General features: G+C 39.7%; 1 pseudogene; it reads right to left on the bottom strand.

Moving 5' to 3' along the window:
* Positions 1-31,857: 31,857 nt before the first annotated feature.
* LOC104088520 (probable leucine-rich repeat receptor-like protein kinase At1g35710) lies at positions 31,858-36,864 on the bottom strand (annotated as a pseudogene).
* Positions 36,865-72,089: the final 35,225 nt, after the last annotated feature.

The raw sequence follows: 72,089 nt of genomic DNA, 5'->3' as shown, positions 1-72,089 counted from the left end.
ACCTTATTTGCTTGAGGACAACAAAAGCTTAAGTTTGGGGGAGAAGATGAGTGGGGATTTTGACTACTTATTAGCATCTTTTTGCTTTCGTTTTAGTCCAAAAGCATTTAATTGTGTGTTCCTGAAAACTGATGAAATATGCTTAATTGTAGGAATGGCGGAAAATGAGCCTCAAAGATGAAATCCAACTCTAGAAGGAGTAATCTGAACCAAGGACAAAAACATGCACAGAAGCTCTAAAGTGCGGACGGCAGATTATCATCTGCGGCAGCAAATTCTGCAGAAGAACTTATCAGAGATCTGTGAGAAGTGCGGTTCGCACATGAAATGTGCGGCCGCAGAAGCAAGTCAAGACCGAAAGTTCATAGAACATGCATATCAGGTTCAACGGAAGTGCAGACCGCACTATTATTTTGCGGTCGCAAAAGATCAGCTATGCGGCCGCAGTTGCATTTGTGCGGTCCGCAAAAGAGACATGTGCGACCGCACTCAAAAATGTATGGACCACAGAAAGAGAGAGATGCGGCAACAGTTCAGAATTGTGCGGCTGCAAGAGTCCAATCCTATCAAGCTGAAGCAAAGTGCGGACCGCACATGAAATTGTGCGACCGCAGAACCTCCGAAAGGGCAATTTTGTCCGAAAATTTCAGCACTGTATAATAGAAGAGTTTCACTTTTTAGGATAACTTTTGTAACTTTTGACACCAACAATCGTTTACTTTGCTCTTTTTAGTAGTTTTTGCTATTTTGAGCTTTTTGAATATTACTTTTATCATCTTAATCGTTAATATGGGTTTAATTATCACTTATTCTTCTTTCTCTTCTAATTTATGCATGAGTAGCTAGATTTTCACTAGGGTTGTGACCCAACCCTAGTGTGTAAATTTAATAGGTGTTTGATTTATTGCTTGTTTATGGTTGGGTGTTGATTATCTAGCCTTGTTCTTGCTTTTATTTGAAGATTTAATGGTTGCAAATATTATTTCATGCCTATTTGACTTGGTCTCTACCTGAGAAAGAGAAACTTAGTCTAGGAAAACTTGGCTAATAAGAAATTGGGTCAATCGAGAGATTGATAAGCCCAATTAAAGGGTTGAACCTAGAGATAGTAGAATCCAACTTTAGCTTATTATTAACTGCTTTGTTCAATACCCATTTGGACTTGAGAAAGCCAAATTGGACAAAATCCCTCTTTGACCGAGAGGTATTGAGTGGGTACTTGAGTGTTGATAGCTATAATACACCCCAACCAATAAAATAACCTTTAAGGCTTACAACCCATTAAGCGAACACCTAGGTGAAGGTCATATACCTAAGCCTTTTTATCATTTGAAAAACAAACAAAAACAATTTCCTAGTTTCGTTCTTAAAATCACAATTGTAGTTTAACTCAGATTTTTAAACAAAACCCAATATTCCGGAAGTGCAAATTAAGATATACAAATCCACGTACTAAGATATATACTACTAGCACCCATTCACGTAGCTCCCAGTGGAATTTGACCCCGACTCTATTGGGTATTATTATTGCATCAACCGTTTTCATATCCTCAAATAGAGGAGTGAAATTGGACGAGATCACCAGCCCGGGCTAGGACCGCACATGCAATAGATTTTTCGCAGGTGCGGCGCCGCAAATGCGGCTCATGGTCCGCAGAAGCGAGAACGTTGGAAACAGTGAGGTCCATTTAAGACGGGAGTTAGGCCATTTTGGTTCATTTATTTCACTTCTTGGGCGATTTTTGGAACGTCTTCGAGAAGGATTTTATCTGGCTATTGAAGGTAAGTACTTCCTACCCAATGTAAGTTAAATACATAGATTATGGGTAACTTTTAATATGTAAAATAGTGGAAATTATGGGTTTAGTTAAAAAACCCAGGTTTTGATAAAAATGGAATTTAACCACGAAAATAATTATGGAATTGGGTGAAAATTATATATTTGAGTTTGTGAGGTTATGGGTAACATTTAACTTCAAATATTTTCGAAATCCGGGCCCGTGGGGCCATGGGTGAGTTTTTGAAATCTTCCAATTTGGGCTGGGTAATTTCTCCAATAGTTAAATCATGAACTTTTGAACATGTATTGATTAATTTATTTAACATTTGACTTGTTTCGGATTGTTCGGCACCGAGTTGAGGCTTTAGAACGAATTTGTGGGCTAGAAAGCGAGCTTTGAGACAAGGTAAGTCTCTTGCCTAACCTTGTAAGAGGAAATTTACCCCATAAGTGATTTAAATTACTATTTGCTTCTAATTGTGGGGGCTACGTAAGCACGAGGTGACGAGAGTTCGTGCGTAGCTACTAATTATGCTTATGTCCGGGTAGCTTAGGACTCAAATCATGAAATACTTGTAATGTTTGCACCCTACTTGTTAATTATAGTGCCTAAATTATATGGAAACTTATTAAGAAATTTGTAAAGACCGAATTACACTCACTTGAGTTTTTGGTAGGTTACTTGACCGTTAATGGAAATTGTGTTTCTTTGTGCATTAGCCTTGTATTAGCTTTTAAATTGATTGTTCGTAAAGTATCCTCTCTTCTTGTGGAGCGGGACGAGTGCCTCGACAGTAAATAGATGCATCTATGGTTCATGTCGCTCGACCCTCGGCAGTGTACATATTATTCTGGATCAGACCATACGACCTCGATATAAATCGTACGTGTTAATGTTTAAAGCCTGAACATACTTGATATTACTTTTCATGAAGTGAGAGATTATAATTTATTTATTTGTTCAGAATTTACTTGGAATTAGTATGTACTAATAGAAGACTTTTGGAATTTACTACTTATTGAAGAATTATTTGACCACTATTGTTATTGTGTTAATAGTATTGTTCACATATTCTATGTCTATTTAGCATTTCTGTATTTTATTGTCAGCCCATAGTAAGTGTCGATGTCGACCCCTTGTCACTACTTCTTCATGGTTAGACTAGGTACATGTGATTTATGTACTCACGCTATATTTCTGCACTAATCGTGTAGGATCTGAGGCAGGTGCATTTGGCAGTTTTACCGGCGCGCACCCTCGATACCCCGAGGCCTAGTGGTCAGCTGCTCTTCTGAGTTCGTTCGGCAGCACCCGGAGTCTCGCTTTTGCATTACTTTCTGTCTACTCTATTTCAGACAGTAGTTTAGTATTTTTATATATTCTACTAGTAGCTCATATACTTTTGACACCGGGTTTTGGAATTATAATAGTAGACATTTGATGGGTTTTGAGTAATTAATTCACCATACTTGTTCTCATATTCGCTTCAGTTTATTTTATTAAAATTTTCACCTCTTGCTTATTTAATAAATAAGAAAAATCAACTATTTCAAGGTCGTTAAAAAGAATAAATACATGTCTAGTTCATGTTGGCTTGCCTAGCGGCAACGCTGAGAGCTATCACGACCTAAATGTGAAATTGGATCGTGACAATTAATAATTAATCCTTATGTATTTCCTTATAACATTATTCCATATAAAATTAATGCTAATATGTAGGATTATTGGCAAATGCAATCGGACTGTCAAAAATAGATCTAGGATTGAAGGATCGATTTGTGAGGCATATGTGGCTAGAGAAACTTCTTATTTTTATTCATATCATTTTGAACATGATATGTTATGTTAGATAAAGGCGGTCCAAAACGTAGTTCAAAATGACTTTTGAGTGAGATGGAACTAAAGTCAGCTACAAGACATATGCTTTTGAGTTTTTCGGAGATCCAACCTTACTATAAGTAAGTATACATTTATATTACCTACATATATTAAAGATTCATCATCGTTTTAACTAATGACATTTTTTATTTTATCGGACTGTTGGTTTGTGGGTACATATGGGCAAGAGCTTGTTTATCCAAAGTACTCAGAATGGTTTAAAGAATTTGTAAGTGTTACTTAATATTTAACATGGTCTTATTAATAGTAAATTATAATAAGTTATATGTATTTAAATAATTCTAAATTATTTTACCCTTTATAGGTTCATAATCCAGTTAATGGCATAAATGACCAATATTTGTAAGATATAGCTTGGAGACCTGATCCTAGATTCAAAAAGATATCTAAGTATTGTATCAATGGGTACAAGTTTTATACAGAAGAATGGTCTAAGGGTAACAAAAAAATAATAGTGGTGTGTATGTGTGAAAGTCGATGGGGATATTGATTATTTTGGTGTGCTTCAAGAGATCATAGAACTTGAGCATAAAGTGGGTTGGCCGAAGAAATAATTGGTACTCTTTCGATATAAGTGGTATGACCCAATACCAAATAGAGGTACGAAGGTGCATCCTTAATAAAAAATTGTTGAAATAAATACACGGGGAGGTATAGACTCTATGACCCATTTATAGTTGCACAAAATGTGAAACAAGTGTATTATGTACCTTATCCTTTGTGCAATGTACCTTATCCTTTGTGCAAGAATAAGTCTGCATGGTGGGTAGTGATAAAAATCTAAGCCACTGGGTAGAGTTATATTGTGGTTATGTGACTTGCCGGGGGTGTTTGGTTTTGGTTTCCGAGCGAAATGGGATACATAGTCCCTAAGTTGGAGGTTTAAGTTGTAAGAGTTGACCGTAGTTTGAATTTTGTATAGACGAATCTGAAACAAAGTTTTGACGGTTCTAATAGCTCCGTATGGTGATTCTATTCTTAGGAGCATATCCGGATGTTGATTTGGAGGTCTGTAGGTCGTTTCGGCGTAAATTGGCAAAGTTAAAAAGTTAAAGGTTTGGAAGATTGGAAAGTTTAACCGGGAGTTTACTTTATTGATATCAGGGCCAGATTACGATTCTGGAAGTTAAAATATTCACTTCATATCATTTATGACTTATTTACAAAATTTGAAGTCAATGGGAGTTGTTTTGGTATGAATCAGCATTAATTTTGAAATTCGTAAATTCATAAGTTCCTTAATCTTGAATCGATGCGCGGTTCGTGGTTCTAGTGTTGTTTGATGTGATTTTACGCATAAAGTGTGTTCGTATGATATTTTAAGACTTGTTGGTATGTTTGGTTGAGGTCCTGGAGGCCTCGGGTGTAATTCGGACCATGTTCGGTACATTTCAAAACCTAGAAGAACTGCTGAAGCTGCTGAATTTTCTGATGTTTCGTTTCCTTCTTCACATTCGTGAGAGAGGTATCGCATTCGCAAAGGGTATCTGGGAGGCAGGTGAGTTTTGTTCTTCTCATTCGGGAAGATGTCCACGTGTTCACGAAGGTATAAAGAGTTGTTCACCGCGTTCGTGTACGAGGGGTCAAGTTCGCGTAAGCCTGGGCTCAGTGTTCATCGCGTTTGCGTGGGTGATCTCGCATTAGTGAAGAGGAATTTAGCAGCTGAGCATTTTGTGCTTCGAGAATACGAGCCACATTCCGCGTTCGCGAAGAAGAGCACCTAGGCAGCAAAATTTACATCTTAAAATGAGGGTTCTATCTCATTTTTCATAATTTGGACCTAGAGAGCTCGGTGTGAGGCGCATTTTCGAGGGTTTTTCAAGGAAATCTTTGGGGTAAGTGATTCTAACCTGGATTGGTCCATATTTCATGAATCTATTGCTATTTTCATTATCTAATTAGGGATTTCTATTGGAAATTTGGGGAAAATTCTGAAAACTTCTTAGACTAAATTTTTGAGTTTTGAAAGGTGATTTGAGGTCAAATTTGATTAATTCTTGTATGGTTGGACTCATTATTGAATGTGTGTTCGGATTTTGTAATTTTGGTCAGGTTTCAAGACGCAAGCCCAGGTTGACTTTTTGAGTTAACTTTTTATTTCTTTGCAAAGATCATAACTTTATTACTCGAAATAATTTTCTATGGTTTTTATTTATGGTATGAAGTTGTTTTGGCTAGATTCGAGCCGTTCGTAGTTGGATAATCGAGGGAAAGGCCTACTAGTGGATTGTGTTAGCGTGTTTTGAGGTAAGTGTCTTGCCTAACCTTGTGTGGGGGAATTTTCCCTTATGAATGGTGTTGTTTGTCATAATTGTAATGTGTGGAAGCCGTGTATGCAGGTGACATATGTGTACATAGGCTAAATATGGAAATTTACCGGTTTTAACTATGTAGATTCCTCTCATGCCTTATTTGAGTTATCTTGACATGTTATATTCATTATCATTAATCTATTTTCACATGTTCTACTTGTCTTATCTCTTACTTGCTAATTGTTTTACATGTTTAGTTGAAATTCTTGTTTTCTTTATTCCGTATTCATTATTTAACCGTTGAACTCTTTACTTGAAGTTGTTACATAGTGGAATATCTTGTTGTTGAAATTGTTATTGAGTTATAAAGGTCGTGATTCACATTGAGGCAAAGTGTTAAGTTGTGAAATACCATTCGGTTGAGTTATTCATTTCTGATTGTTATTAATGAGACTCTTGTGTACATTGTGGTTGAGCCATGGGCTCTTTACTGTGAAAACACTGTTATTGTTGGTTTCTTTGGCAAGTTGTGATATGGGCACTTGAGGTACGATTTGTGATACGTTGTAATATTAATGCGCATGTGGTGGTATAAGGTTTTGGGGTTGAAACACATGCGGTGAGATAAGGTGGGCTTGATACTCGTGGCTAGTAGGTGAACTACTAGACGTCATGCGGTATGATAAGGTGGGCTAATACGTGGGATGCTATTTTGGGAAAAATGATTTTCAAAAATAAATGCAAGGCTCCCGCGGTGATATAAGAAAAGATTGTGGATTACTTTTTTGATTTGAGACTATGAGGCGGTACCTCGGTAGTGACTCTTGCTGGTATTTCTCTACTACTTCACTTGTGTTTGTTTGTTTAGTTTCCTTGATTTAACATTTTTTTGTTTTCTTCCGTGATGTACTATTTTCCTTGATTATGTGTAGTTTAATTTTGGTATATTCCTTACTTGTTTCATTTTCATTGTTATGACTATTGCACCGTTAAATTATTCGTCCGGTTTATTATTTATTCCAGTAGGGACTTGACCTGACCTCGTCACTACTCTACCGAGGTTAGACTTGGCACTTACTAGGTATCGTTCTGGTGTACTCATGCTATGCTTCTACACATCTTTTTTGTGTAGATCCGGGTACCTCCTACTTGTCTAGGCATCAGTGAGTTGAGTTCGTACGTGGAGACTTCAAGGTACACATGTCAGTATCCGCAGGCCTCGGAGGCACCCTCTATCTACTTTTATGTTTTCCTTCTTCTACTAGTTACAGTTGTATATAGATGACTATGATACCGTTGTAGAGCTTATGACTCAATATCAATAGGTTTTGGGAAAATTGTATATGTTGATTAGCAAAGTTTATTTTATATAGTTGATAAGTGTTTAATAGTTTATTTGATATTTTAGTTATTTTCGCATGTTTATTAGGATTACCTAGTCTTAGAGACTAGTTGTCATCACGACATCCTACGGAGGTAAATAGGGGTCGTGACAAGTTGATATCAGAGCTCTAGGTTCATAGGTGTTATAAGTCACAGGCAAGTTTAGTAGAGTCTTGCGGATAGGTACGATGACGTTTATACTTATCTTTGGGAGGCTATGGAACTATTAGGAAAAGTATCACTTCATTGATTCCTTATCGTGCGAATTTGTTCACTTCGGAATTCTAAATTTTTGTCTTTCTATTCTCTCAAAGATGGTGAGGACACGTAAAACTAGATCAGACACTCGTGCCCCATGCTAGAGCCGCGTGAGGACGGGACAGAGGCCGAGGACAGGTACGTGGTGCAGCCAGAGCACTAACCCGAGCTTCTACAAAGGAGCCACCAGTAGCTCCAGTTGCAGGACAGGCATCTAATGCGCTTGTTACTATCCCTGCACTTCAGGGGACTCTCGCCCACTTTTTGAGCATGTTTGGAACTTTAGCTCAGGATGGGGGAGGAGTACAGACTCCCGTTGCCCGTACCCCAGAGCATTGTGTCCAGGTTGACCAGGTCATAGAGATCATACTAGTGCAACCGATTGTCCTAGTTCAGCATGAGGTTAGGGCAATAACTTCTGAGGAGGAACAGCTCAGGCTCGAGAGGTATAAGAATTACCACCCTCCTAGTTTCAGTTGTTTGGCTTCAGATGATGCACATGGTTTTCTTGAGGAGTGCCACTGTATCCTCCATATTATGGGTATTGTGGAGTCGAGTGGGGTTGATTTCACTATGTTCCATCTTAAGGGAGTGGCTTATCAGTGGTGGCGAGCGTATGAGTTGTGTAGCCCGGCCGAGGCAACATCACTCGCCTAGGCTCAGTTCTTAGAATTGTTCATAAAGGAGTTTGTTTCTCATAGCCTTTGTGATACATGACGCACAGAGTTTGAGCAGTTGCGCTAGGGTGCTATGACCGTATCGGAGTATGCAGTCCGGTTCAGTGATTTGTCCAGACATGCACTAGATTTAGTCTCCACTATAAGAGAGCGAGTCCGTCGATTTATAGAGGGGATCAACCCCGGTATCAGATTTAGCATAGCTCGAGAGTTGGAGATGGACATCCAGTACCAGCATGCAGTAAAGATCTCTAAGAGTTTGGAGGGTATATAGGCCTAGGAGAGAGAGAGAGAGAGAGAGAGGAGAGGGAGGCCAAGAAGCCTCGAGTTTCTGGAACATATAGTGGTGCCCGTGCCCCAGCTGCAGCCCGTCATGGTACGGGCTATGTGATCCGCCGAGCTCATTCAACACTTTCAGCTTCCAGTGATATTTCGGCCAGTCCTAGGTCTCAGGTTGCCCATTATGTACCACTACTGTCTAGTGCACCTCCTGCACGGGGTGCTTTCAGCAGTCAGTCCAGGCGATCAGGCCCGAGCCAGTTCCAGTAGCCACATCCTCCGAGAGCTTGTTTTGAGCGTGGTGACACTCGTCATATGGTGAGGGACTACCCCAGACGCAGGAGGGGTGCACCTCCACAGACTACTCAGGCTCCACGTATTCCACTAGGTCCTCAGGCTTCTCAGGTCGTAGTTACCACACCAGTTGCCACTCCACCTGCACAACCAGCCAGGGGTGGAGGTCGGGCAGGTAGAGGTTTCCCTAGAGGGGGAGGCCAGGATAGATTTTATGCTCTTCCTACTAGGATGTAGGCGGTTGCATCTGAGTCAATTATCACAGGTATTGTTCCGGTTTGTCATAGAGATATATCAGTCTTATTTGATCCAGGCTCCACTTATTTTTTTGTATCGTCTTACTTTGCTCCATATTTGGGTATGTCCCGTGATTCTTTGAGTTCTCCCGTCTATGTGTCCACGCCTTGGGAGATTCCATTGTTGTTGACCGTGTGTATTGGTTGTGTTTAGTTGTTCTTTATGGTTTTGAGACCAGAGCCGACCTATTGTTGCTCAGTATGGTAGATTTTGATGTTATCTTGAGTATGGACTAGTTGTCACCTTATCACGCTATTCTTGATTGCCACGCTAAGATAGTAATATTGGCTATGCTAGGTTTGTCGCGGTTGGAGTGGAGAGGTACTTTAGATTATGTTCCTAGCAGGGTGATGTCTTTCGTTAGGACACAATGGATGGTTGGAAAGGAATGTGATGTGTATCTAGCATATGTGAGAGATGTCAGTGTTGATACACCTACCGTTGAGTCAGTTCTGGTAGTGAGGGACTATCCAGATATATTTCCAGTGGATCTTCTGGGCATGCCACCTTATAGGTATATCGATTTTGGTATTAATCTATTGCCGGGTACTCAGCCCATTTCTATTACACCATATCGTATGGCCCCATTAGAGTTGAAGGAGTTAAAAGAGCACTTGCAAGAGTTACTCGATAAGGGTTTCATTCGGGCTAGCGTATCACTTTGGGGTGCCCCGGTCGTGTTTGTAAAGAAAAAGGATGGTTCCATACGCATGTGTATTGATTTTCGATACTTGAAAAAGGTTACAGTGAAGAACAGGTATACATTGCCACGCATTGATGACCTATTTGATCAGCTACAGGGTGCCAGAGTGTTCTCAAAGATTGATTTGCGGTCAGGCTATCATAAGTTGAAGAATTTGGGATCGGATATTCTGAAGACTGCCTTTAGGACTCGGTATGGTCATTACGAGTTCCTTATGATGTCATTTGGGCTAACCAATGCCCTAGCAGCATTCATGCACTTGATGAATAGTGTATTCCAGCCTTATCTTGTCTCATTTGTCATTGTGTTTATTGATGACATTTTGGTGTACTCCCAAAGCCGGGAGGATCATGAGCAGCACCTAAGGACCATGCTTCAGACCTTGAGAGAAAAGAAGTTGTATGCAAAATTTTGAAAGTGTAAATTCTGGCTTGATTCGGTGGCATGTTTTGTTCATATAGTGTCGAGTGAGGGGATCAAGGTAGATCTGAAGAAGATTAAAGCAGTGCAGAGTTGGCCCAGACCGTCTTCAACTATTGAGATACGAAATTTTCTTGGTTTAACAAGGTATTACCATCGATTCGTAGAGGGTTTCTCATCTATTACTGCACATATGACCAGATTAACCCAGAAGGGTGCTCCATTCAGGTCGATCAAGGAGTGTGAGGATAGCTTTCAGAAGCTCAAGACAGCTTTGACTACAGCCCCTGTTTTGGTATTGCCTACGGGTTTGGGGTCTTACACTGTGTATTATGATGCGTCACGTATTTGCCCTCGATGCGGTGTTGATGCAAGATGGTTGGGTGATTGCCTACGTGTCTATACAGTTGAAGGTGCATAAGAAGAGTTGTCATGTCCACGACCTTGAGTTAGCAGCTATTGTTCATGCCTTGAAGATTTGGCGACATTATTTGTATGGTGTCCCTTGCGAGGTCTATACCGACCACCGAAGCCTACAACATCTTTTCAAACATAAGGATCTTAACTTGCGGCAGTAGAGATGGCTAGAGTTGCTTAAGGATTATGACATCACCATTCTATATCATCCCGGGAAGGCCAATGTGGTGGCCGATGCCTTGAGTGGTAAGGTGGAGAGTTTGGCCAGTTTAGTATACCTGCCGTCAACGGAGAGGCCATTAGCATTGGATGTTCAGGCCTTGTCCAATCAGTTTGTTAGATTGGATATTTCGGAGCCGAGTCGAGTTTTGGCTTGTATGGTTTCTCAACCTTCTCTATATGATCGTATCAGAGAGCGTCAGTTTGACGACCCCCGTCTGCTTGTCCTCAAGGACAGGGTTCAGCACGACGATGTCAAGGAGGTCACTATTGGGGATGATGGTGTATTACAGATACAGGGTGTGTTCCCAATGTAGATGGTTTGCATGAGCTGATTCTTTAGGAGGCCCACAGTTCACGGTACTCCATTCATCTGGGTGCCGCCAAGATGTATCAGGACTTGAGGTAACACTGTTGGTGGAGGAGAATGAAGAAGAACATAGTGGAGTATGTAGCGCAGTGCCTAAATTGTCAGCAGGTGAAGTAGGAACATAAATCGCTATGTGGATTACTTCAAAGGCTAGACATTCCAGAGTGAAAATGGGAGAGGATTACTATGGATTTTGTTGTTGGGATCCCGGACTCAGAGAAAGTTCGATGTAGTATGGGTGATTGTGGATAGGTTGACCAAGTCAGCACATTTCATCTCTGACCGGGGTACACAATTTACATTATGGTTCTAGAGCCTCGTACAGCGTAAGTTAGGCACACGGGTGAAGTTGAGTACAACATTTCACCCTCAAACGTACGGACAGTCCGAGCGCACTATTCAGATATTAGAGGATATGCTTCATGCATGTGTGATAGAGTTTGGGGGTTCTTTGGATCAGTTCTTGCCATTTGCGGAGTTTGCCTAGAACAACAGCTACCAGTCGAGCATTCAGATGGCTCTGAATGAGGCCTTATATGGGAGGCAGTGTCGGTCTCTGGTGGGTTGGTTCAAGCCAGGTGAGGCTAGGCTATTTGGTACAGACTTGGTTCAGGATGCTTTGGAGAAGGTTAAATTGATTCAGTATCGACTTCGCACATCCCAATCTATACAGAAGAGTTATGCAAATCAGAAGGTTCGTGACATTGTTTTCATGATTGGGGAGCGGGTCTTGCTCCGTGTTTCATCCATGAAGGGTGTTATGAGGTTCGGGAAGAAGGGCAAGTTTAGCCCTAGGTATATCATACCTTTTGAGATTCTTGAGAGGATTGGAGAGGTGGCCTACAAGCTTGCACTTCCACCTCGTCTAGCTGCAGTTCATCCAAGTATTCCATGTTTCTATGCTCCGGAAGTATCATGGTGATCTGTCTTATGTGTTAGACTTCAGCTCACTCCAGTTGGACAAGGATTTGTCTTATGTTGAGGAGTCGGTGGCCATTTTAGACAAGCAGGTCCGAAAGTTGAGATGGAAGAACATTGCTTCAGTGAAGGCTAGTGGAGGGGTCAACCAGTCGAGGAGGAAACTTGGGAGACCGAGCGTGATATGTGTAGCCGTTATCCTCATCTTTTCACCACTTCAGGTATGTCTTTATACTCGTTCAAGGACAAACATTTGTTTTAAGAGGGGGATGATGTAACAACCCGGCCAGTCGTTTAAGTATTTTAGCCCTAATCCCCTATTTATTGCCTCATCTATATTGTACTGTGGTTACGTGACTTGTCGGGGATGTTTGGTTTTGGTTTCAGAGTGAAGGTATGAATTTTTTGTCACATTTAAATGTATTTAACGGACTAATCACACTGCTCGCCAACCCCGATCCAATAAATCCATCTTGCTATTGAACTCATTTCCATCTTCGTACGATAATTTCGCAACAACCATCCTGCACGGTAAGACTACAATTGAGTTGAAAGATGTCACATCAGCTATTCTACTCAATGAGAAGATGAGAAAGAAGCCTGAAAATCAAGGACATGCTCTCATCACAGAAGGTAGAGGCAGGAGTTATCAAAGGAGTTCAAGCAACTATGGTAGATCCGGAGCTCGTGAGAGTCTAAGAACCGATCCAAATCAAGAGCCAGAAATTGCTACAATTACGATCAACCAGGTCACTTTAAAAGAGATTGCCTAAATCCAAGGAAGGTCAAAGGTGAAATTAGTGGCTAGAAGAATGACGACAACACAACTGCCATGGTGCAAAACATCTGAAGTTGTACCAAAGGAGCAAAGAACAAAGCTGGATGATAACTTTGTTCCATGCATCTTCATCGGATATGAAGATGAAGAGTTTGGGTACAGATTGTGAGATCCTGTAAAGAAGAAGGTCATTAGAAGCAGAGATATAATCGTCCGAGAAAGTAAAGTTGGAGAGGTAGATGATCAGTGAGAGAAGACAAAGAATCGTATAATCCCTAACCTTGTTACCATTCCTTCTTCTTCTAACTATCCCACAAGTGCAGAAAGTACAACCTACGAGGTTGCCAGGCAGGGGGAGCAACCTGGTAAGATTATTGAGCAGGGGGGAGCAACTTGATGATGATGTCGATCAAGTGGAGTACCCCATTCAGGAAGAAGAACAACTTCAACCTCTAAGAAGATCATAGAGGCCAAGGGTAGAGTCATACAGGTACCCTTCCACAGAGTATGTCCTCATCAGTGATGAATGAGAGCCAGGAAATCTTAATGTGGTGTTGTCCCATCCAGAAAAGATCCAATGGTTGAAAGCCATGCAATAAGAGATGGAATCTCTACAGAAAAATGGCACGTACAAGCTGGTTGAACCTCCAAAGGGTAAAAGACCAATCAAATGTAAGTGGGTCTTTAAACTCAAGAAAGATGGATATGGAAAGCTGGTCAGATACAAAGCTCGATTGGTGGTTAAAGGCTTCAAACAGAAGAAAGGTATTGATTTTGATAAAATTTTCTCACTTGTTGTCAAATGACTTCTATTCGAACAAATTTGAGCTTAGCAGCTAGCCTAGATCTTAAAGTGTAACACCCCGAAAAATTTCGAAGTACTTAAGCGCTATTAAGAAAGTTGATGTGCACTAATTATCTTATTTTGTGTGAAGACGAGGACTATTAATATGATGGATATCAATTGTATATGATAATAAGTGTTCAAGGCATATTATAAGTGATGTGGGGTCTAAGGAGAGCCCTAAGTCCAAGTCAAGTTGGAAATTTCGTGATAGACTAAAGTTCCAAATGAGTACGCACAAGACCAAACTATGGACGAGTATGTCTACATATATATAAGTATTTATATGATGATCAACCTATAAAATGAAAGATCTTTGAGTCTAGTTTCTAACGCTTCAACTCGTTCGTCATTTGGACACTCATACAAGAAGTTATGACCAAATTACCAAAGGATGGAAGAATGTGATTCTGCGGTTAGATGTGCGACTGCAGAATCATTATGCGATCGAGAAACTGCTTCTGCGACCACAAAACTGGTCGCGGAATGGACCAATGCAGCCAAGTTTTGGTCACCAGTTTCGCGGTCAATTTTACGACCCGCATACCTATTCTGCGGTCCATTATACGACCGCAGACCTGATTTCAGAGGGTTAATTTTTTTATTTTTATAACCCGACCCTATTTTGATAAATAGGCTTTGGGGCTTATTTTGGGGCAATTATCTGAGTATTTTTAGAAAGAAGTCAGAGTTTTCTAGAGAGAGGAAGTAGATGAAGTATTTTGTTCATCAAGATCCTGCCCAAGCTTTGAAATCCAACAAGGAAATCTCACAAGTTCTTCATCTAAGAGGTAAGGTTCCATACCCTAGTTTTCAATTACGAATCTGGGTAAAAGATGGTTGATTAGGAGTATGATTCTTGGGTATGAGAGTATTATTTATACATGCATGTACCAATAAGGTTTGTGGAAAGATTGTTGAGCTCGAATAAGTAAAGATTGGGTTGTAGAATGAAGGAAAGCTTGTAGAAGAACCTTGTTGCAAAATTTGCACACCTAGTGTTTGATAAAATGCTCAAATGAGCTGAAACCATGAATATTTTCCTAATTATGGTTCAATTTTGTTATGTCTCAAAATAGATTCGGATTGCTAGAATTTCCGGAAAGTTGTAGTAATTTAAGAAAAACTCAAAGCGAGGTATGTTTGCTAAACTTCTTTCCTTGAATTGAATTCCATGATGTTCTTGTGTCACAACCCCAAATCCACTAGTCGTGATGGTACCTAACCCTACCCGCTAGGTAAGCCAATTAACCTCTGACCAATTCCATTAACAATCAATAAAGCGACTAAATAAAGAAATATCTGAATATTATACATTTTCCAAGAAATGGTAGTACAAATCATGAGCTTCTAAGAATAGAGTTTACAAAGCGAAAATGAAATAAATACATAGTCTGTTTGAAAAGTACATAACAGAGTTTTATAATCTAAGGCTACCCCGAACAAAGGAGGCAGCTACAACAGGGACGCGGGTACATCTTCAAGTCCCGCAACTGTCGAACACAGCAACAACATCAACCAACATCTGCATATAATGTGCAGAAGTGTAGTATCAGTACAACCGACCCTATGTACTGAGTAAGTAACAGACCTAACCTTAGGTTGAAAGTAGTGACGAGCTAACACCGGGTCGGGTCCAATACCAATATTGCACAACAGTTCATATCAACATAAATGCAAGTATAAAAGAGATATCCCAAAAGTAAAAATACTCAGCTCGTTCACAGTTCCAGAAAATAGTCATGATTTTCAAATATCTCAGTGAAAGAAAATCCCATATCTCTTACCGAAAAAGCTAGAAGTACGAGTAAGTTTGAAAATTGTAATTTTCCAAATATCCTTTCCACGATAAATAAAATGTTACATTTTCTTTCCAAATAACAAGTATAAAATACCTCTTTGTACCCATATATCAATGTGTATAATAAGTCATGAATGACGTGATACTATATAGCATGAGGAAAAATACATCTCTATGCCTGTATGTCATGTGTGCATGTAAATGCCATGTATCTCAGAGATGAATCATGTACTCACACTCTCAGAGTACTCAACCTCACTTCCTCCCATCCTCTCTTACTAATCTCAATACTCAACACACTAAATCACTCAGCGCTGTATAATAACTGTTGTGGCGTGCAGCCCGATCCACATATATATAGTCAACTGCGCTCACTGGGGGTGTACAGACTCCGGAGGGGCTCCTTCAGCCCAAGCGCTATATTGCTGCGACGTGCAGCCCGACCCAATACTACTGCGGCATACAGCCCGATCCAATACTGCTACGGCGTGCAGCGCGATCCAATACTGTTGCGCCATGCAGTCCGATCCAATACTGTTGCGGCATGCAGCCCGATCCAATACTGCTGCGACGTGCAGCCTGATCCAATATTGCTGCGGTGTGCAGCCCGATCCAAATACTATCACTCACAATCAGGCTCTCAACCTCACTCAGTCATCAATCTCTCCAGTCTCACTCATGGGCTCACAATGTCATGAAACTAGCCCAACAATAATGATATGATGTATCAATAAACAACAACTGAGACTGAGATATGATATGAATGCATGAATATAACTAAGTACGAAATATCAATGAAAATCAGTGAGATGACAGCAAGAAACAACCACTATAGGTACAAACAATATCAGCATAAAGCCTAAACATGATATCTAGCATGATTGACGGCTCAGTTACTTTATCACATGGTGAAAACACAAATATCAACAAAATAGGGGCCACTATACAGTGCCATGGGAACAACAGAGTCCAAATTCACAGGGTGCACGCCCACACGCCCGCCACCTAGCATGTGCATCACCTCAATACCAATCATGAAAAAGATCAAATCTTGAATCAAAAGCCCAAAACCGGCCAAAATCCCAACCTGGGCCCACACCTCAGAACCCGACAAAATTTAAAAAATTTACAAAATATGACAACCCATTCAATTACGAGTCCAACCATACTAGTTTCACTCAAATCCGACTCCATATCGGTGTTCAAAACTCAAAACTTCATATTATGAAACTTTAGGCAAAACCCCCCCAATTTTCCTCTTTAAATTCATCAACCAATTGCTAAAAACGAATATGGATTCATGAAAGGTAATCAAAAACGAGTAGAGAACACTTACCCCAATCCTTATGATGAAATTTTCTCCAAAAATTGCCCCATTCCGAAATCCATAGCTCAATATGTTATAAAAAGGACCAACCCTCGAACTTATAACATTCTGCCCAGCGAATCCACATTTGCGGTCAATTTGCCGCATCTGCGACCATCGCATCTGCGGAAATTCCTCGCTTCTGCGAAACAGCCTCACTCAGCAAAACCTCGCACCTGCGGTCCTTAAGCCGTTTTTGCGATCGCGCTTCTGCGCACTTGAACCACATCTGCGGTTGCGCAGGTGCGTCCAAGCACCCGCACCTGCGATCCTCACGCCCAACTCCTTTTCTCGCTTCTGCGATGGCACTGCCTCTTTTGCGGCTCCGCACCTGCGCTCAACACTCCGCAGGTGCGGTCATACCAGAACCAAAAAATCTTCAGCAATGCAACATGGAATGAAAATGATCTGAACCTCGTCCGAAATTCACCCGAGCCACTCGGGACCCCACCCAAATATACCAACAAGTCCCATAACATAACACAGACCTACTTGAGGCCTCAAAACACACATAACAACATCGAAACGATGAATCATACCTCAATTCGAAATCATTGAACTTTGAAACTTCAACTTCCACAACTGATGCCGAAACCTATCAAATCATGTCCGATTGACCTCAAATTTTGCACACAAGTCACATTTGACATTACAGACTTGCTCCAACTTCCGGAATTGGAATCCGACCCCGATATCAAAAAGTTCACTCCTAGTCAAACTTTCCAAAATTCCAACTTTTGCCATTTCAAGCCATATTCTACTACGGACCTCCAAACCACAATCTGGGCACGCTCCTAAGTCCAAAATCGCCCAACAGAGCTAACGGAACCATCAGAAATCCCATCCGAGATCAAATACAAAAAAGTCAAACTTGGTCAAACCTTTCAAATTTAAAGCTTCTAGCTGAGAATCTTTCTTCCAAATAAATTTCGAATAACCTGAAAACCAAAACCGACGATCCACATAAGTCATAATACATCATACGGAGCTACTCATGCCCTCAAACAACCGAGTGAAGTGTAAATGCTCAAAACGACCGGTCGGAACTTTACATCCTCCCTCACTTAAACATGCGTCCGTCCTCGAACGTGCCCAGAGTTGTTCCAAAAGCCATTGTATCGCCGTGTAACCTTACCATGCACATACCCGGGGGTGATCCCACGTCGCCCTATCTCATATAGGTCTGATAACATAGCATAACTGGAATTTCTTAAATCCAACCTAGCCCATAAGCCTTAGAATCCAATTCCCACATCCGAAATTTCTATAAGATCGGAATCTCGCTTCAATACACTGTATAAGTCTAAACAAGCTGTATCCAGCCATAGCCATAACTCAAGATGAAATCACATGATATACCACATAACTCAAACACTCATAGCGATAATTTCTAATCACAGCAGCTGCTCAAAACAACCCAATGTCGGTAATAAACCTTTTATCAAACAAAGCCTCGTTCTAAAACCTTCGTACATTGCCGATGATGAAAGAAACACGCAGAACTCATAACCATTCATCAGATCAACCCGTCATGGAATTCCCTCATATTCGACAAGAACTATAGCAAATTGTAAGCCGACTTTCGATATTATCCTTCCAAACATGTTGTAAACAATTCCGATAGTATCCATCCTAGGTCCTATGATCTCATCTCATCCAGCATGACCACTCTAGTGACATGCCACATCAATACAATCTGACACCATAACCTGTGCAATCCGTGCACCAGTAAGCAACCTTCCAAATATACTCAAATCATAGAAAACTGATTCAGATGGGAGAACTGTCCTGCAAGCTCAACAAGTACCACCACAACGAAATGCTAAGAACCTACAACACACCGTAGAACCAAACACACGAATATAACGCAAGGGATCATATCTCAACATAACTCTGCTGCAATACGTGACCCCGTCCAAACACTGGTCCATATGAAATACCTCAGCCACCACGCTCGAAATCAATAACCATGCGAAATTCGACATCAAGTACCCAAAGTGCATTACCGTAACCCTGGAGAGCAAATAGTATAATACCACAATCCGAAAAGAATATAGCCAACGCGCAATCAATCATGCAATACCCAAATACTCATCTCTCTCAAATTCTGCTATAAAGATCAAATAGAACCGCACCATATGTGCGTACAACCAACGAATCAAAACTCCTCGTGGCATAGAAGAGTAATTCACAAATCATTTCAGAACAAGAATAAGCTAAAAAACAACTGAATGGCACATCCCTCAACAATGGCAGTAAGGAGCCAACCAATCCGACTCGGTGTAGAACACACGTCCATATTGGGCCTACCAATGAACCCCAAATCAACTCTCGTCACCCACAATAGATAAATAGCCCCCGAAAGTCCACAATAACTGAATCACAACATATATTATCTTCTAACTAACCTTGGCTACGTTTTCACAGTCCACAACCACGAAACAATCTACTCATGAGAACTCCAGTCTCCAAATCCATAGAACACACGAATCACCATATCTGATCTCACCTCTACAGTCTGAATGTCTAACACTTATCTCATATACGATCATCCCACGAGGAATACGTTTATAATTCTTCTGTACCATATAGCAAAATTTGAATATCAACAGTTGATCAACTAGGAGTGCCACAATACCAATGAAGTATCCATAAATCAAAACACATTGCCCCTTCTGAAATGTACACTTTCATCCAGCCATACCAAATAGTAATATCATTCACCTAGTCATCTGAAACCATCCATGATGCCTAAGAATACATTGTGACCTTGCTCATACAAATATCAATCCCACACAACACACCGCATATACCATGCCACCGTATGAAAAGTACAAAAATCTCATAATCCACTCCGAGTCACAGTAAACTACATACTCAACCAGTTAGAAACCTTCCATCTGATCTCATCCAGGAGAAAATCCCTATTCGCAACATGTTCCACACAGCGGTAGGAAATATACACCTCGAACCATGGTAGTAACCATTGAAAACTCTTCGAAACTCATTTACACATAATCAATCCATCAGAACTAAATCTCTCTATCTCAACCAAGCCACGCAGGCTGCCAAAACCCAAGAGCATTTCCACGAAACGCCTGTAGAAACCCACCACATCTTAAGAACTCAAAGAACCGATTATATCTATTACTACGTTGATCCAACCTACTAACAAACTGTCCTAATTCTCGGAGTCCTTCTTGAATTGCCTTTCAATTGATACTTCTCCTTGCTAGAACACTACAATCCTTAACCAAACGTGCCCTATGAACTCTAGCATGGAACCACACCGCCCTAAGGCTCATAAGTCGCTGAATTCCCTCTTAAGCACCCCAAAAGTACCACAACTAGGACACTCACTCTGAAGAGACCTTCTATGAATCTAAAGTCGCTTCTTTCCCCTTTCCTGATACTAAAACGTAGAATCCATAATGATATAGAAATGCCACAAGTCTTGACGCCCTCCCATATAAATCTCAGTTTTTAGCCAAATACACCTCCTGAAGATTCCCAATTGTTACATATAAATCTTGAATCCATTAGAACCATTCTCGAGAGTCATCCACTCTACTCAAATCTCAATTAAATTGATAAAATAGACCAAACGACTTGTGACCCATTTGCACACCAACACCATAAGAAGTAATCCACACCTCTAAGAAACCGAGTGAATTCCCTACTCCATGCACACTACATTATTTACGGACAACAACTCAATCATTCAGTGTTTCCCATATACCCACAAACATAATACAACTCGTATCCAAAAATTTCTTTACTCGAGTCCTCCTCGAACTCGACCTATGCAGTCATAACTGATTCACCAGTATACCTCAAACTGAAACCAATACAACACATAACCGTGCAATCAACTTATCCATAGCAGACTCCCCCACTTGGCTCTAAGCCATATATCAAAGCACACAATAACTCTCAATGCCCATAATCTGTTGCTGCAAAAATCTCACACTGAACTTCAACTAAATTCTTCATAAGTTCATGTAACACAAACTATCTAATAACTCAAATCATCTGTAAATCTCTCATTCATCCTCGTAATAGCCAAGTCAACTTCCACAAGCGATCTAAACTCAAACTGCAACAAATATCATTCACTAGTAAAAGAGAACTCTCTACAAAATATCATAAGGATCACACAACCTCAGGACACCTCGCAGGAGATAACCTACCTGCTCTGCCTCAAACTGACATCTCTCTATACCCTTCCACAGTCATGACTACTATGCAATCACTTAATCTTCTTGATTCTGAACTCATCAACAAGACATGGGAATCTACTTTACTCCCCAACTAAATAACATGAGAGATCCCTCAACACTCCCATAACTCTAGACCATACGCCAAATCAAGATAGAAATCAGACACCCCATAGTCCTTGCTACATCTCAAGTAAACTCTTCTCGTCATATTCGAACAATCTGAACATATCTCGCAGTCTCATCATTCTTATCACAAAGCCATTTTAGCGCTCATCGAGCCATAAATTCCACTCGCAGGGACATTACCAGACATATAAGTCCAAATGTACAAGTAACCGCTGAAGCTACCGAGCTCAAGCTGCGGTCTAACCATGGCCTCAAGTCCTCCAGACTGGCCCTTCACCAAAACACAGAATACACATCTCAGACCTCGTTCATAGAATCATAAGCCGGCGATGCACAACTGATACCGAGCGCTCATGTGCGCACACGAATGCGTGGAAGGAATTCAAAGAGTTATGCTTCAAGATGAATCAATGTTGCACGATAAGGAAAGAAAGATAGGAAGTATATCCTAAATGTCCTGTAGCCTATCGAAGATAGGTATGGACGTCATCATACCGATCTGCAAGACTCTACTAGACACTTGCTCATCACTTGTAGAACCTATAAACCTAGAGCTCTGATACCAATCTGTCACGACCTTAAATCCACTAATTGTGATGGCACCTAACCCAACCTGCTAGGTAATCCAATTAACCTCTTACCAATTCCATTAACAATCAATAAAGCGATTAAATAAAGAAATATCTTAATATTATACATTTCCCAAGAACTGGTAGTACAAATCATGAGCTTCTAAGAATAGAGATTATAAAGCAAAAATAAAATAAATACATAGTCTATTTGAAAAGTATATAACAGAGTTTTATAATCTAAGGCTACCCCGAACAAAGGAGACAGCTACAACAGGGACGCAGGTACATCGTCAAGTCCCGCAACTGTCGAACACAGCAACAACATCAACCAACGTCTGCATATAATGTGCAGAAGTGTAGTATCAGTACAACCGACCCTATGTACTGAGTAAGTAACAGACCTAACCTTAGGTTGAAAGTAGTGACGAGCTAACACCGGATCGGGTCCAATACCAATATTGCACAACAGTTCATATCAACATAAATGCAAGTATAAAAAAGATATCCCAAAAGTAAAAATACTCAGCTCGTTCACAGTTCCAGAAAATGGTCATGCATTTTAAATATCTCAGTGAAAGAAAATCCCAGATCTCTTACCGAAAATGCCAGAAGTATGAGTAACTTTGAAAACTGTAATTTTCCAAATATCCTTTCCACGATAAATAAAATGTTTCATTTTCTTTCCAAATAACAAGTATAAAATACCTCTCTGTACCCACATATCAATGTGTATAATAAGTCATGAATGACGTGATACTATATAGCATGAGGAAAAATGCATCTCTATGCCTGTATGTCATGTGTGCATGTAAATGCCATGTATCTCAGAGATGCATCATGTACTCACACTCTCAGAGTAATCAACCTCAGTGCCTCGCATCCTTTCTTACTAATCCCAATACTCAACACACTAAATCATTCAGTGCTATATAATAACTATTGCGGCGTGCAACTCGATCCAATACTGTTACGGCGTGCAGCCCGATCCAATACTGTTGTGGCGTGCAGCCCGATCCAAATACTACCACTCATAATCAGGCTCTCAACCTCACTCAGTTATCGATCTCTCCAGTCTCACTCATGGGCTCACAATGTCATGAAACTAGCTCGACAACAATGATATGATGTATTAATAAACAACAACTGAGACTGAGATATGATATGAATGCATGAATATGACTGAGTATGAAATATCAATGAAAATCAGTGAGATGACAGCAAGAAACGACCACTATGGGTACAAACAATATTAGCATAAAACCTAAACATGATATCTAGCATGATTGACGGCTCAGTTACTTTATCACATGGTGAAAACACAAATATCAACAAAATAGGGGCCACTATACAGTGCCATGGGAACAACAGAGTCCCAATTCACAGGGTGCACGCCCACACGCCCGTTACCTTGTATGTGTGTCACCTCAATACCAATCACATAACACATATTTCGGGGTTTCATACTCTCAGCTCCAAGATTAGAAGAGTTACTTACCTCGAACAAGCCAATTCCAACACCGAGCAAGCCAAGCGAAGCTCCAAAAATTCCATCCCGCGCGTTTCGACCTCAGAACGACTCGAACCTAACCAAAAACAACTCAAGTACGTTAAACAATGCTAAAGGAATCAATCCCGATCGAAAAAGATCAAATGTTGAATCAAAAGCCCAAAACCGGCCAAAAGCCCAACCCGGGCCCTCACCTCGGAACTCGACAAAATTTGCAAAATCTGACAACCCATTTAATTACGAGTCCAACCATACCAGTTTCACTCAAATTCGATTCCAAATCGGTGTTCAAAATGCAAAAATTCATATTATGAAACTTTAGGCCAAACCCCCCAATTTTCCTCTTTAAATTCATCAACCAATTGCTAAAAATGAATATGGATTCATGAAAGGTAATCAAAACCGAGTAGAGAACACTTACCCCAATTCTTATGATGAAATTTGCTCCAAAAATTGCTCCATTCCGAAGTCCATAGCTCAATATGTGATAAAAAGGACCAACACTCGAACTTTACATTGTGCCCAGCGAATCCGCATTTGCGGTCAATCTGTCGCATTTGCGACCACCGCTTCTGCAAAACAGACTTACTCAGCAAAACCTCGCACCTGCGGTCCTTAAGCCGCTTCTGCGATCGCGCTTCTGCGCACTTGAACCGGGTCTGCGGTTGCGTGGGTGCGTCCAAGCACCCGTACCTGCGATCCTTATGCCAAGCTCCCTTTCTCGCTTCTGCGATGGCACTGCCGCTTTTGCAGCTCCGCACTTGTGCTGAACACTCCGCGGGTGCAGTCATACCAGAACCAGAAAATCTTCAGCAATGCAACATGGAATGAAAATGATCCGAACCTCGTCTGAAACTCACCCAAGCCACTCGGGACCCCGCCCAAATATACCAACAAGTCCCATAACATAACACGGACCTACTCGAGGCCTCAAAATATACATAACAACATCGAAATGACCCATCACAACTTAATTCGAAATCATTGAACTTTGAAACTTCAACTTTCACAACTGATGCCGAAACCTATTAAATCACATCCGATTGACCTCAAATTTTGCACACAAGTCACATTTGACATTACGGACCTGCTCCAACTTCCGGAATCAGAATCTGACTCCGATAACAAAAAGTCCACTCCCGGTCAAACTTTCTAAAATTCCAACTTTCGCTATTTCAAGCCAAATTCTACTACGGACCTCCAAACCACAATCCGGACGCGCTCCTAAGTACAAAATCGCCCAACGGAGCTAACGAAACCATTAGAAATCCTATCCAAGGTCAAATACTAAAAAGTCAAACTTGGTCAAACCTTTCAAATTTAAAGCTTCTAGCTGAGAATCTTTCTTCCAAATAAATTCTGAATAATCTGAAAACCAAAACCGACGATCCACATAAGTCATAATACATCATACGGAGCTACTCATGCCCTCAAACAATCGAGCGAAGTGCAAATGCTCAAAAAGACCGGTCGGGTCATTACATCTTGTAAGTCCCGAGTTATTCTTTATAAATCAACTATTCAGAATAAACTTTATGTTGAAAGGTATATGTTCAAAATGTGTTCCGGATTCTCTTATCATATGATATTATCCTTCGGGAATGTATTCAAAGTATAGGTTGGGTATAAAAATGTTATGACTCTAAGTAGTGTTTCAAGTGAAGGCTATTATGCCAACTTATGTAAGAAATCTCAATATGCTTAAGAATCTTAATTGCTAATAGGTGTACTAAAAGTAGTGATTAGAGATTCTTTGTTATCGATAATCTATAAAGTTGCTTGAAAGTGAAAGAAGTGAGTTGGGGATATAAAGTGTGAACATTGTGCCAAGAATGAAAGTTATACTTGTGGCTAATAGCGGCAATGAAATGAAATGATGTGTGAAATATTATGAAATGAGCCTTGATTCAACTATTCCAAATTGAGTCCGAAAATAGAATTATCCAAAAGCTTATGTACTCGAGTCATGTCCAAATGTGGTTGTTCTAACTAATTCTATGCTTGGTAGGTATTTTCAATATATTTTGAGTTCTTACATATTCATGAGTTGAAATTGTGTATTGCCCTTTTTGGAGAAAGGTATTTCAAGAGTATTCTATATGATGATGTTTATGATGATAATCCTTGAAAGTAAAAAATGAAAGTGCGGAATATGACATACGGCCATAATGCCATAAATGAATAATCATATGTATGGCCAAGAGAGCCAATAAAATAATAATGTTGGGAGTGGTTGAAAGTACGAATTAAGTGATATATGGTGTGAAAGGTTATGAGATTTACGTATTTGTACTTTTATTTCCAATGTGTTGTAAGCACATACGTTCTTGCGAGTAAAGGCTATGATGTTCCTAAATGTTCTAAATACTCTTAATGTTCTATGATCATTCATGGCAAGTACAAGTAAGTGATAGTATGAACATAAAATGTGGTCGTTGCCTAAATGAGAACTATGAAGTGTTGTATGTCCCAATGGTTTCAACTATAGTTGTATGCTTATGAAATAATGTATATAAATGACTTCGATTGTTAAGTTCCCAAGAGTCATAAACCTAGATAATGACCTTAAGATGTCAAAGGAGTGAATAATGAGATGGAAGGGAGATGTACTTTATTAAATGATGATGAACCTTAAGAAAAGGAATTGGGCCCATGTGCCAATGAAATCGACTTATTGGTTTACCATGCATGTGCTAATGTAATGAGTTGTGTTTCTCCATGATGAGTATGAACATGAAGTATTCCAATGATATGAGATATTTCGACCTTAAATGTAATGACAAACTATGTCGCTTTGAGTTTATATATGGTATTGTGATTGTGGAATACACCTCCACCCGCATATATTGGGGTAAGGTGGCATGACCGCTTTGTGTAGGGATTGTGGTATTGTGATACACCTCCACCCGCATATATTGAGATGAGGTAGCATGATCGCTTTCTATAGGGATTACAGTATTTTGATATACCTCCACCCGCATATATTGGGGTGAGGTGGCAGGACCGCTTTGTGTAGGGATACCCGCACATATTGGGGTGAGGCGGCAGGACCACTTTATGTAGGGATTTTGGTATTGTGATACACCTCCACCCTCATATATTGGGGTGAGGCGGCAAGGCCGCTTTGTGTAGGGATTGTGTTATGGTGATACACCTCCACCCGCATATATTGGGGGTGAGGAGGCAAGGCCACTTTGTATAGAGATTGTAGTATCCCGATACACCTCCACTCGCATATGTTGGGGTGAGTCGACAGGGCCTCTTTGTGTGAAGGTGGTTATAGAGGATTCCTGACTTAATATCTATAAATTTTAATGGAAGCTCTTAATAAATTTCCTTGACGTTAATGACTATCTAAGCCTTTTTATTGTTACTATGATTCATCATATTCATTTTGTATTTCTAAGCCCTTGAATAGGTGTATTTGTATTATGTAAGTGAACACTGTAAACGGTCTATGAAACACACAGGCGTATTGTATAGGTGATACTGTGAACAGTCTATGAGATGCATAGGTGTATAATATGATATGTGAATACTAAGGACGGTCTATGAAATGTATATGTGTAAAAGAAGGGAGGAAGGTGCCACTTTCATTGGCCTTATTTGTACAAGTTGTTACGATTACATTATATTACATGTTCTACGTATAGTTCATATGATCCTAAAAGATGTTTAGAATGATGCAAGTATAATAAGACTTGAAATGTGATCCTATGGGATGTTTCGTAGTTTCTTGATGTACTTTATTTGCCTCTTATTTGAGTTACCGTATTTTCATATGCTGTTTTGACTGCCTTACATACGAGTTCTATTCCACATGTACTCACGTCCCTTTTGCCGGGGGCGCTGCATCTTTTAATGGATGCAGGTATACTCAAGATGATATGGATCTTTGATTGGGATCTTCTTTACTACTCGGCTTATGGTGAGCCCGCTACAGTTCTAGTGGGTATTTGAGTCTAGTTGATTTTATGTATTTAGGTATCTATTATCATAGAAGCTCCATGTACAATGTGGGTCATGTAATTAAAGATTTGAGTTTTGTCATGTATTTATGTTCATATTTATTTATGAGGCTACTCACCCATCATGAGAAAGATTGTAGGCCATTGAGCCAAATGTATTCAATTTAAAAGTCATGATCTAATAATGTTTTGGTAAATTATGAATGAGTAATGATGAGAGGTTAATGTAAATTAGGCTTTCTCGACTAGGTTTACTCAGTTGAGCATCGGTCGCACTCCTCGAGTTTGGGGCGTGGCATGAAGTGGAGCAATTGGATGTGAAAACTGTATTTTTTCATGGAGATTTGAAAGAGAAGATTTATATGGAGCAACAGGATTTGAAGTAGCCTAAAGAAACACATGGTGTGCAAATTGAATAAGAGTCTTTATGGATTGAAGCAAACACCAAGGCAGTGGTACATAGAGTTTGACTCATTCATGAAAAGTCAAACTTACATAAAGACATATTCTAATCCATGTGTATACTTCAAAAGATTTTGTGACAACAAATTTTTTTTTTTTGTATGTGGATGATATGTTAATTGTAGGAAAAGACAAGGAGTTGATCCCAAAGTTGAAGGGAGAATTGTCCAAGTCATTTGATATGATGGACTTGGGCCTAGCACAACAAATTCTGGGTATGAAGATAGTTCGAGAGAGAACAAGTAGAAAGTTATGGCTGTCTCAGGAGAAGTACATTAAACGTGTACTGGAACACTTTAACATAAATAATGTTAAGCTAGTCATCACACCTCTTGCTAGTCATATGAAGTTAAGCAGGAAGATGTGTCCTACAACAATGGAGGAAAAGGAAAGCATGACCAAAGTTCTTTATTCCTCTGCCGTCGGAAGTTTGATGTATTCAATGGTATGCACTAGATCTGATATTGCTCACGTAGTTGGTGTTGTCAGCAGGTTTCTTGAAAATCCAGGAAAAGAATACAGGGAAGTAGTCAAGTGGATACTCAGGTACCTGAGAGGTACCGCGGGAGATTGTTTATGCTTTGGAGGATCTGATCAAATCTTGAAGGGCTATACAAATGCTGTTATGGCAGGCGATATTGATAACAGAAAATTCACTACTGTATATTTGTTTACATTTTCAGGGGGGCTATATCATGGCAGTCGAGGTTGCAGAAGTATGACATACTCTCTACAACTGAATCGGAGTATATTACCGCTACTGAAACTGGAAAGGAGATGATATGGTTGAAACGATTCCTTCAAGAGCTTAGATTGCATCAGACGGAGTATGTCGTCTATTGTGATAGTCAAAGTGCAATAGACCTTAGCAAGAACTCCATGTACCATGCAAGGACCAAACACATCGACGTGAGATATCACTAGATTCGAGAAATGGTAGAGAATGAATCTCTAAAAGTCTTGAATATTTCTACAAGTGAGAATCCCATAGATATGCTGACGAAGGTGGTACCAAGAGATAAAATCGAATTGTGCAAAGATTTTGTCGGCATGCACTCAAGCTAGAAATCTGGTGTTACCTCTTTCAGGTGAATGGGTCTAGAGGGGAATATTTGTGTGGTCCATCCCCATAAATGAAAGAAAGAAAAATAACGAAAAATGTCAGATACTATTCTGACTTATTGATTTGCAAATGTGCAAATTGTCAAATATAATATGCGTCAAACAAAGAAGAGCTTGGGTTCTCAACACTATAAAAGGATAGCTTCGGCTCTCATTTCTACACACCAATAAAGAGAGACAGAAAGAGTGAGGCATCACAGACAGGGTATAAGAAAATAGTCTGTGAGAAAAGAGAGTGAGCGATATTATAGTGAGGTGGGAATATCAAAAGAGGATTATTTCTTTTGAGTGTTGTAGTAGTCTTTGTAGTATTTTACTCGGACCTACAAAGTATAAAATTACTTGCTATAGTGATATCAGTTGCTCATCTCGGGGTTGTAGTTTTTTCCTTATTCAAAAAGATTTTTCACATAAAAACCTTGGTGTCGTTGTCACTTTTTTATTCTTGTTAATTATTGTATCTCGATGCTACGTTATTATTCCGCTTTTATTACCGTGAATATTATTTTTGTAGGGGGTTTATTTCCAACAGTTACACAATCATCTATCTTAAAAATTAAAATCATTATACTGTATACACTCTGGTATAAGGATAAACAACTATAAGCACCCTGACAACACAAAATACTAGTCCCAGTAATAATTTTGCCATGGACCTTCTCATCAAATTACTTACTTCACAACCACTTATGCCGAAGCTCTCTTCTCTCTCTCAAAAAGACAAAAAAAATAAAAGAAGCAAGAAATGCAGGGCCTTGAGCTGACCCCGTCACTACTCTACTGAGGTTAGACTTGTTTTTCTTTCGTGTTGTATAGCTTTTCTTGATTCTGTATTGTTACTTCCCGTAAATTCTTCATTGTTCACATCTCTATCATTTAATTATATCATTATATCTTGTGTTTGCTTCTTATTATCTCCAATAGGGCATTGACCTGACCTCGTCACTACTTTACCGAGATTAGGCTTGGCACTTACTGGGTACCATTGTGATGTACTCATACTACACTTCTCCATATATTTTGTGCAGATCCAGGGACATCCTATCAGCCTCAGTGTTAGCGCGTTGCGTGGCTTGCTTAGTGGAGACTTCAAGGTACACCTGCCTGCGTCCGCAAGCCTCGAAATCCCCTTTTATCCTGTTCATTTCTTGTTTCTTTACATCTTTGTAGACAGTGATGAATAGGAGTGTCCAGTACTGTATATAGAGCTTGTGACTTGTATTTACACCAGGTTTTGGGAGATGTACGTATTGAGTTATAGATTTCATTTCATATAGTTGTTGATGTTTTGAGATTAAAATTATTATTCTGTTATACCGCATGTTTTGTTAGGCTTACCTAGTCTTAGAGACTATGTGCCGTCACGATATCCTACAGAGGGGATTTTGGGTCGTGACAACGGCAATTAATGCATATAAAGAAGGCATCAATTTAACGTAGTTCGGTCAGTATGACCTACATCCACAAGCGGAGAAGAGCAATTTCTCTATAGTAACAAGAGTACAAAAGAGCGTACAAAATTAGAGTAAATACTCTAATTAATCCCAAATACTCCACGAGAGAGTACCCTCATAAGATCACTCCAAAGAAAGGGGATCACACAAATATTTTCCAACATTCAACTCTCTTACAAAATAGTCTCAATTACTAAAGGAGGAGAAGAAACAAGAAATTAATAACTCTAATCTTGTTGGTGCATTTTGAAATGAGTAGAGAGTGCTCATTATATAGAAAAACTGAAAAGAAATATTTGGCCAACAATTGGCCACATCCTCTCAAAATACAAGGTAATTTATTTGCCAACAAGGCCTTAAATAAAAGGCTCCAAATATGCCAACAAGGCTAACAAATGAAAAGCCTAAAAACAAGGCCACCTTTTACAGAAGCACCCAAAACTGTTTGACTATATCCAGTACGGAACGCACACCCACAAACACACCCATGTCGTGTCGACATGAGTATAGCGGGCATTTTGAAAAGTCCGCGCAACATATATTACAGCTAACTCTTTCTAGATATAAAGTCGGACAGAAAAACAAAACGACTGTGTCAAAAGGTATAAACCTAGCGTGACTTATATTCAGGATTTCTTATCCTCACCGATAATAGGTTTTGAAGTTATGTTGTTCTGAACACAATCCCAAGCCAGATAACTGATAATAGTGTCCAAACAGGTAGTAACTGATGATACTGGCTATACAAAGGCTTCACCATCTAACCAAAAAGAAACATGGTTTCCCAATCCTACTCAGTTGTTTTGCAGTGTTTGCAAAAGATACTTTCATCTTCCACGGGAATGCTCAAAATTTTCTAATTTCATTTGTGGAAAATGTAGTGAATTTTGTTTTATTCTAAAAGGCATATTTGCAGAACTCCACTTACAGAGAAAATTCTAATGGTGGGACGAATTTGTTATTAACAATAGATACTTTATCACTTGGCTTGAATCAATTATTCTTTCCCATTAGTAATTTCCTATAGTACCAAAATCCATATGTTCTAATATTTCCTGGCTCCAGAGAAGCACATCTTAGCAAAAACGGACATCAAAACTCGTGCTCCTGCATGCATAGATTGTAAAACAGACGAAAAAGAACAAAATGGTACAGAAACTTGAATTCTCGACATCAACTCAAGGCGAAAGAAGCAGAAAAATCAAAGAAATTTGTTTCTCTATTAACTCCAGTGAAAAAAACCTCCAGTATTTTACAACTAAAATATTTGTTTGAAAAGAGTCAGATAATCATACATATTTAATGAGATGTTATTTTGATGCATAATCCTCTCTACTTTCATCTTTAAAAGATAGAGTATCATTCTTTTACATGCATTGCAGTGTGATCATATTTTAGAAGTATTCACGGTTAGAGATTATTCATGAGCTATAAAAATTATGCAAAGTAATCCTACTCTAACATCAGTACTTAGCAAACATGAAACTTGTTTTTATTAGTTTTTGGCACAAGAAATTAAATAATTACCTTATACATTATATTGTATACACTCTAATACAAACCAGATAAGCATCCTAACAATACTAGAATACTAGTCCCAGTAGTATTTTTTTTTGTGGACCTTCTCATTAAATTACTTACTTCACAACCACCTTGGTGTCAAAGCTTATTATTCATTTCCATAAAATGACACCTTACAGATCAGGGATTATATAGCTCGCCTTACATGGGGTTTTTATCTATGATGAGTACATGGGCGTGAATCCATTGATGATAACTTATGAGCGATGAAGTGCATTGTTGGCCTCGATTTCGGAGTTTCAACCAAACAAGAGCTTGCTAGATTGATGATAAAAACCAAAACCTCTTTTACTCTATCATCAGGATATGGAAGGCGTCCATCCAGCAAATCGCTAAGCTGCATATGATCTCTAGTCGATGAATTTGCTAGCAGAGTAATGTATTCCCCAAGATGACTTCCTTTGATTATCTCCAATGCTAATACTCCAAAGCTATACACATCACACATTTCTGTAACCTTCATTGTATATGCAAGCTCTGGAACAATATAATTTCCAAATAAGCATAACAATATAAATGAGTACACGAGATAAAAAGTATAGAGTGCGTGGCTATATATAAAAAAAATGATTAAAAGTTAGATCTTACCAGGTGCAACATAGCCATATGTGCCTGCAAGCGTTGTGCAATAATTGGACGAGTCTGGCTTGAGAAGCTTGGCTATTCCAAAATCTGAAACACGAGCTTCATACTCGGAATCAAGCAAAACATTACTGCTTGATATGTCTCGATGAACAATCGGTGGTGAGCAATCCTGGTGCAGATAAGATAAAGCAAAAGAAACACCTTTGATGATATTCACCCTTTTTAGCCAATCCAAATTCTTGGACTCAATTTCATTGCTCAAGATACTAAACAGACTCCCCCTCTCCACATACTCGTAAACCAAGAACGAGTGTTGTGCATTCGAACAAAAGCCAAAGAATTTCACAATGTTCCGATGCTTAATCCCAATCAATGCATTTACTTCATTCGTGAAGCTTTTGCAATGTGTATTCGCAAATAAAGAATGAAATCTCTTCACAGCTATACTCCCTAATGATGGAAGGTTTACCGTGTAAACACTTCCCTGCCCTCCTTGCCCGATGCAAAATGTTGCATCAAACTCCTCTGTGGCGTTTAAGATATCCATGTACAATGCCTTTCCATCTAACAAGGATATCGAAAACAAACCATCATCCTTTCTTTCAACATCTTTAACTTTCCTCCTTTATCACACATAAGAACACCAGTAAAAGCACAGAGAAGTACTAGTGCTCCCATAACAGGAAGTACAGTGGCGAGGATGAGTTTTCTTCTTAAGTGCTTCTTCACCGTCGAAGATGGCCTTTCGCAAGGCTGAAATCCTATTACATTGCCGCAAAGACCTTTATTACCTTCTAATGAAGCATTCATAAAAGCTTTATTATTTGGTATTGGACCTTCCAACTCATTGTATGAAAAGACAACATCCCGCAAACCAGTCATACTTTCAAATTCTTCAGGAATGCGGCCAGAGAGGCCATTGTGAGAAAGATTCAACTTTTCCAAGTCCAGCAAACTGGCTAACTGAGAGGGTATTTCTCCATCTAGACGGTTATGGCTCAAATTAAGTACACTAAGGTGAGTTATCCTCACTATCTCCTATGGAATTTTCTGGCCAAATTTGTTGTTGCTCAGGTTCAAGAGAAACATGTTCATATAATCTCCTATAAATGTTGGGATCGACCCGTTCAATCTATTATCTGACAGATCAAGGGACTCTAATTTTGTCAGTGACCCAAGTTCACTCGGAATATTGCCAGAAATGTGATTGTTCTGCATAAAAAGTTTAACTAGAGAGGCCAATTTTCCAAATTCTTTTGGAATCTGCCCAACCAAATAATTAGATGAAAGATCAAGTCCTAGAAGCCCTTTGACGTTTCCAATCTCTGGTGGTATGCTACCACTAATGTTATTTCTGGCTATCTGCAAATTTGCCAAATTCTTGCATTTGCCCCAGTTGCTGCTAAGTTCACCATAAAAATCGTTGTCGCTCAAATCAATGAACTGAAGCTCTGGATAGATACCAAAAGCTTCCGATAAATTCCCAGTGAAACTATTGTTATCAAAACGAACTCTTCTGAGACTCGAGCACTTGCTCAAGCTTCTTGGTATTGGACCCGTCAGCTTGTTACTATTCACCGTGAAGTTCACAAGTTTTCCACTTTGCAAAAATGCTCTGGCAAGTGGCCTGAAAACTGATTTTCAGTCATTGACAACATAACCAAGTTATCCAAATATGCAAGTTCTTTTGGAATGGAACCAGAAAGTTTGTTGGCGCAAAATCTCAGTCTTTGCAAGTTTCTCAAATTGCCAAATGAAACAGGAATTGGACCAGTAATCTGATTAACAGATAAATCTAGATCATTGAGATTTTTCAGATTCCCCAACTCGGTAGGAATGGGACCAGAAAGTTGGTTTGAATGAAGGTACATAGTCTTGAGCTTACTTAAGTCACATACCGTAACTGGAATTGAACCATTAAGCTGATTATCGGATAAGTTTAGACCAGTGAGGTTTTTCAGATTCCCCAACTCTGTAGGAATGAGACCAGAAAGTTGGTTAGAAAAAAGGTACAGAGTTTTGAGCTCACTTAAGTCACCAATAGTTTTTGAAATTGAACCAGTAAACTGATTATCAGATAAATTTAGATTTGTGAGGTTTTTCAGATCCCCCAGCTCCGTAGGAATAGGACCAGAAAGTTGGTTAGAATAAAGGTATAGAGTCTTGAGCTCAGTTATGTCACCTAGAGTAGTTGGAATTAAACCAGTAAGCTGATTTTGGTATAATGTCAGATCAATGAGGTTTTTCAAATTCCTCAACTCTGTAGGAATGGGACCAGAAAGTTAGTTAGAAAAAAGGTGGAGTGTCTTGAGCTTACTTATGTCACTTACTGTAATTGGAATTGAACCAGTAAGCTGATTATAGGATAATTGCAGATCAGTAAGGTTTTTCAGATTCCCCAACTCTGTTGGAATGGGACCAGAAAGTTCGTTAGAAAAAAGGTACAGAATTTTGAGCTCACTTAAGTCACCCACCGTAATTGGAATTGAACCCGTAAAATGATTATCAGATAAATCTAGACCAGTGAGGTTTTTCAGATTCCCCAGCTCTGCAGGAATGGGACCAGAAATTTGGTTAGAAAAAAGGTACAGAATTTTAAGCTCACTTAAGTCACCAATAGTTTTTGGAATTGAACCAGTAAACTGATTATCAGATAAATCTAGATCTGTGAGCTTTTTCAGATTCCCCAGCTCTATAGGAATAGGACCAGAAAGTTGGTTAGAATAAAGGTATAGAGTCTTGAGCTCAGTTATGTCACCTAGAATAGTTGGAATTAAACCAGTAAGCTGATTTTCGTATAATGCCAGATCAATGAGATTTTTCAGATTCCCCAACTCTATTGGAATGGGACCAGAAAGTTGGTTAGAAAAAAGGTACAGAATTTTGAGCTCACTTAAGTCACCCACCGTAATTGGAATTGAACCCGTAAAATAATTATCAGATAAATCTAGACCAGTGAGGTTTTTCAGATTCCCCAGCTCTGTAGGAATGGGACTAGAAAGTTGGTTAGAAATAAGGTACAGAATTTTGAGCTCACTTAAGTCATCAATAGTTTTTGGAATTGAACCAGTAAACTGATTATCAGATAAATCTAGATCTGTGAGGTTTTTCAGATTCCCAAGCTCCATAGGAATAGGACCAGAAAGTTGGTTAGAATAAAGGTATAGAGTCTTGAGCTTAATTATGTCACCTAGAGTAGTTGGAATTAAACCAGTAAGCTGATTTTGGTATAATGCCAGATCAATGAGGTTTTTCAAATTCCCCAACTCTGTAGGAATGGGACCAGAAAGTTGGTTAGAAAAAAGGTACAGAGTCTTGAGCTTACTTATGTCACTTACTATAATTGGAATTGAACCAGTAAGCTGATTATAGGATAATTGCAGATCTGTGAGGTTTTTCAGATTCCCCAGCTCTGTAGGAATGGGACCAGAAAGTTGGTTTGAATGAAGGTATAGAGTCTTGAGCTCACTTAAGTCACATACCGTAACTGGAATTGAACCAGTAAACTGATTATCGGATAATTTTAGACCATTGAGGTTTTTCAGATTCCCCAACTCTGTAGAAATGGGACCAGAAAGTTGGTTAGAAAAAAAGTACAAAATTTTGAGCTCACTTAAGTCACCAATAGTTTTTGGAATTGGGCCAGAAAGATTGTTCATATGTAAGCTTAAATTCTCAAGCGACGTCATCTTCCCTATTTCTGCAGGAATGGGACCATTTAAATGGTTGTCAAAGATGCCTATTTCTGCAGGAATGGGACCATTTAAATGGTTGTCAAAGATGGAGCGGGTCTGAAGCTTGGCTAGTGAGCTGATTCGTGGTGGGACTATTCCTGAAATCTGATTCATGGACAAGTCAAGATAGACAAGATTAGTGAGCTTTCCCATTTCAGGAGGGATGGTGCCAGAGAACTGGTTTATGCTAAGATCAACATATTCAAGATAAGAGAGATGAAAATGAAAAATCATAGAGTGTACCAATAATACCAGCATTTGTAATATTCAACCTGTTTACCCTGCCATTAACACATATAACTCCATACCAATCCATGCATGCATCAGAACTCGCCCCTCCAATGCTAGAAGAATTCTTGGCAATTAGTGTCCATGAAGCCAATAAGGAATTATTCTGGTTTTGGAAAGTCGCTTTCCATTTGAGGAGAGCAGGTGCTTCCTCAGTAGAAGCAAAAGAAACTGCCAACAAATATAAGAGTGTGAAAAACTGAAGTAAAGAAAATAATATTCTGGGAACCATCATCATGGCTAAAGGATGAAATTCAGTTGTTTGTTTTGGTTATTGTGCATGTTAGAGCTTTAATTTATATTGTAGTGAAATGAATCATTACAAGTCGTGCGAGGCAATGGCATTAATTTCTCAGCTTGTAAAATACGGGTAGAATTAGAAAGACTTGAAGTCAATGTTTCACTATCCTTGGAAGTATATACCCAAATCACTAGCTTAAAGTTGTGGAAATATAGTCTCCAGAATTATTCAAAAGACATTTCGTTGACGAGCTGATGGACATGCCTGTCAATGGTTCTATCATTTTCGCGGGCCATGTAATGTGGAATACTAGTTGCAAATTTTTGCTCAGACGGCCCCCGAAGAAAAGTCATATACGTGCACTTAGGGGTGCACATGGACCAACTTGGTTCGGTTTTATTAAAATCAAATCAACTATATCAAATTGGATTGGTTCGGTTTTGTCGGGTTTTTCGAGGTTTTTCGGATTTTTTTGTTAAATAAATATTATTTCAATCTTACTTTGTTAAATTTTTTATAAATAAATATATGTTTAATAAAAATAAAAAAAATTGACAAACATATGATCTATTAAAATATTCTTACGGGAGAATTTTCTTTGTAATACATGATAGTTATTTTTTAGTCGTCTGACAATACTTTTTCATTGATGTACACTTTCAAGGTTAACCGAAATTAATAATTAAACATAAAAATCAATATGATACTTATATAATGATATGTTCTATTTAATTTTTAATTATCGAAATACCACTTCAAATTCGAAAAAGAATAGTTCTTGACATATGAATATGGAAGACCAAAGAGATTGATGTATTTTCAGTAACACTTGATAAGAGAGTGATCATACAACCCATTATTTAAAGTTAATAAAAATGGAGCACTTCATATTTAACTAAATATTACATCACACAAGAGAATCGTAAATATTTCTCGACATTCTTTCAAGAAAAATCTGTAAAAAGTCTTAAAAGTATATATAAAAATTATATATTTATATGCCGGATTGGTGGGATATTTTTACTCAATATAAAATCAAACCAAACCAAACCTAATCGAATTTTTTAATCTTTTTGGTTTGACTTTTTCGGTTTGGTACAGTTTTCTAATTAGGTTTGTACACCCTACTTGCACTAATCGCCTCTCTCTGCTGCTTCCGCTGGCAGTTCAATTCTAAAAGGCAAGCATTTTTACGAGTTTGTTTTAATCCAAATGACTTATTGCTCCTGGGTCAAGTGTGGAGTTGAATTATACCCTTTTTTTTAGCTTTATGAATCTACATCCTAAAAAATGCCTTGTCTAGTATGAGTGTTATTTTGGTATAAAGTGGTACTAGGAGTGAGTCAATTCTTATTTCGGAAAATAATTAATTAGGGTTCACTTTAATCCATAATGCTGTGGAAGTTAGGTACTCTGTTTATTCCTCGAATCCGGGGGAGGTACGTGTCCCATACATCCAAAATTATGGGGATTAGTTATTTTTATATCTAAGTTCTTTAACAGTTATGTATTGCTAGACTAGAAAGGAAAAGAAAAGCGTGTAACTGAGAAACCGCAAGCAATTCTTTGAGCTGGGTTTGGGTAAAGCAGTTAGGGACCTACGTGTACGTTGGTACTTATTATAGATGTCTCGTATATCAGACTGGCAATCAACTCTTTTATAGCTTTAGCAGTTTTAAATTTCCAACATCAACCTGGTATCTATCAAAGTTAAGACCATTAGAATAGGTCGTTCGAATCTTTTTGGGTTATTAAAGGAGTTCAACCATTGATTTTTCCTCAAACCTATTGAGTTATAGTGCACCTGTGTAAGTTTGTCCTTTATTGTTCATTAATTTAGCTTATAATATTAGTTTTCTCATTCAAATATAATATTGTCCTTGCATTTTTAGTCCATTGTTTATAACAAATCGCACCAACCCGATAATCCGAGTCAAACTGAGAAAAAAAATTCGAATATGGTTTGGTTTGATTTGGTTTGGTGTTCGAAAAAAAACGGACCATATTTGGTTTGGTTTGGTTTTAACTAAAAAGGGTCAAATCGAAACCAAACCAACCCGACATTATATGTATAGAAGTTTTAAATATATTTAATACATAAAAATATTTATGGTAGTATAGTTTATAAATATTTCTTAAGATTTTTCATAGTTTTATCTTTTAACGTATTATTTTAAGTTTGAGCTTATAATTTTTTGATACTCCAATAAGTTTTATAGTTCATAAATGTTAGTAACTCAAATAAATCCTAAACCAAAATCAAATCAGTACTAATGCTAATAAAAGACATTCAATTCAATTGTACTATGAATGAAAATAGTGTTGGATATATATTTTTTAATTTTTCCATGATTTAGATAAAATGTATAACTTATTTTTCTTTTAGTGGTTAGTCATGTAAATAATAGTACTTATTAGTCATAATTTTAAATAATGCTTGTGTTTACCCGAAAAATCGGATATAGTTAAATTTATAAGTAGTTCTAAAGATATGTGATATAGCTTGACATAAATCGTACGTAGAAGTGGAAATATTTTGATTCTTGGCTATAGAAATGGGATATAAATTGTTGAACTAGAAAAGTGAGTATGTTGAGTAAAACAGACTTAAGAGATTTATTCTTCAATAAATAGAAGTAGTCTTTTCAATGTGTGAAACTGCTTGTGCTTACAAGGATTCCCCCTTTATAGTAGAGGGATCTTACTTTATTTATAATAAAAAATATATAGTGAAGAACCCATGATGAATTGTCTCTTTCACGATTTCTGTCAAGATTCTCTCCCCTAGTGCGGTTGCAATGGCTCCTGTCTGCGAGCTCGATACTGGCTCGAGCTCAGTATTGGGTCGAGCCCTCGGCCTTGAGTTCGAGTTCACATTCGGGGTGAGTGTCAATCGGTCTGTGCATCTCCGACAACCTTCTCTTTGCCTTGCGGTTCAATTTGGTCATGGGCTTGATAATGATACCGAGCCGATTCCTCGATCGGTCTTGAAGCTCGAGGCTTGCTTGTACTATCCTCGGAATGCGTCTCGAGCTCTCACTTCGATCGCTTACCATTCGAACTCGATCAAACGTACGGAGGCCGAAATCTATTTCGACCATATACAGATAGTCCCCTCATTTCTCGGGAAGAATATGGTGAGAAGCGATATGATTTTCGACGGCCCGATCGGATTGTAAGCTGATGTTTTCATTGGGCTCGATCGTGACGTATGTGATAGTTGTCCCGTCGATTTAGTCTTTCAAGGTATTTAATGCACGTCAGACGGTGGTCGGCCACCGCTGATATTGAACCTCCACTGTATAAACCTATAAATAGCCCTTTCATTTATTATTTACCACTTTTACATCTCCAACCTCCCAAATTTTCTTACTCTTTCTGCCTCTATTTCGCCGCTTGTAGAGCCACCTTCATAAACCTTTCATCTTTCTTTGCTTTTCTTTCTCTTACATCAATGGCAAAAACTTCAAAAATCGTACCTCGGAAAGAGAAAGCTTCCTCTTCACGGTCGTCCGGCGACAAGGCTCCGGTGGAGCCGCCTCCCCATGAGTATGTTCCTGGCCCGTTTACTCTGAAGATCGATTTTAAGTTTGAAAATCCTTCATCGGTTCCGGGTCGATGTGAGCATATGTCGATGTACATGTGCTCGATATCAGAGGGCCATCTCGAGGCTGTGAGAAAAGACTGCAACTGGGGTCCCGAGGTTGTGTTGCAAATTCCCTCTCCCGAAGAGAGCGTCATCACTCATGTGGAGGGGTTTTTAAGTGTATATACTTACCCCTTCACGTTGGGTCCCGTCGACCCAGTGATCATTGATTTTTGCAAAAGATATCAGGTCACTCTCGGTCAAATTCATCCTTCTCTAAGGCGCATAGTGATCTTACTTCGCTTCTTCTCCAACAAGGCCGGGGAAGGCCGGGGGGCTGGATTTCACCTTAAATCACCTCATACGATTGTATCGGCCTCAAATATTTCGAGGACTAATCAGGCTTCATCGCCGGGTATCGAAAGCTTTAATGTCGAGCATCGACGAAGATAAGGATCGGAGTTGGATGGGCCGTTATATTCGGGTAAGGACCCGTGACCTCATTCCGGAAAAGAAGATATCGTTCCCCGAGGAATGGAATTTTGACTGTAAGTGGTTTTCATAAGGCGTTGCTTTTTTGTATCTTTCTCTGATTCTATCTAATATCTTTCTCCGATATACAGCTACCCCTTGGATGCCACAAGCGGTACCCGACCTCGAGGATTGGGTTCGGAAGTTAGCCTCGACTTCCTCTTATGCCGAACGTGCTTTGCGTTATTTGGCAAAAGGTAGATGGGAGGCCAAGAATCACGGTAAGCGTTACTTCTCGTGTTCTTTGAAATGCTTTTATGCTCCATTCCTTACCGACTTCATTTCATGCAGGTGTAACCAAGTATGCCGTTTTGAGGCCTTCGAGTGGTGAGGAAGGAACCAAGCCCCCGGTCCCGGAATCGGGGAAAGATAAGAAGCGGAAAGCTATCTCTCGGTCAGAGGACCCCAAGCCCAAAACTCGAAGGGTGAGGAGGAAGGCAATCGCACTTTCGACAAACTCGGTCCAGCGACTGAGAGAAGAAGAAGATGATGATGCCTCGGCTTTGGTGATCCGATCTGCGAAAGCTGTCGAGGTCGCCAGGCCTTCTGAGCCGATGACGGTTATACCGGTCGGGGTCAATTTTGATACCCCGAGTCTCGATCAGAGCGTCCCGAGCGATTCGCTCGGGACTATGATAGTGGGTCATTTGCCTTCTCTTCCGGCCTTTTCTGAGGAGGCATTAAAGGAAGCTCGAGAATTGAAGATCCCTGATATGGGCGGAGGCTCTAGTGTAGGGGACCCTTTTCGGGATTGCTTTACTAGAATTGATGATGCCTCCGACATTATTGACACTTCTCTTCTCCTAGAAGAGGCCCAATGTTTCATTTCTCGGGTAATGATTTTACTGTGCTTGGTTTCTTCGTTATTTTCTAAACTTGACTTGTGTTTTTTCCCTACTATGCAGGCCATTATCAGGTTTCGAGTCGACCTCAGCCAGTGTGAGGTCGAGCTTCAGAGGGTCTCGGGGGAGAGAGATGCTTTGCGGCTTCTTTGCAGCCAAAAGGACGAGGCTATAAAGGGCCTCCAAGCAGATTTGGCTAAGGCTCGTGAAGAAGAAGCCGAACTAGATAAGCAGGTGAGCCTCGTTCTGTTAGAGTATGGGTTTGACCCAACTGTGGAAGCTAAACCTTCGTTATCTCTGCTGCAGCAAAAGGTTGAAAAGATCGGGTGGCTTCGGGAAGAAGTCGATCAAATCAAGGCCGAATGTGACTGGTGGAAGGAGACTATCAACCGCCTGGCTGCAGAAAAAGAAACCATCTTTGCCAAATTATTATCGGCCGATGTTCAGCTTTTAAGCATTAAGCAAAAGGGTTTGGCTCAGGCCAAGAGGATCGAGGAGCTCGAAACACGGCTTGCTGAGGCCAAGGCGGAGGTTGAGTCGTTGAAAGTCATGACGGACAAGTCCATTGCCGTGTATCGGGCCGATGTTGAGGCTGCTCAAATGGAGGCAAGAGAGGCAGCGGATACTGCCGACACTCGAGCACATTGGGTTGCCGAACTTGCTAAGTATCGGTCTCGGAGGGAGACCCTCGAGGAGATACATACTCGAGGTTTTGACCTGGCTGAAGAGATAAAAAGGGCTAAAGAACTCGAAGCTAAAGCTGAGGCCTTGGCTTCTGATGGCGATGATGATGATGGTAGCAAGAGCGGGTCCGAAGATGGGGGGAGCCCGGTGGAGAAGGGACCGCTCTCGATGATAACCCAGAAGCTTAGCCCTTAGCTTCTTCTATGTTGCATTTATTTATGTAAACTATCTTTGTATATTTTATACAAATATCTTTTTCTTTTACTGACTTGCTTCGTAAAGATTTCATTCATGCCTTGCAGATGTTTTCATGAGGATTTAGGTGATTTCATCAAATTCGGCCTTCGTAGCCTTTACGGCCGAGTGAGTGTTCGCTCGAGCTCGAAATAAAAGTAGTCCACAGGCTTAGTGGTCGAGTGGGCGCTTGCCCAAACTCGAAAAATAAAAGTAGCCCACAGGCTTAGTAGTCGAGTGAACGTTCGAACTCGAAGTAAGATAGCCCCTGGGTTTTGATAATTGAGTGAGTGATTATTTCGAACTCAAACTCAAAGTATATTAGCCGGTAGGCTTTTTATGACCGAGTGAGTGATTGCTCGAACTCGAAGTAAGATAGCCCTTAGGCTTTAATAATTGAGTGAGTGATTGTTTCGAACTCAAACTCAGGATATCTTAGCCCGTAGGCTTTTTATGACCGCTTGTATCAAAAATCCCTTTGATGGTGGTTGGCCTTTAAGCCTGTTTGAATCATGAAGCAGGAAAATCTTTTAAAAGTGTGAGATATATGAAAAAGAAGTTCTCCTTTACAAGTCATTACACATGTGTTTGTATCTTGTGCCAGGGTTCGTGCAAAACTACGTGGGCATGGTTCGTTTAGACCATTTGGCCCTTACACTTTTCTCTATCGATATCCTGTTTGTCATGAATTTGATATGGAGCGACTTTCTTGTGCCGAACTTGATTTATTCGCTTAGTAGCCCCCCAGTATTCGAGGTTGATTATGAAGGAGCCTCGGATAATATTGATTTGTCTCCGGGTAGCACATAGTTGTTGTCTCGTTAAAAACCTTATCGGAAAAACCCATTTGGGATAAAAGCTGAACTTAAGGGAAAAAGAGTACAACGCGTGCTTTGAAACCAGAGGTCTTGATGTTTTTCGTCGAATTCATGCAATGAGTTAGTGTCGAATATATGTATATAGACGATAGAGGAGAAAATCATACCTTAACAGTAATATCGTTTAAGAAGCGATATGTTCTAATTGTTTGGTAATGGTTTTCCATCAATTGCTCCAAGTTTATAAGACCCTTTTCCCGAATATATCGAGGACCTTATAGGGTCCTTCCCAATTTGGGTCGAGCTTCCCTTCATTAGGATCTCGAGTGTTGACGGTGACCTTCCTTAGGACCAAGTCCCCGGCCTTGAAATGGCGGAGGTTGGTTCTTCTGTTGTAGTACCTTTCGATTCGTTGTTTTTGTGCAGCCATTCGAACCAGTGCCGCCTCTCATTTTTCATCTAATAATTCGAGGCTAGTATTCATTGCCTCGTAGTTCGATTCTTTCGATGTATGTCGGAACCTTGCGCTTGGTTCCCCGACTTCGACCGGAATTAGAGCTTCGGATCCATACACTAGGGAAAATAGGGTTGCTCCTGTACTGGATTTAGATGTTGTCCGATATGCCCAAAGGACTTCGGGCAAAATTTCTCTCCATTTTACTTTAGCTTCGTTCAATCTTTTCTTTATGTTTTGGATGATAACCTTGTTCATTGATTCGGCCTGTCCATTCCCACTAGGATGATATGATGTAGACAGTATTCTTTTTATTTTATGATCTTCGAGGAATTTTATCACTTTACCGCCGATAAATTGTCTACCATTATCACATGTTATTTCTGCTGGTATCCCAAATCGACACACGATGTGGTCCCAGATGAAATCTATAACCTCTTTTTCTCTCACTTTTTCGAACGCCTGTGCTTTAACCCATTTAGAGAAATAGTCATTCATAAACAAAATGAATTTAGCTTTACCTGGGGCTGATGGTAGATGGCCGACGATGTCCATTCCTCATTTCATGAATGGCCATAGAGAAATGACCGAATGAAGCTGCTCTCCGGGTTGATGGATCATCGGTGCAAACCTTTGACATTTATCACATTTTCGAACGAACTCCTTAGTGTCCTTCTTCATGCTATCCCAGTAGTACCCTGCTCTGATGATTTTGCGAATTAATGGTTCGGCGCCGGAGTGGTTTCCACAAGTGCCTTCATGGACCTCTCGTAAGTAAAACATAATCGGTGTCTCCTGGTCCCAAACATACCGCCAGTGGTCTGTCGAACGTCCTTCTGTATAATGTTCCATCTTCAACCAGCGTGAATCGAGTAGCCTTGGTTCGTAGAACCCTCGATTCTTTAGGGTTCAATGGGAGTTTTCCGTTCTTTAAATATTCAATATACTTATTCCTCCAATCCCAGGTTAAGCTTGTGGAATTCATTTCGGCATGTCCATCCTCGATTACAGATCTCGAGAGTTGAACGACAGTCCCCAAGTTGATCTTATCCTCCTCGACCGACGACCCCAAATTTGCGAGTGTGTCAGCCTCACAATTTTGTTCTCAAGGCACATGTTGTAGGGTCCATTCTTTGAAATGGTGTAGAGTTACCTGTAATTTGTCCAAATACCTTTGCATCCTATCTTCTCTAACCTCGAAAGTTTTGTTTACTTGGTTCACCACTAGTAAAGAGTCACATTTGGCTTCAATGACTTCTGCTCCCAGGCTTTTAGCTAGCTCGAGACCTGAAATCATGGCCATTTACTCGGCCTCATTGTTAGTTAATCTAGTGGTTTTGATGGATTGTCTAATAATGCCACTTGTGGGAGGTTTAGTACGATGCCAAGCCTGGACCCCTTCACATTTGAAGCACCATCTATGTGGAGGGTCCAAACCCCCCGACGACGTACCCGATTTTAACAAGAGTTCCTTTTCAACTTCGGGTACGAGGTTTGGCGTGAAATCGGCCACGAAGTCCGCTAAAATTTGGGACTTGATGGTTGTACGGGGTTGATATTCGATATCGTACCCACTAAGTTCGACGGCCCATTTGGCCAATCGACTTAATAGTTCGGGCTTGTGCAAAATATTGCGAAGTGGGTAAGTGGTCAAAACGCATATGGGGTGACATTGAAAGTATGGTCTTAACTTTCTAGAGGCGCTTATTAGTGCAAGTGCTAATTTCTCTAGGTGAGGGTATCTAGCATCTGCTTCCCCTAAGGCCTGACTTACATAATAAATAAGAAACTGCGTACCTTTCTCTTCTCGAATTAGGACGCCACTTAGCGCGATTTTCGATACAGCCAAGTATAAGTATAGCTTCTCATCTGTCCTCGGAGTGTGAAGTAGTGGTGGGCTCGATAGGTACCGCTTCAATTGCTCTAGTGTCTGTAGGCATTCTGGGGTCCAAGCGAAATCGTTCTTCCTTTTGAGTAGAGAGACGAATTTGTGGCTTCGATCTTATGACCTCGAAATGAATCGGCCTAAGGCAGCTATCCGCCCGGTCAGCCTTTGCACTGCTTTCACGCTATCCACGACGGTGATGTCTTTGATGGCCTTAATTTTGTCGGGGTTGATCTCGATTCCCCGATTCGATACCATGAAACCAAGGAACTTGTCTGATCCAACCCCGAAAGCACATTTCTCAGAGTTGAGGTTCATGTTGTATTTCCTTAAGATCTTGAACGTTTCTTGCAAATGAGTCAAATGGTCCTCTATGCGCAGGGACTTAACTAGCATGTCATCAATGTAAACTTCCATCGACTTACCTATTTGTTGTTCGAACATTTTATTCACTAGGCATTGGTAAGTAGCTCCTGCGTGTTTTAGCCCGAATGGCATTACATTATAGCAATAGGTTCCGTACTTGGTGATAAATGAAGTCTTTTCCTAGTCCTCCGGGTTCATTCGAATTTGATTGTACCCGGAGTAGGCGTCAAGAAAAGTAAGGATCTCGTGGCCGGCTGTGGCATCGATCATGCGATCGATGCTAGGCAGTGGAAAAGAATCTTTGGGGCATGCTTTGTTAAGATATTTATAATCTACGCACATTCTAAGTTTGTTTCCCTTTTTAGGGACTACAACTACGTTGGCTAACCACTCGGGATATTTTACTTCCCGAATTGACCCTATTTTGAGAAGTTTAGTTACCTCATCCTTTACAAATGCGTGTTTTACCTCGGACTGAGGTCTTCTTTTTTGCTTCACCAGTTTGAACCTGGGGTCCAAGCTCAGCTGGTGCATTGTTATCGACGGTGGGATCCCTGCCATGTCTAAATGGGACTAAGCAAAACAGTCTATGTTATCGATAAGAAATTGAATGAGTTTTTCCCTGAGTTTGGGGGTCAATCCCGTTCCCAGGTATACCTTTATATCGGGCAGATATTCGATTAATATAACCTGCTCCAGTTCTTCGATCGTAGATTTGGTGGCGTCGGAGTCGTCGGGGATGATGAAAGCTCGAGGTGTCAGAAACTCTTCCTCGTCATCCTCTATTTCCTGTTCCACCGGTTTGGTCGAGACTAGTGGTTGTGATTGCTATTTGGTTTCTCATCTATCTTTAGTACTCGATATTTCCGAGACTGATAGCGTTGGTATCGGTGTTACCTCATAGACCGCAAATATTTCCTTCGCAGCATGTTTCTCCCCGTATACTATTTTCACGCCGTCCGACGTAGGAAATTTCATTACTTGGTGGAGGGTCGAAGGTACTGCCTTCATATTGTGGATCCAAGGCCTTCCGAGTAGGGCATTGTACCTCATATCCACTTCGATTATGTGGAATTTGGTATTTTGGATGGTTCCAGCTACATTCACTGGTAGAGTAATCTCCTCTTTAGTCGTTTCGCTGGCCATATTGAAACCGTTCAAGACCCGAGCTGCGGGCATGACTTGATTCTGCAAACCGAGCTGCTCCACTACCCATGATCGGATGATATTCGCAGAGCTACCTGTATCCCCTAAAACACGCTTAACTTGAGCTTTATTTAATAGGATAGAAATTACCAGAGCGTCGTTGTGAGGTTGAGAGATGCCCTCGGCTTCTTCAACTCTGAATGAATAAGTATCCTCGGGTACATAACCTCGAGTTCATTTTTTCCCTGTGGCCGGTACCTTGCCGTACTTGAGCACGGGTCCCTGTGGAGTATCGACCCCACCAATGATCATATGAATGATATGCAGAGGTTCCTCTTGTTTATCCTTTTTGCTAGCGTCCCTTTCTCTGAAGTGATTCTTGGCTCGGTCACTGAGGAACTCTCGAAGGTGGCCCTCATCGAATAGGCGGGCTACCTCTTCTCTTAATTATCTGCAATCCTCGGTCCTGTGGCCATGCGTGCTATGATACTTGCACACCGAATTCGGGTTTCTTTGGGAAGGGTCGGTTTGCATGGGTCTAGGCCACCTGGTATCTTTGATTCTTCCGATTGCCGATACAATGCCTGATGCGTCGATGCTGAAATTGTACTCCGATAGCCGAGGTGCCTCTACAGGATCGCCATATTTATCGAAGCCACTCTTGGTCATAAGTCCTCAAGAATTTTGTCCTCGATCACTCCTTCGATTGTTCCAAGCGAAATTGCGTGTTGAGCCATTGTTCATTCGATATACGACGTACGGTTGATATCGGTCTCTGTTCGACCTTCGTTCTCTGTCGATATCCCTCTGGTTTTTTATAGCTGCCCTATTCTGGTGCATGGATCCGGAAGGAGCTCCCAACTGGTCGTCTTCGACCCTGATTTTTGACTGATATCGGTTGTGTACATCTGCCCAAGTTATTGCCGAATACTCGATCAAATTTTGCTTCAGCCGACGTGATGCTATTGAACTTTGCTCGTTCAACCCTTGGGTGAAAGCTTGGACGGCCCAGTCGTCTGTGACCGGTGGAAATTTCATGCGTTCCATTTGAAATCGGGACACGAACTCCCTCAGCATTTCATTACCGCTTTGCTTTACTTTGAAGAGGTCTGATTTCCTTGTTGCAACCTTTATGGCACCATCATGTGCCTTTACAAATGAATCCGCTAACATGGCAAAAGAATCGATGGAATTTGGGGATAAATTATGATACCAAATCATCGCTCCCTTCAAGAGGGTCTCTCCGAATTTTTCCAATAACACGGATTTGATCTCGTCGTCTCCCAAATCGTTACCCTTGATGGAACACGTGTAAGAGGTGACGTGTTCGTTGGGATCGGTCGTACCGTTATATTTGGGAATTTCGGGCATACGGAATTTTTTGGGGATTGGTTTTGGGGCTGCACTCGAGAGAAAAGGCTTTTGGGTGAATTTCTTCGAATCCAGCCCTTTTATCATTGGTGGAGCTCCCGGGATCTAATCGACCCTAGAATTATATGTTTCTACTTTTTTTATCATTGGCTTCGACTCGTTTTGTGAGTTCCTCGAGCAATTTAGTAATTTTGGGAGTAGTCCCCGATTCTTGCTCGTTTGACTTCACTATGGCTGGCTCCATTCTGTGGGTGATTTTCCGAAGCCGATCGGGCTCCGACCTGCTTTGTATCTGAGTTTGGCTCTGCAACTGAGCTATCGCTATTTGCTAGGCTTGTAACATCTTGAAGATCATCCGTAAGCTGACTCCGATCTCCTCCATGTTATGGGCATCTCGAGCCATGGATCGAGTACCGCCCTGAATGCTTTGTTCCGGTTCGAAATATTGGTTCGTCTCCAAAGCCACTTGTGAATTGATATCTAGTGGTACTTCGACTCGGATATCAGGTACTTCGATTCGAGCTTCAGTGACATCGTTAGGTGGACTTCCGGCCCTGGGTATCAAGTTGTTGGTTTCATCCTGAAGGCCGTCTTCGTAGTCGATCGGTAAAGCCATGAATCGAGGGTTTGCCATTGTTGATCCGGAGTTGTAAACTGGTGCGTATTGCGGATTTGTATCAAACAACCACTGTTATCCTTAGCCCCACGGTGGGCGCCAAACTGTTCATCCAGAAAATCGGATATAGTTGAATTTATAAGTAGTTCTAAGGATATGTGATATAGCTTGACATAAATCGTACGTATAAGTGGAAATATTTTGATTATTGGCTATAAAAATGGGATATAAATTGTTGAACTAGAAGAGTGAGTATGCTGAGTAAAACAAGCTTAAGAGATTTATTCTTCAATAAATAGAAGTAATCTTTTCTTACAATGTGTGAACCTGCTTGTGCTTACAAGGATTCCCCCCCTTTATAGTAAAGGGATCTTACTTTATTTATAATAAAAAATATATAGTGGAGAACCCATGATGAATTGTCTCTTTCACGATTTCTGTCAAGATTCTCTCCCCTAGTGCGGTTGCAATAGCTCCTGTCTGCGAGCTCGATACTGGCTCGAGCTCGGTATTAGGTCGAGCCCTCGGCCTTGAGTTCGAGTTTGACATTCGGGGTGAGTGTCAATCGGTCCGTGCATCTCCGACAACCTTCTCTTTGCCTTGCGGTTCGATTTGGTCATGGGATTGATAATGATACCGAGCCGATTCCTTGATCAGTCTTGGAGCTCGAGGCTTGTTTGTACTATCCTCGAAACTCGTCTCGAGCTCTCACTTCGATCGCTTACCATTCGAACTCGATCAAACGTACGGAGGCCGAAATCTATTTCGACCGTATACAGTTTGTTTTCATTATGGCTTATTAATAATATTTATTTTATGCGATTTTATTATCTTTATTGTTGAATATTTTAGTACAATGACTTGACTCATCTCATATTTATGTTATTTTATTGAAAAATATCTTACTAGGATTAAAGAAATATTTGGAGCACAAATTTTACGTTTTGTGCTATGAAGACTTTAAGAAAGAAAAAAAAAATCGAAAACCCGAAAAATCCGAAAAAAACCGAGATTAAAAAACCCTACTTTTATTGGTTTGGTTTGGTATTTAGATTTAATAACCCGATACAATTGATTTGGTTTGATAATTAGAAAATCCGAACCAACCCGACCCATGTACACCCCTAGTTTATAGTATCAACAAAGCAATGTTGAATCTTTCAGTTTTTTTTAATTAGAAATTATTTCTTATTTTTGAAAAGTTTAATAGTAACATTAGCAAGTAATAAAGTACTTTCTGTCAAAAGAAGGTTCCCCGGAAAACATTTATGATCTCCTAACAATAGTTGACTGATTGTATCCAAAACAAAAATAAGGAGATCGAATTACAATTCATGAAGTTATATATAAACAGTAGAAAGTTATTGTGTGTAGATTTCAATATTATTAATCATAAAACTATGACATGGAAAAAATGATAACCTAATTAAAAGTGAGGCTTACTTTATTCTTTAATAGTATCAATTTACAATCACTTTGCACTTTGACTACTCGAAAAAATAACCCCAAACTTTTTAATTCTCGACAAGGTTTATTTGAAAATATTACATCATTATTTCGATTTGGATTAAGGTTGAAATCTTCAACTTTATGAATTTGATTAGATTATTGTTAATATTTTGGATTAGATTTAAAAGAATTCTGATCAATTAGAATTTGTGAAAATAAAAAAACTCTAAAAAACGAGAAAAATCAAAATAAATATACGAAAACATGTCTTGTTATTGACAATTACAATTCATTTACAATTATATATGTGAATGTGGAAAAACAAAAGTTGAACTCAACATGGAGACAATTAACACAAAATTTCACCATGCTAATTTATTATACACATTAGTGAAACTTTTCGCGCTTCGCGCGATGTAAATTCATATATATATATATATATATATATATATATATGAAAGTAAACTTCAATAAAGCACAAAAATATATAAAATTATGCACGCATATAGAAGTACTTAATTCGTTTGAATTATACAAAAGACTTCATCGTGCCTTAAAATAAACGTTTTCTCAAAGTTGATTATCCTTTCTCAAATAATTATACCTTATTTTTGGATTTTAATGTGCACAAGTTATTTATCGATTTGATTACTGTTTAATTATTAGAATTTGTTGGAGGAGCTTTAATAGAGTTGTGATTTTATTCTTTATGGTGTTTAATCGAAAGATGAACATCTTATTGAATATCATTGCAGCGTATGCCTTAGTTTATTTTAGTGATTCTTTGAAGTAATCGAGAGAGCTTTTTGAGTTACCACTTAAATTAAGATTGAGAAATATTCGTGAGAAGTTTCTCTTAGATCATTCCTACCAATAGATTCTTACAAGTTTCACCGTACTTCACATTAGTTTATTTGAAAGATTTAGATTTAATCGAGAGAGGAGTCTGAATCGGAAGCATAAGCTAATCACCTATTAAATTCGTGAGAATCGATAGAACCTCAAGAGTGAAATATAACAGTATCATATCTAAAATAACAACCTTGCACCTATCATATCAAAACTCTTATTTCTCACATTGATAAGAAACCGACTTTGCTAATCTCTAGTTTGTTGCAGTCAATTGTCAATTATTTTACTTAGTAGTTAATTGTAGTTCATAATCATTCCGCTCAACGTTTGATCATCCTGAATAGCAATTAAACTAGGAATTACTAGAGCATTGTTTAAATCAAATCCCTGTGGAGACGATAATCATACTATACTATCTTTGGCTAGCGAGCATTAATTTTTTATTATATTTTGTGCTCATCAAATTTTGGTACCATTGCCGGGGATTGGCAATCAATAGCGTTTAAAATAATTTTTGGTGTTAATTCAGGAACCAATTTTATTTTATTCTTCACGGTTTTTCTCTTTCGTGTGCAGGCAACATGTTAAGTTCTTTGGTATATGACTCAATTTTCTTCAAAAGAAGTGATCCCATATGATCAGGAGGTGGAAAAGCATCTGCGACAGTTGAGAAAAGAGAACGAACTCACCGGAAAATTCTTGGGGCAATCTTCAACCCAAGAGAACATGGCTAAGAACGGTGAGGAGATAGTTGATGTGGCTGCATGGGAAGCAACCCAACAGGAAGCAGCCGCACGGGCAGCTGCTGAAGCAGCTCTCAGAGCTGATAAAATGGTGGACGGAAATGGAGGTCGAAGATTCCACATGAACCGACCTCTGGTTAAAGACGAATTTGAAAATAATATGTCGAGGCCTTGACGATCACTAGGAGACTAGCCATGTGATGACTCAAAATGTCATCTTTTATTTAAACATTCATTTATATGTTCTAAGACCTCAAAAAGTACTATTTATCATTCCTCGACTTGCGTGCGCAGTCCGTATAATTTTTTGAAAAATTTTTATATGAAAAATTAATTAAAATGAGAAATAGAGCTTTAAAATTCAAATGAGTTAACTTCGGTCAACATTTTAAGCAAACAGACCCGGATCAGAATTTTGACAGTTCTAGTAGTTTTGTATCATGATTTGGGACTTGGGCGTATGCCCAGAATCGAATTTCGAGGTCCCTAGTTCAAGTTATGGCCATTTAACGAAAACTAAAAATTTAAAGGCTAAAGATTTTCAAAGTTTGACCACGTATTTAACTTTACTGATATCGGACTCGGATTGAGATTTCGGAAATTGGAATAGCTCTGTTATGTCATTTATGACTTGTGTGCCAAATTTGAAGTCATTCCGGATTCATTTAACATGTTTCGGCACAAGTTTTGTAAATTGAAAAGTTTGAAACTCATAAATCTGAATCGAGGTGTGAATTATAATTTTGGTGTTGTTTGACGTGTATTGAAACCCCAAGTAAGTCCATATTATATTTTTGGACTTGTTAGAATTTTTGGACAAGGTCCCGAGTGGCTCGGAAGAGTTTCGGACGACCCACAGAGCAATTGGAACCTGCTGCCCAGTGCTGGTTCTGGTGCGTGGCACCTGCGACATTCTGTGCGTAGGTGCGTAGTCGCACCTACGGAATTCCAGTCGCTTCTGCGACATTGGACAGCTCTGCCGAGCTCCGCTTCTGCGTAGAATTAGGCGCAGGTGCGCAACCGCTTCTGCGATGGCCGAGCCGCTTCTGTGAAGCAGACCGCTTTTGCGGTCACTGGAGCGCTTCTGCGATGTCGCAGGTGCGACATTTCTGGGTGCAGATGCGACCACTGGACAGGCCTCCCTGTTCCGTAAATGCGAGCTTTGTCTTGCAAATGCGAGTCCGCAGGTGCAAAAATAAGTCCGCAAAAGTCCGCAAAATAAGTGCGAAAATGAATTTCAGATTTTAATCCGAAAATTTAGTAAATTTATATGGAATCAATTCTTACGATTTATATTGAGTATATTAAATTGTTTATGACTAGATTTGAGGATTTCGGAAACGAATTCGCGAAGCAAAGTTTTATTGGAATCTTGAGTTGGTTGCAAAGCGAGGTAAGTGTCGTGGTTAACCTTGACTTGAGGGAGTAGGAATTATTTGACTATTTTCTATGTGATTTAATGTGCGGGTACAACGTATATGTGAGGTGACGAGTACTTATGCATTGTGGTTGAGTCAAATCATGCTGGAGTAATTTATTTCATGTTGAATAATTACTTATTTAATTAAGATATTCCTGCTTAAGTTTATTATTGATTATTTGATCATTATTCATGAAATTTTTATTGATTTAACTATTGTTGAATATGGTGAGAAAGAGTTAAAAAGCACGAAGGGTGATGACGTGCCATTTTTAGAGGGTGTAAAAGCAGGAAGGGTGATACCGTGCCAAAAGAGAGTTAAAGCACGAAGGGTGATGCCGTACCAATTATTATTATTTATCTATCAAATTATGGGAGGAATGAGAGTAAAAGCACGAAGGGTGGTGCCGTGCTATTTCCATATTATCAGTTGCTCATTTTATTGTTGATGAATTAATTGGCTGCTAAGTGATATTTCTCCTGGAGAAATTATAATATCATCCCCCTTCGCATGTTCCCTCCCAAATTTATAAAGTGTTATTTATTGTATTATTATTGTTTCGTATTTGTATATACTCGTACATGTTGTTTACGTACGTGTATTGTCATAGCCTCATCACTACTTCATCGAGGTTAGGCTCGGCACTTACAGAGTACATGGGGTCGGTTGTACTCATACTACACTCTGTACTTCTTGTGCAGATTTTGGAGTTAGTCCAAGCGGCGTACCATAGACTTGCTCGGATTCAGCTACCCAGAGGAGACTTGAGGTATAACTGCATAGCGTCCGTAGTTCTGAAGTCCCCTTCTATCTTATCTTAGATGTGTATTATCTTTCAAACTGCTTGAATTTTATTCAGACCTTTAAGCTCGTGCACTTGTGACACCAGATTCGGGGATGTATTTTGATGATTCGGTAGTTATGGTCCTCCGCACTTTATTTCAGTAATTGACTTCTGTTTAATTTAATTGCTTTAAAAAAATGGTTAAGATTATTCTAACATTGGCTTTCCTAGCAAGTGAAATGTTAGGCGCCATCACGGTCCCGAATGTGAGAATTTCGGGTCGTGACAAGTTGGTATCAGAGCACTAGGTTACTTAGATCTCACGAGTCACGAGCAAGCTTAGTAGAGTCTGAAGGATTGGTACGGAGACGTCTGTACTTATCTTTTAGAGGCTATGAAGTTTAGGCTATGAACCATTCTATTTTTATTCTCTCGCAAATGGTGAGAATACGTAATATATCTATCGATGGACAGGGACCAGAGCCCCTGGTGGCAACTATGACCAAGGGTAGAGGTCGTGCCAGAGGCCGAGGTAGAGGCAAAGGTAGATCTCAGTCTAGAGCTCGAGCAGCAGCACCTATTGTAGAACCTCAGGTGGATCTTCAGGAGGAGGTTCCAGTTCAGACTGTACCGGTTGGACCAGTTCAGGTCCCGGAAGGATTCATAGTTACTCCAGTGCTTCAGGACGCCCTAGTCCGTTTGGTGAGTCTTATGGAGGGCGTGGCCCAGAATGGTACATTTCCAGTGGCACCAGCAGTCTCACAGGCTGGGGGATGAGCACAGACTCTCACTACTCCCGCTCCGGAGCAGATGGCTCCTCAGTATCAGACTCCAACAGCCCCGCCAGTTGGGGTAGTTCAGCCAGTTATTGCGGCACATGTCGGTGATAGGCCCGCCATGTCTTCTAAGGCTTTACTGAGGTTGGACAAGTTTACTAAGCTCTTTCCAGTTTACCTCAGTGGTACACCTTCTAAGGACCCACATGATTATCTTGACCTCTGCCATGAGGTGTTGCGGAACATGGGTAGAGTTGAGACCAATGGAGTCAATTTTGTTGTATTTCAGATAACGAGTTCCGCCAAGAGGTGATAGAGAGATTATATATTGACCAGACCAGCTGGGTCGCCTGCATTGACTTGGGAGCAGTTCTCACGGCTATTTCTAGATAAGTTCCTCCCTATCACATTGAGAGAGGATTACCACAGGCAATTTGAGTGCCTACAGTAGGGCAGTATGATTATTACTCAGTACGAGACCCGTTTTGAGGATTTAGCCAGTCATGCTCTCCTTTTACTACCTAGTAAGGGAGAGAGAGTGAGGAGATTTATTGAGGAACTCACTCACCCTATCAGGCTTCAGATGGCCAAGGAGACCGGAAGTGAGATTTTCTTTCAGGCGGTTGCTAATGTTTCTAGGAGGATCGAGATGGTTCGTGCACAGGAGAGAGGGCAGGGGTCTGATAAGAGGCCTCGTTAGTTCGGTGGGTTCAGTGGTGCCTCGTCTAGAGGCAGGGGTAATTTTGGTATAGGCCATCCTCCCAGGTCATTTCATTTAGTGCTCCAGGCATGCCACGGTGCTTCAGGTGGTCACGACCCTCATGTGACTCATTCCGACCAGCTAACTTTCAGTGCACCAACTCCTATTAATGCACCTCCGATCCGGAGTCATCAGAGTGGTTATCCAAGTCGACATGGCCAGTTTCAGGGTCAGCAGTCACAACAGCCAAGGACCTATTATACTTGTGGTGATCCGAGGCACATTGCTAGATTTTTTCCTCGGGCATCGGGTAGTTCACAGCAGTAGGGTTCTCGTGCTATGATTCCAGCACCAGCTATTCCGCTACTCGCCCAGTCAGTTAGGGGCAGGGGTCAGACAGCTAGAGGTAGAGGTCAGGCCATTAGAGGTGGAGGCCAGCCAGTTAGAGGCCGTCCCGGGGACACGGTTCAGAGTGGTGGGGCCCAGCCCCAATTTTATGCTTTTCCAGCTAGACCTGAGGCCGAGTCATCCGATACAGTGATCACAGGTATTGTTCCAGTTTGCCATAGAGATGCTTCAGTTCTATTTGATCCAGGATCTACTTATTCCTATGTGTCCTCCTATTTTGCTTCATATATGGTTGTGCCTCATAGTTCTCTAAGTGCTTCTATATGAGTGTCCACACCGATGAGAGATTCTGTTGTGGTAGATCATGCCTATCATTCGTGTGTAGTTATTATTGGGAGTCTTGAGACTAGCGTGGATATTCTACTACTTGACATGATAGATTTTGATGTCATCTTGGGTATGGATTGGCTGTCACCTTATCATGCTATATTGGATTGTCACGCCAAAATGGTGACCTTAGCCATGCCGGGGTTACCTTGACTAGAGTGGAAAGGGACTCTTGGACATTCTATTAGTAAGGTTATCTCTTATGTGAAAGCTCGGCGTATGGTCGAGAAAGGGTGTCTAGCCTATTTGGCTTATATTCGTGATCCCAGTGCGAATGTTCCTTCTATGGACTCAGTACCAATTGTTTGTGAATTTCCAGAAGTATTTCCTGCAGATTTGCCGGGGATGCCACCCGACAGAGATATTGACTTCTGTATTGATTTAGTTCTGGGCACTCATCCTATTTCGGTCTCTTGTAACTCTCGTTAATCATAAACTATTATTGATTGTGTCGAAAGTATCTCAATATAAATTTTAAGACTTCGTTAAAGTGATAACAGCTTTTGGCGGAAGAATTTTACTGAAAAATGATAGAAAATTAAAGATGAAAAATAATAATAAAAAATAAGTGACAAAATATTTTTGACTGAGAAATTTTAGTGGTAAGAATAAAATGTAGAAAAATAAAAAAATACACTGAAAATTAAAAGAATCAAGATAAAAAATAAAGTGAAAGAGAGTGAGAGGGTTACATTAGAAAGAATAAAAAATAACTACAAAAAAGAAAAAATGAATAAGACTGCATAATTTTATTAGAAAAAAAATAAAGTGAAAAAATAACAACAAAATACTAAAAAAATAAAAAAGATAAAAAAATAAAAGCTTGATAAAAAAAACAAAGAAAAGAAGGAGAAGGAAGCCTGGGGCCCTAGCCATAGAAATGAAGGGACAACGTGATCTTAAAATCTTCAAAAGGGGCATATTTTGTCATTTTTCAGCAAGGAGAGCATTTTGCTTATTAAAAAAGGGGCTCTAAGTATCATTTTCTCTTATTTTAGATTTGCGAGGCCCAATAACGTGCAGGCCAATTTTCTTTCTTTTATTCCATAATATTTTAATCCATAACAATGGTAATGTGTCTTAGCTAAGTGACTCTTGTAGATCCCAAAGAATAGAATGCTAAGTTATATTTATTGACTTGCTAATAATAGCTAAAATCATACATTTCCACCAAAACCATACTGTTATGCCTCAATAATATCAAACTTAGAAAAAAGAATCATAGGCGCACGTTAGTTGCTTTAGACGCGACATAAATTAATCATCATGGTTATGAGTACGGTTTTCGTGACATAGCTATGACACACAAATCCAAATTCAGGTATGCATTTACGCGACTTGACCAATTAACTTCAAATAATAAAAGTGTCATTAACCGTGGATTTTTGACACACAACACAACAAGGGTACGGTTCGCGCAACTTATTCAAAATAAATTTCATAATTCCTAAACAAGCAAATAAAAGCGTTTTAAAAGCGGAAAATGCGTAAAATCCCTTAAAACATAGAATATCCGGGATTAATTAAGTTAAGTATAAATTGTTAAGCGACCGTGCTAAAATTACGAAACTCGAGGAGTGCCTTGCACCTTCTCTCCGGTTAACAGAATTTCTTACCCTGTCTTTTGTATTTGCGGACCATATTTGGAGTCAAAATTTTCGTTGATTAGAGATTAAATAAATGATGACTTTGGAATACCGAAATTAAATAATTTCAAGTGACGACTCCTTTAAAATAATAAAAATTAATCCCTGTTAAAAGAAGATTAGCACAATATAAAAATGCTTCTATCTCTGTTAAAGGCCAGGTATCTGACTATATCATCAATGGTCGTTGGGATACATTTAAGCTTAATCAGGTTCTACCTAATAATATTATTTTCCATATTCATGGAATAACAATTGAATCTCCTCATCTGCAAGATAAACCTATTTGGTCTGCTAACACAGATGGGAAATTCACTTGTAAATCTGCTTGGAATTGTATTAGGAACATCATGGTTCTACTTTAGTTTATAAAATGATCCGGCTTAAGAAGAATCCCTTTAAAATCTCCTTCTTTCTCTGGAGGCTGCTGAAACATAGAGTAGCTGTTGATCAAAATATGGGAAGATTTGGTATTCCCATATCATCACCAAGAAGATGATGAACATTTGTTTCTTAACAGTATGGTTAGCCAAAGGGTATGGAAATATTTTAACCAGGCCTTTGAGATTCGTCAACAACATCACTGTATGAGGCAACTGATTATTACTTGGTGGATGACTAAAGAAAAAAATGATGTTCAGAAGATGGCTCTACAAATCCTCCCTGGTATCATTATTTGGAATATTTGAAAAGCTAGATGCAAGAGCAGGTTTGACAATGTAAGTATGCAGTCTCACAGAATTATTCCCCAAATTTGCGATCAACTTATCATTATATCTCACAAATAATTTCCAAAGATTCCACCTCTTTTAAATTGGAAGACTTTTCAAGAGATCATAGAAATGGCTAGAGATCATGTTACTTATGTGGCTGTCAAATGGAACTTTCCTCAAACTGGATTCATGAAACTCAACTCTGATGGGTACTCCAAAAGTAATCCGGATCCTAGTGCAGGAGGTGGTATTATCAGAAATGATAGAGGACATCTAGTGAAAGCTTATGCTATTCTTTTTGGCAACATGACCAATAATAAAGCTGAAGCTATGGCCCTCCAATTTGGAATTCAATGGTGTAATGTGGCTGGCATAAAAAATCTAGAAATTGAGTGTGATTCTAAGCTACTTACTGACTGGATTTCCAAGATCAGTGATCCTCCTTGAAATATTTTGGATACTATCAAAGACATACAATGGTTTCTTTCACATATGGAGAGTTGGTCTATCACACACTGCTATGCTATAGAGAAGGAAACAAAGTGGCAGATATTTTGGCTAACTATGGTCTTGAATGCTCTGAATATACTTTCTTTTCTGAGTCTCGAAATATGCCTAGAGAGGCTAGAGGAGAGCTACACATGGATAGAATTCAATATCCTTCATTCAGGAGGAAAACTCATAAAAGCTCCTTCTCGATAGATAAAAACTTGTATAGAATCTATAATTTTGATGTCCCTTAGTGGGTGTGCATATTGTGTAGAAGAGGTTCTCTGTAAACCTCAGAGTGTTTTGATTTTTTTGAGAGTTTACTTGAAATCCTACTTGACATATAGAATGGGGCTTGTTCCATTCTTAGTAGGTGCAGAGAGCTTATATGATTCTTCTGTTATGTATTTACTATAATTATTAATAAAACTATTCCACTCTCTATGAGGGAGTTGGAGAGCACATTAAAAAAAAAAGGGCCCCAAACTTACGTTTTTAGCCAATTGTCTCACAAGAGTGTTAAGGAAAGCTCAGGTGCCAAGAGAGGGTCACGACAAAACAGGTAAAGACTTGCAACATGGTTATGAAATGAGAAAGGCTCGAGACTCAACTGGGTTGACTAGGGATAACAACATTGGTAGGCAATGAAAAATTCTAGCGGGTCAAGAAAAGCCTACAATCACTTCTCAAGCCAAGCAAAACTTATTATTTCACCTTGAAACACATTCGGGGCAAGTTCTAGACCATTCGCACGGGTACTTGGAGGACCAAATGATGTCACATTTTGATAAATTTAATATGGTTAGACTCGTGAGTGAATGGGATTTCAGGTTTTGTGACTTTTATCGGATTTTGAGACGTGGGCCCGGGGGCCGATTTGAGCCTATTTCGGATTTTGGCTTATAATTTCGTGTTTTTCTTGTGGAATTGATTATTTTAGCCTATATTAATTACATCGTACAGCTTGTGGCTAGATTTGGGGCATTTGGAGATTGATTTAAGGGAAAAAGGCATTTCGGAGTAGGATTTTATGCGGTTTGAGGTAAATAACAGTTTTAAATTTGGTCATGAGGGTATGAAACCCTGAATTTTGGTATGATGTGACTATTTTGGAGGTGATGCACATGCTAAGTGACGGGCGTATGGGCGTGCACCATGGGGGATTGTGACTTGGTCCGTCCTGTGAGACTATAAAGTCGAATAGCCTATTGTTAATTACCTGTTCTCTCTGTCTTCTAGAAATTTGATTGTCATTCATGTTAGAAACCATGCTTAGGCCATATGATATCACTGTTGGGACCCTTAGCGGTTGGGTTCTTGTTGAATTAGCCGTTGTTTGTTGTCTTGTACTCAGTCACAGTTTTACTTGCGTGCCATATCTCTATTTCCTCTTGTTTTCTTGTTGATACTTGTTATTACCTCTTTTGGCTGATTTGTATGATTTCTGAAAGCTCGAGAGGGTTGGAGAGGTTAGTGACTGAGATAGGGCCTGAGTGCTGATCTGCGAGCTATGTGAGGTATATGGATCAGGTTGCATGCCGCAGCGAGCCTTATGGCTATTTATGGACTGCAGATCGGGTTGCACGCCGCAACAAGCCTTATGGCTACTTATATGATTGGGTAGGGCTGCACATCGCATCAATATAGCGCTTGGACTAAAAGGAGCCCCTCCGGAGTCTGCACACCCCCAGTGAGCGCAGGTACCTATTGAGTGTGAGTACTGAGGGCTTAGAGCCGAGTGATTGAGCTGTTGTGACGAGTTGAGTGACTGTTGCCCTGAGAGGTTGTACTTGCTTTTTCATTTGTTGATGCACTTAGTTGCTATCTGTCATTGTCGTGAAATTTCTGAAAGATTCTATATCCATATTTACCTGCACATTAACTGTATAAAACTGATTTGATTTGAACTACCAGATTTGAAAGCATGTCTATTCTTTGCTGGAATTATTAAAAATGAATTGTATTTGTGTAGCTCGTCACTACCTTCTCAGTTCCTTATTTATTTTTGTTACTTACTGAGTTGGTTGTACTCACGCTACACCCTGCACTTTGTGTGCAGATCCAGGTGTTCCCGGTCGTAGCGGGTGTTGATATTGAGCAGTTGATTCCGGAGACTATCGAGGTAGCTGCATGGCATTCGCAGGCCTTGGCTCTCCTTCATTATCTTATTCGGATTTTAGTTCTTATTCCTTAGATGTTGTATTAGACTGCTCATGGTACTCATGTACTCAGGGACACCCCGATGTCGGGCTATTTTTCCGCACTTATATTTTGAGTTTTACCCCATTTTTATGAAAAACTCCGGTTATTTTAAATGTCTTAGTTCATTTCTGTTAAATGTTGAAAGTGGTTTGGAAATGTTGACTTGCCTAGTATCATAATAGGCGCCATCATGACGGGTTAGGTTTTGGGTCGTGACAAAACCTGAAGGCAACACCAACACAAGAGCTATAGTCAAAGTTGTCTTGAGCTTTTGGAAGCTCTCCTTACACTCTTTGGTCCACCTGAATGGAGAACCCTTCTGGGTCAATCTGGTCATAAGGGCAACAATGGATGAGAAACCCTCTACGAATCGACGGTAATACCCTGCCAAACCAAGAAAACTCAGGATCTCAGTAGTTGAAGACGGTCTGGGCAAACTCTACATTGCTTCAATCTTCTTCAGATCTACCTTGATCCCCTCACTCGACACTACATGACCCAAAAATGCTACCGAATCAAGCCGGAATTCACACTTTGAAAATTTTGCATATAACTTCTTTTCTCTTAAGGTCTGGAGCACGAACCTCAAGTGTTGCTCATGATCCTCTCGGCTCCGGGAGTACACCAGAATGTCGTCAATAAACACAATGATGAATGAGTCTAGATAGTGCCGATATACACTATTCATCAAGTGCATGAATGTTGTTGGGGCGTTGGTCAGCCCAAATGACATCACAAGGAACTTGTAATGACTATACCGAATCCTGAAGGCAGTCTTCGGGATATATGGCTCCCAAATCTTCAATTGATGATAGCCTGAACGCAAATCAATATTGGAGAATACTCTAGCACCCTGTAGCTGATCAAATAGGTCATCAATACGTGGCAATGGATACATGTTCTTCACTGTAACCTTGTTCAACTAGCGATAATCAATGCACATGGGTATCGAACCATCCTTCTTCTTTACAAACAAGACCGGAGCACCCCAAGATACACTGGGCCGAATGAAACCCTTATCAAGCAACACCTGCAACTGCTCATTTAACTTCTTCAACTCTGGTGGGGCCATACGATATGGAGGAATAGAAATGGGATGAGTGCCCGGTAACAAATCAATACCAAAATTGATATCCCTGTCGAGCGACATGCCTGAAAGATCCGCTAGGAATATATCTGGATAATCCCTCACTACCAGAACTAACTCAACTGTAGGAATATCAACACTGACATCTCTCACATATGCTAGGTACGCCCCACATCCCTTCTCAAACATCCACTGAGCTTTTAGAAATGAGATAACCTTGCTAGGAACATAATCTAAAGTACCTCTTCACTCTAACCTTGGCAAACCTGGCATAGACAACGTCACAATCTTGGCGTAATAGTCAAGAATAACATGATAGGGTGACAACCAGTCCATGCTCAAAATAACATTAAAATATACCATACTGGAAACAACATATCGTCTTTAGTCTCAAAACCACTAAGAACAACTAAACAACAACAAGGGAATCTCCCACAGGTGTGAACACATAGACATGAGAACTCAAAGAATCATGGGATACACTCAAATATGGAGAAAAGTAAGATGATACATAGGAATAAGTAGAGCTTGGATCAAATAAGTCTGATGTATCCCTATGACAAACCGGAATAATACATATGATAACTGAGTCGGATGCAACTGCCTCCGTCCTAGCAGGAAGAGCATAATATCTGGCATGGCCTCCCCCTCTAGGGAGACCTTTACCTGCCCGACCTCCACCTCTAGCTGGCTGTGCAGGTGGAGTGGCAACTGGTACGGTAACCATGGGTTGAGGACCTGATGGAATACGTGGAGCCTGAGTAGTCTGTGGAGGTGCACCTCTCCTGAGTCTGGGGAAATCCCTCACCATATGACGAGTGTCACCACACTCAATACAAGCTCTCAGAGGACGTGGTTGTTGTGACTGGCTCGGGCCTGATCGGCTGGACTGACCACTGAAAGCACCCCGTGTAGGAGGCGCACTAGACAATGGCGTTGCATAATGGGGAACCTGGGCCTAGGAGTGGCCTAAATACCGCTGGAAGCTGGAAGTGCTGAATGAATAGGGCGGCTCACATAGCCCCTACTATGACGGGCGGTAACTGGGGCACGGGCACCACTGTATGTGCCAAAATCTTGAGGCCTCTTGGCCTCCCTCTCCTCTCTCCCGGGCCCATATACCCTCCAATATCCTAGCGATCTCCACTACCTCCTGGTATGTAATATCCATCTCTAGCTCCTGGGCCATGCTAAATCTGATAACAGGGTTGAGCCCCTCGATAAATTAACGGACTCGCTCTCTAACAGTATCAACCAATGCTGGTGCATGCCTGGACAAATCATTGAACCGGACCGCATACTCTGATATATTCATAGAACCCTGGTGCAACTGCTCAAACTCTGTGCGCCATGTATCTCTGAGACTCTGGGGAACAAACTCCCTCAAGAACATATCTGAGAACTGAGCCTAAGTGAGTAAAGCTGCTTCGGCTGGACTACCCAACTCATACGCTCGCCACCACTGATAAGCCCCTCCCTTAAGCTGGAACGTAGTGAAAGCAACCGCACTAGAATCCACAATACCCATAGTATAAAGGATACGATGGCTCTCCTAAAGAAAACCCTAGGAATCCTCTGATGCCAAACTGCTGAAATTAGGAGGGTGGTACTTCTTGTACCTCTCGAGCCTGAGTTGCTCCCCCTGAGAAGCTGCTGCCCTAACCTTAGGCTGAACTAGGGCAACCGCCTGCACTGGTATGACCTCTAGGACCTGGTCAACCTGGACCCGCTGCTCTGGGGTACGGGCGGCGGTAGTCTGTACTCCTTCCCCGGCCTGAGATATGGCAGGAGCAAGTGGGATCAACCCTGCCTGAGCTAAAGTGTCGAACATGCTCAGAAGCTGGGCGAGAGTCTCCTGGAGTGCTGGGGCAGTAACAGGCGTCTTAGGTGCCTACTCTACAACTGGATCTACTAGTGGCTCATCTGTAGCAGCTTGTGCAGGTGCTCTCGCGGCTCTAGCAGGGGGCGCGGGTGTCTGGTCATCAGATCCATCTGTACGTGTCCTCACCATCTGTGAGAGAGAATAGAAAGACAGAAATTTAGAATCCCAAAGTCAAAAAATTTGCACGATAAGGAATCAAAGAAGTGAAGCTTTTTCCTAACAGTTCCATAGCCTCCCGAAGATAAGTACAGACATCTCTGTACTGATCCGCGAGACTCTACTAAACCTTCTTGTGACTTGTAACACATATGAACCTAGAGCTCTGATACCAACTTCTCACGACCCCCCAATTTTCCTCCATAGGACGTCATGACGGCACCTAGTCTCTAAGACTAGGTAAGCCTAACAACATACGGAATAATTTAAATAACAATAGATATAAATCTCAAACTCAACAGCTGTATAAAAACAATGTTACAACTCAGCATATACAAATCCCGAGATCGGCGAAATACAAGTCACAAGCTCTAAGTATGAATACTGGATAATCCTATGCATCTTGTCTATACATAGAGGATAATGAAATAAGAGATCTAGAGAGGGGGGGGGGGGACTTCGAGCCCTGCGGACGCCGACAGGTATACTTTGAAGTCTCCGCAGTAGAATCCCAACTAATGCCTGGGCTGGTAAGAAGTACCTGGATCTGCACAAAAAGATATGCAGAAGAGTAGCATGAGTACACCATAACGGTACCTAGTAAGTGCCAAGCCTAACCTCTGTAGAGTAGTGACGAGGTCAGGTCAGGGCCCTACTGGAAATAATAAAAGACTGAACAATTGTAGGCAGTGTAATAAAGATAGTAATGAAATTGAAAAGACGAATAGTATAACAAGATTAGCTACACAGAACTAGAAAATAGTGCAACACGGAGAAAGACAATTAATAGTATGCTAAGAAAACAACGATCAAAGACAAGTACAAAGAATGGGAAAATGTCAACAAGAGTCACTACTGAGGTACCGCCTCGTAGTCTCAAATCACAAAAATAAGTCACAATTTTTCCTTATATCATTGCGGGAGCCTTTATATTTAGTTTTAAAAATTATTTTTCCCGAAATAGCATCCCGCGTTTTAGCCCATCTTATCACACTGCATGGCTTCTAGCAGTTCCCCTACTAGCCACGCGTATCAAGCCCATCGTATCTCACCGCATGCATTTCAACACACAGACCTTATACCACCACATGCGTATCAATATCACGACGTATCACAAATCGCACCTCAAGTGTCCATCCAAAATCACAATTTGCTAGAGAAACCAAACAATAACAGAATTTCACAATAAGGAGCCCACAGCTCAACCACAATGTACACAAAGTCTCAACAATAATAACATGAAGAATAACTCAATGGAATGATATTTCACAACTGAACACTTTGCCTCAATAGGAATCACGGCCTTTGCAACCCAATACCAATTTCAACAACAAGATATTTCAAGAAAATAACAATTTTTAAGTAAGAATTCTACATTTAAATAATGAATACGGCATAAGGAAATAAGAATTTCAACTAAGCATATAGAGCAATAAGCAAGTAAGAGATAAGACAAGTAGACATGTGAAATTAGACTAAATATGATGACTCTAACATGTTAAAGTAACTCAATTAAAGCATGAAAGGAATCTACATAGCTAATCGGTAATTTTCACATTTAGCCCGTGTACACACTCGTCATATTGCGTACACTCTCTTACACATCACAGTTATCACAAGCAATACCAATACTAAGGAAAAATTCCCCCCACAAAGTTAGGCAAGCCACTTACCTCAAACCACGCTAAATCAATCCACTAGAAGGCATTTCCCTCGATTTTCTAACTCTGAACGGCTCGAATCTAGCCAAAACAATTTCATATTCTAAATATAACTATAGGAAACTAATACAAATAATGAAATTACGATTTTTGCAAAGAATTAAAAAATCGACCCCAAAGGTCAACCTGGGCCTGCATCTCAGAACCCGACCAAAATTACAAAATTCAAACACCCATTCGATATCGAGTCCACCCATACAACAATTACAAAAATCCGACCTCAATTCTCCTTTCAAAACTCAAAAATTTAGCCTAAGGAGTTTCTACCATTTTCCCCTAATTTCCAACTCCAAAGTACTAATTAAATGAAGAAATTATCAATAGATTCATGTAAATTAATCAAAAACGAGTTAGAATTCCTTAACCCAAAGTTCTCTATGAAACTCCCTTGAGAAATCGCCTCTCATCGAGCTCTTTAAGTCCAGAAAGAATTATGAATCAAAACCCTCGAATTTCATATTTCTGCCCAACGATCCTCGCATCTGCGAACTTCGTGCCGCTTCTACGACACTGCACCTAAGGAAAAACCATCGCAAGTGAGGATTCCACTTAAGTCCAGGAGTTCCACTTCTGCAGACCATGGCTCGCACCTGCGAGCCCGCTTCTGCAGAGAAGGATACCGCACCTGCGGTCCTGTCCCAGGCCTCTCCTCAAATTCCGCTTCTACTGAGAAAAGGGTCGATTTTGTGGAAGTGCATATACGCCCAGTCGTCCGCACTTGCGAACTCAGGCTCGGGCTGGGCTCCTCCGCTTCTGCGATGACCATGGCGCACCTGCATGTCCGCACCTGCGGCCAGACCCTCCGCAGGTGTGATGACACCAGAACAGCAGCACTTCAACAAGACACTAAGTCCAACAATGATCTGATTTCCATCTGATTCACACCCGGGGTCCCCCGGGACCCCGTACGAATATACCAACAAGTTGAAAAACACATAACAAACCTTCTTGAGGCCTAAAACCACATTAAACAACGTAAATTCTACGAATCGCAACCCAAATCCATCTTATGAACTATGAACTTTAAATTCTGAAATCGATGTCGATTCACACCAAATCAACTCCGAATGACTTTAAAATTTGCACACAAGTTATAATTGACATTATGGACCTATTACAACTTCTGAAATCGGGATCCGACCACGATATGAATAAATTCAACTCCCGGTCAAACTTTCCAAAATCTTTCATTTTCCAACTTCCGCCAAATCACGCCGAAACGACCTACGGACCTCTAAATCAACATCCTGACACGCTCCTAAGACCAAAATCACCATACAGAACTATCGGAATCATCAAAACTTCATTCCTGAGTCATCTTCACACAAGCCAAGCTACGGTCAACTCCTACGACTTAAACCTCCATCTTAGGGACGGTGTGTCTCATTTCACTCTGAAACTCACCCGAAACTAAAACCAAACACCCCGGCAAGTTACATAACCACAATATAATATAGAGAAAGCATAAATTAGGGGATTGGGGCTAAAGTACTCAAAACAACCGGTTGGGTCGTTACAAGGAGTCTGAATCGGAAGCATAAGCTAATCACCTATTGAATTCGTGAGAATCGATAGAATCTCAAGAGTGAAATATAACAGTATCATATCCAGAATAACGACCTTGCACTTATCATGTCAAAACCCTTATTTCTTACATTGATAAGAAACCGACTTTGCTAATCTCTAGTTTGTTGCAGTCAATTGTCAATTGTTTTACTTAGTACTTAATCGTAGTTCGTAATCATTCTACTCAAGTTTTGATTATCCTGAATAGCAGTTAAACCAGGAATTACTAGAGCATTGTTTAAATCCAATTCTTGTGGAGACAATAATCATACTATACTATTTTTGGCTAGCGAGCATCAATTTTGTATTGTGTTTTGTGCTCGTCAACTGACTACCAAATACACACGAAAAAAATCAAATAGCCATGCATGGTCTTCAATTTGTAACTCATAGTGCGAACTTTGTGTTCCAACTGTCGCTACACTGAGGTTATCAAAAACAAGATATTAAAACATTGAAACAATGTGGTTGTTCTCTTATTTTATTATGTGTGTATTTATTTTATCAGTCACTAAACTGATGATGTCCTCTTTTTGTTCTTCTATTTTTCCTGTGTAGAGTTCGACTTAAAATATAGACTAACCATCGATTGAATCAGTCCGCGAACAAGAGAGTGGACCTCAAAGGTGCAGCTCATCCAGAAAACTCGACCAAGGCAAAGTAAAGATGGAAATACACTACTCCTGGTCATTGTTGTGCATGACAAAAGAGTAATTATCTTTACTATTGTGTTACTTCTTATTCTAATTGTTGAATTAAAATTGCAATTGCCATTAGTTTTTTAACAGAAGAAAAAGAAATCCATCGGCTTATGTAATCACGATTTAGGTATCACTCTGGTATAGGCTATGTTAAGAAGTGAAAGTCAGAAGTGCTATATGAAATTAACGTCTGCCTGATATTCTCTTACCGAGTATCTTGGAAAAAAGTTCAATACTGGCTAAGCTTTAGAGCTTTTTTGGATTGATTACTTATAATAATCTATTTGTCGAAATGGATATATTTGCACTACCTCTGCACTCATGTTCTTTGGAATTCGTCTTATTTTTGTTGCCAAAATGATTTGCTACCAAAAGGACTAAGCAATTCTGCCCCAGCCTATATCAACATAAATTTGTATCTACATGTATGGCTGATTGTTCTATCTATGTTGTATGTTGTTGTAGACAGTGTAGGGAATCAATTTCCAACAGTAAATATATATATAGAAAAAATCCAGACATGTTGGTGACTCCATGTCTCCAAAGTATTTTCTGCCTACAGTTGGATGCATAGGTTTATAAGTGCGCCTTATGCTAAGTTGTTCCCCTGTGTTGTAGCTGTGAATTTTATTCAGCGCTAACTCTAAGCTCTCCTGGAATTTATTGTGAATTAATCGTATTATCATTGTATGAACATTGGTTCAGTTTGTGAATACATCAACTCTTCGTGTATCCTAAACTGATATGCATGTACATTTTATCATTAACTAGGTATTCTATTTTTGGGGTTGCATTTTCCGCAATGCTTTATAAATTACTCAGGAACAACATCGACGGAATAAGTGGGTGACTATGGGTATGATGACACACATATTGTACTTGTTCGTTGTTGCACATGTTGATACTTATATTTGTATTCTCTTTATTTATGTATGTACGGACTTTTATGGGAAAGACACAGAAAAATATGGAGATAAGCTTGCCCGTTCTTCACTTACTTGATATATACCACAAAAATGAGGGTTTCTTTACCGTACGGATTACCTATCAACTTCGAATGGGTTGTTGACAGATTCACTGTTGAAGAGGTGAAAGAGGACAATATGAAAGACCCACCTCTTCTACTTCCGAGAAGGTTGAATACTATACCTGTTGCTGATCTTCATCAGATGAAATAAGGAATTCGGTAGGTTAACCTGTGACAATTTATTTTATATGTACTCTTACATTATAGTAAACTAGTGAATTTGTCGCGCTCTGCGCGGTCATAAAATAAATAATTAAGATTTAAAAAATTTCTTTATAATTTTAATTCTATAAGTTGAATATGTAGAACATATTTATATTTTTAACATTTAGCTCAGTTTTACAAAAAATAATTTGAAGTCAACAAAAAGAATGATATTAAAACTACAATGATATATGGTTAATAACTTCATATATCGTAAAAAATCTTTTTGTGGTAAAAAAAAAAAAAAACAATAATTAGTAATAAAAACATATAGTATATGATTTAACTGTTTCAGCATTCATAATTAGTAAAATTGTGTTGTCATTAGCAATTTTTTTTCTTTTGTAAATTAAGTAATCTATAAACTACAATAGAAATTTTTATATTCATTGTGACATTACACTTCTCCATTGAAGTAGTAGATTTCTCCAACAAAAAATTTCTTTTACTTCTTCATTACTAAAAGGGAAAAAAGGAAATTATATTTAATTTACTTTATTCACTGTTTACATGCATAAGATGTGATTTCTCTCTCTCTCTCTCTCTCTCTCTCTCTCTCTCTCTCTCTCTCTCTATATATATATATATATATATATATATATATATATATATGTGGAGGATTTAAAGACATTTATGATAGAAGATATATGATCAAGGCAATCCTAGGTTCCTAGTGTTCAACTTCACTCACTGTCTCTACATTTCAAGTAATGGTTGGGAATAGTTATCTTTGTTATCTATTTTTTCCTGAAAACTTAATGTTTTTTTAGTCAAAGAGCGATTTAACTACTTTTAGTATTCTTAGATTTTCTTAAAAAAGGAAGAGAAAAAACTTTTCAAGAAAGTCATTTCTCTTATATCAGTTACCTACTCTAAATTAAACATGATTGTCTGATCCTTAATCTTCACCAAGCGGGATTCTTCAAATAAGGGGAGATAAAAAGAACAAAGCTAATTAGGGAAAAAAAAAAGAAGAGAAAAAATATATGCGTGTTCTTTGGCCATAGGAATATATATGTAAAATCTACACTCTACACCTTTTCCTTTTTGAAAATTTCTTATATTAACGATAAAGAAAAGAGAATAGAAAATAAACCCACAAAACAAAATAAGAAAAAGGGAAAAATTTAAAAGTTGAAAAAAGACGAAGAAGATAAAAATCGAAAAGTTTCAGATTAGGTAAAAATGGAAAAAGAAATGTACGTACTTTTTTCTTGTCTTTTTCCCTTTCATTTCTCGTTCTTTTCTTTTGGATTTATCGGCTCTTTCAATTCTTTTCTTCTTTCTCTCCCCCTAATTAACATGCTAATTCCTCCATCCCTAACAAAAATTTCCTCCAAGTTTGCCTTTATAATAAAATAATAAATCTGTTGCACTGTTCTATACAAATACACGCATTCATTCAATATACATCTCCATTTCCCCTTCTTCTTCTTCTCTATTCTCGTCCTATTCATAATGAATGATGTTAACAAAAATTTCACCCTTCTCTGTGTCAAGTCTTTCATAATAATACATCTTGCACGATTCAAATGATTATCTTAAACTCAGTATCAATATATGAGTTAGCAGGCTTTGCTCTATCTCTTCTGTTAAAAGACACAACATCTTTTTACTCCATATATCAAAAGTCATGCCTCTTAATCCTCTTCTTTCTTTTTCTACTAAACTCACGCCTTCGACGACAGTATCTACTCCCTCCGTTTCCATTTTTTGTTTGATGATTTTACTGCCTATTTATGTTCCTTCTCGTTTTTCAAATTTGAAGTAAAACGGAGTTTGAACGGCATAAAATGCCCAAGTAATTAGAGATTGGTGCATAAATTTAAAACTTTACACCGGTTGTAAAACTTAGGGAAGAGGTGAGAAGCCTGTAGGAAAAAGAT

The sequence above is a fragment of the Nicotiana tomentosiformis genome, chromosome 4, assembly GCF_000390325.3.
Source record: "Nicotiana tomentosiformis chromosome 4, ASM39032v3, whole genome shotgun sequence".
Lineage (NCBI taxonomy): Eukaryota > Viridiplantae > Streptophyta > Magnoliopsida > Solanales > Solanaceae > Nicotiana > Nicotiana tomentosiformis.
Note: the sequence above shows the minus strand (reverse complement) of the source record. Positions and strands in the feature narration are given on the sequence as shown.